The sequence below is a fragment of the Pleurodeles waltl genome, chromosome 4_2 (genome assembly GCF_031143425.1).
Source record: "Pleurodeles waltl isolate 20211129_DDA chromosome 4_2, aPleWal1.hap1.20221129, whole genome shotgun sequence".
Classification (NCBI taxonomy): Eukaryota; Metazoa; Chordata; class Amphibia; order Caudata; family Salamandridae; genus Pleurodeles; species Pleurodeles waltl.
In genome coordinates, this window is record NC_090443.1 from 449,229,870 (window position 1) to 449,301,958 (window position 72,089).

The 72,089-nt window shown below is 47.6% G+C and overlaps 1 protein-coding gene across 1 annotated transcript; it reads right to left on the reverse strand.

Moving 5' to 3' along the window:
* Positions 1–12,143: 12,143 nt before the first annotated feature.
* FBXL12 (F-box and leucine rich repeat protein 12) lies at positions 12,144–37,839 on the reverse strand. The gene is made up of 3 exons (XM_069231775.1): positions 37,506–37,839; positions 22,074–22,146; positions 12,144–13,238 (listed from the first exon to the last, which is right to left on the reverse strand). The coding sequence occupies exons 1-3, from the start codon at positions 37,595–37,597 to the stop codon at positions 12,441–12,443; spliced, it is 963 nt and encodes a 320-aa protein (XP_069087876.1). The 5' UTR covers positions 37,598–37,839; the 3' UTR covers positions 12,144–12,440.
* Positions 37,840–72,089: the final 34,250 nt, after the last annotated feature.

Consider the following 72,089-nt stretch of genomic DNA (forward strand, 5'->3'; position numbering starts at 1 on the left):
AGGCCCGGATTATGACACTGGCAGTAAATTCCGCTTATCGCCACTCTGATGGCCGCCAACTTACCGCCGCGGTGGCGGATATCCGTTTACCATATTATGACACATACACACCAATCCGACAGAATTCAGCCACATACACAAATCCACTGGACCAAAGGTCAGTGATAAACTGGCAGTCCCAAAACCCAAACCGTTAAGCCAACAAAACAATACCCATCACATTATGACTCACGAACCACCAAGGCAGACATTCAACGGCGGTAAACCATTGGCGGGACATACCGCCACGCTCACAATGGACACCCACATATAAAACACCACCACATTGGACAATTCAAACAACACACACCTGACAACCATACACACACCACACCCATACCACTATAAAAACACACCCACAGTACCCACAACCCTTTACGAATACAAATCATAGGCACGAGACGGACACCAAGGCCAATGGGACAACTAGACCCACACACCACTAACACCCATACACCCCTCACGCACTCCACATCACACACCCCAACATATAGCCCAGCACACCCTCACCAACACACATCACAACACCCATGGCACCACAAAGGCACCCCCGTTTCACTGAGGAGGAGTTAAAGGTCATAGTGGAGGAAATAGTCAGGGTAGAGCCACAGCTATTGGGAGCACAGGTGCAGCAAATATCAATAGCAAGGAACATGGAGCTATGGCGGAGAATCGTGGACAGGGTCAACGCCATGGGACAGCACCCCAGAACAAGGGACGACACCAGGAAGAGGTGCAACGACCTACGGGGAAGGTACGTTCCATAGCAGCAAGACACTAGCTCGCTTTTCAGAGGACTGGCAGTGGACCCCCACCTCCTCCCCCACAACTCACAGCATGGGAGGAGCAAGTCTTGCAATACTGCATCCTGAGGGCCTGGCCGGAGTCGGACTGGACTCTGGTAAGTCAACTTTCAACAATTATCACCCCCCATGCCTGCATGCCATCACACATCCTCACGCTGATTTCCATTACTCCACTCCATCTCACACACTCCACCATCACATCACACTAATCCCAATGCCAAGCCCTGCATGCTGTACCAATGCATGGATACCCCTGACAACCCTGCATGGACACTTATCACTAAAGCAAGCACAGCATAGGGAAACTAACAGTCCCACCATAAACAAACATACACAAGTAAACGCTGGAAGGGCAACACCAACCATAGAGGGGAAGTCAGGGATGTACGAATGTCATACCCATGAAGCATAATACATCATTTACATACCCACAGGTACCCCAGCCAATGTCACTGGAGAGGAGGTGCCATCACTATCCAGTCCCCCAACAGAAAAGGCCCACAGTGATGACAGTAACTCTGGACTTCAGGATCTGGACAACCTACGTGTCCCATCAGGGACCACTGGACAGTCGGTCACCCAAGCCCAGTCACAGACCACCACAGAGCTTTCCCATCAGGAACCAACACCACAGCACCCACCCAGCATCCCCAGGACAGGTCAATCAGCAGTGTGCCCACCTGTACAGGGACCCCAGGGCACACCTCGCACACAAGACAATCAGGGACCTGGGGTCAGTGGGCACACCGTTCAGCGGACAGAGGCACGGGCCAACATGGACACTGGGAGGACTGCTGTGCGCTAGGGGAAGGACAGGACCAGGGAACCGACTCTCCAGGAGGCTCTCTGAGATCTTGGGAGCCTACCAACATTCCCAAGACACGATGGGCCAGATCCTAGACAACGTGCAGGAGCACAGGCGGCTGCAGGAGGGACAGTATTGTTGGATCAGGGAGGACTTGCAGGCCATCAACAACACCCTGATCTCCATAGCAGGGGTGCTGGCAGACATGGCCAACATTATGAGGGAGGCAGTGTCACACCAGCGGGCCACTGCCACTAGCCAGTCATCTGAACAGCCCTCCACATCCACTGCTGCTAGTGGCCAGGAGGCCCGTCACAGGACCAACAGGCCACCAGCACCCATCCCCCTGCAGAAGGTGAACCAACCCGCAAACGTTCCCTGCGAACCAGACAGAAGCCAAAGACACTTAACAAGACCACCACCAGGAAATCAGACTCTTCTGATTGTCCCCCTTGTGTCCCACTCAGTCAACTTGTCCACCTTGAACTGCCATTGCTTCCCTTCCTATGTCCCCATGGACAATGCACCTGTGCTACAAATAGATTGGACCAATACCCTGGATTTTCCTCCATCATCACTCCATCCCATTGCACTTTCCCCTCTATATATTAGCACTACAATAAACACCCTTGGATAAAAATAGAGTTTGAGTATTTCAAATATGTATTGACTGAAACAGCTACAACCATTGCAAATGAGCATAGAATTAATGACCTGTAGCTGGCTGTTGTGATCACACCAGGAGTATTTGTCAAATCACCAACATCTGCAAAATGAATATCCAGAGGTAACAGTAAGTGGGCAAAGAAGTGGGAAATGCCAGCATGCCAATGCCACACAGAATACAACCAATGCAAAGTTTCACTGTCTCACCTGTGTGTCATTGGAAGTACTGACGTATCACAAATGTTCTGTTGTCCACATCCTCATCCTCACTGTCCTCAGGGTCCACTGCTGCCACAGGGAAATCTCCAGTCTCCTACTCCTGTGGAAAAGGCACATGTTGTGCAACATGCAGCATGCCAATACTATCTGGCAGACCTTCTTGGATGAGTAGCACAGGGATCCACCTGTTAGATGGAGGTACCGGAACCTGGCCTCCAGGAGGCCAAAAGGTCCTTTCAACGATCCTTCTGGTTCACCCATGTGCCTCATTATAACATTCTTCTGCCCTTGTCCTGGCATTCCTCACAGGGGTCAGCAGCCATGATAGATCTGGCTAACCAGAGTCACCTGCAAATATTGAGGAACAACATTTAGCCACACACTATCCTATATGGCCAACAGCATAGGCATACACCAACATATACTGGGTGTGAACCAGGGCTCACCTATTAGCCACACCCTGTGCCTCTGTAGTTGGGCCATCGCATTTGGAATGCTGCTATTCCTCAGGACAAAGGCACCATGCACCGACCCAGGATACCTAGCATTGACGTGGGAGATGTACTGGTCCACCAAGCACACCATCTGCACATTCATAGAGTGGAAACTCTTACGATTCCTGAACACCTGTTCATTCTGGTGGGGGGCAAATGCTATATATGTTCTGTCAATTGTACCAATTATATTGGGGACATGTCCCATTGCATAGAATCCGGCCTTTACATTGGCCAAATCCTTAACCCGGGGGAATGCAATGTAGCTGCACATGTGTTTTATCAGGGTAGACAACACTCTTGTTAGCACATTTGAGAACACTGGCTGTGACATTCCTGCTGCCAAGCCCACTGTCACCTGAAAAGAACCATTTGCCAGGAAATGGAGAACTGATAGCACTTGCACAAGAGAGGGAATCCCAGGGGGGTGATGGATAGCAGATATCAGGTCAGGCTCCAGTTGGGCACGCAGCTCTGTGATTGTGGCCCTGTCTAGTCTCTAGGTGAGTATTATGTGCTGTCCTCCAGTGTAGCCAAGTCCACCTGGGGTCTGTACACGGGGGTATGTCTCCATCTCCTATTCATCCGTAGCGGTAGGTATCTAAGGGACAAGAGTGAGGAGGATGTCACAAACTGAACAAAGGAGCCACAACAGTAGTCCGCAATGTGCAAACATGTTATGGGACAGTGTAATTTGTGAAGTATGTGCCTATTTATCCTGTGATGCAGCATTAATCTATAGGCCTGTTCACCCCCCCCCCCCGAAATGGCGTCCGCCTGTCCTGTATGGAGGGACAGGTGGAATTGAGATAATGTCGCTGACGTTGTGCGCTGTGGCGGTAGGCGGTCGTGAACCGCCGTGCAATTCCTCATTGGTTATAATTGGGCCCTATGGGGAACAGTGGCCATTGGTGATCTACGCCGGCGGTGATGGTATGCACAGCTGCGGACATGACCGCCATTTTTTATCAGATTCCTCACTTGTTTCCTGACCTTCCATAGGAGAGAACCTACACTGCATGTGCTGCTGTGACCTGTGCCTGGAACATACCATGGCACGTGTGACCAGGGAAAGGGCACCAGCGTTCACTTTTGAGGCACTGGAGTGACTGGTGGATGGGGTCCTATCCCAGTACGGACTGCTGTATGGGCCTCCAGAACAACAGGTGAGTACACTGCGGACACAATGCATGTGGCACGAATGCATGGAGTTGTGTGTGTGAAGCCCTCGTGTAAGGGGAGGGGGTGGATGTCCTCTTGGCAGTGTACACCTTGTGAGCTGGGCTATGTGTGTGCCAATGGTGATGGAAACGGGTATGGTGGGCCAGTTATATTACCAGCTGGACTGTTTGTCTAATGGTGTTCTCCTGTCTGTATTGCCTCTGCCGGTCAGTGCCCATCAAAAGAAGGGCATATTGCGGGCCATCGCCAAGGACGTGGGGACCCTGGGTGTCTATGGCAGGCGGAGCACCCACTGTCCAAAACGTTGGGTGGACCTGAGACGCTGGGCATGAAAAACCACGGAGGTCCAGATGGGGATGGCATCCCAAAGAGGAAGAGGTGCCCGTCGGACCCTGACCCCACTGAAGGCCCGCATACTGGCGGTGGCCTACCCTGAGCTGGATGGGAGCTTGAGGGCAGCACAGCAGCCACAAGGGGATGAGTACAGTAGCTATCATTACAACTTACGGTTGGTGGGGTGGTATGCGGGTGGTGGTTGCGTGTCACTGGTTGCCCTTAGGCCAGGCCAGACATAGCAGCGTAGGTCCTCTGGAGGCTAAGGGTTGAATGGAAAATACTTCTTACCTAGTTTGTTAGTATTCACTTCTGGGCAGGGCATCGTGGGTCCCAGGTGTGCTGCAGTTGGTGGTGTGTGCCCATCCTCATGCATTGGTGACTAACCATTTCACTGGCAGTGCAATTTATAGTGCGTAGGCCTGTTCCCTGTGTGTGAGGGTGCTGAGTACGCCAACAGTGGTGTTGATGCAGTAATTGACTCTGTGTATCCTTTGTCTCTCTTGTTTGGTCATCCTGTCCTTGTGTGCATTAGCCTCATCTGGGGGAGGAGCAGAGGCACTGGCGACAGAGGGAGCTGCATTCCACAGGACCCTGGAGTCCACAGTCGCTGAGGAAACCAGTGGGACAGAGGGCGAGGGGAGCACCATGGCGGAGACTGGAGGGGACAACACAGACTCTGAAACCTCCTCCAATGGGAGTTCCCTGGTGGTCGCGGACACCTCTATGGCCACCCCTCCTGCAGGTACAGCCACCACGCCCGTACCAGCACCACCCTCAGCGAGTGGCCTGTGCCTGCTTACCCAGGAGGGTGGGCATCTTCTTCGCCCCAGGCACCTCAGGCCCTGCCCCAGTGAGCCCTGCTGCCCTGAGTGAGGAGGCTATTGACCTCCTGAGATCCATCTATGTAGGGTAATCAACCATTGTGAATGCCATCCAGGGGCTGGCATCCTAGATGCAGCAATGCAATGCATTCCTGGAGGGCATTCACAGTGGGATTGATTCAGGCTCTTGCCTCCTCTCTGATGGCAGCCATTGTCCCTGTTTCAACCGTCCCCCCTCCAACTTCCACTTCCCAGTCCCATTCTCCTCAACCCCAACCCATCCCTAGCACATAGCCAGACAAGCATGCACACAAGACAACACCCCAGAGTGTCACAGGCAAACACAAGCACCACACTTCATCCCACAGGCACTCACACAAAGACCATTCATTTGTAGACACAACATCCACTATCTCCATTGTCTCTCCCTTCTTCTCCTCTACCTCCCACCCAGTTACGTCCACTCACACCTGCATGCACTACATTAATATCCACTACCAGCATCATCACCACACCAAGCAGAACACACACCTCACTGGCAGACATCTCCACAACATCCATGCACATGTCCTGTGTCCTCTCCCACCGTGTCTGCAACCCCCAAAGTACACAAATGCAAGCACTCAGACACCCAACAGCCATCCACCTCACAACAGCATACAGCCTATGCACCTGCACCCAAATCCAGCAAACACCGCCAACAACCACTCCCTCATCCTCCTCTCCCATTACTCCTCCCTCTTCCCACCCAAATGTCCCTAAAAAGCTTTTCCTTTACAAGATTGACCTCTTCCTTACCCCTCCACCCCCGTCCTGCACATATGGGCAGGGTAGCAAGGAACCAGCTAAGCACCTCAGCCAAACATTCCACGGGCCCAGTGGTAGCACCAGCTACTCGTGGTGGAAAGGATTCCAGGCCAACAATACTGAAGGGGCAGGAGCCTGCACCAGCTGCGAAGAAGGGGCAGGAGCCTGCACCAGCTGCGAAGAAAGGGAAGGAGCCTGCACCAGCAGCAAAAAGAGGGGCAGGAGCCTGCACCAGCAGCAAAAAGAGGGGAAGGAGCCAGCACCAGCAGCAAAAAGAGGGGAAGGAGCCAGCACCAGCAGCAAAAAGAGGGGAAGGAGCCAGCACCAGCAGCAAAAAGAGGGGAAGGAGCCAGCACCAGCAGCAAAAAGAGGGGAAGGAGCCTGCACCAGCAGCAAAAAGAGGGGAAGGAGCCTGCACCAGCTGCAACAAAAGGGAAGGAGACCGCACCAGCTGCAACAAAAGGGAAGGAGACCGCACCAGCTGCAACAAAAGGGAAGGAGACCGCACCAGCTGCAAACAAAAGGGAAGGAGACCGCACCAGCTGCAAACAAAAGGGAAGGAGACCGCACCAGCTGCAAACAAAAGGGAAGGAGACCGCACCAGCTGCAAACAAAAGGGGAAGGAGCCTGCACCAGCTGCAAGGAAGGGGAAGGAGCCTGCACCAGCTGCAAGGAAGGGGAAGGAGCCTACACCGGCTGCAGAGATGGGGGAGGAGCCAGCACCAGCTGCAGAGAAGGGGAAACGAGCCTGCACCAGCAGGCGGGGGGGGGGCTGAGCAGGAGCCTCCCACAACCAACACCACAGTGCAGCTGTCACCACCAGCAGACGCCATATAGTCCAGCCTCCAAGGGATGCTGTGTGGCCTGCCATGTCCAGATCGGGTGGGCATCACCCACTCCAGAGACTGTGGCCTTGCACTCACCAGGACCAAGCACAGGACACGTTGTCCCCTCCAGACCCAGTGGGCAAGTCACCCACTTGAGAGACTCTGGCCTTCCACATCCCAGGACCAAGCACATGGCATGTTGCCCCCTCCGGAACCAGCGGTCAATTTAACCACTCCAGAGACTGCGGCCTTCCACTCCCCAGGACCAAGCACAGGACACGTTGCCCCCTCTAGAGCCAGTGGGCAAGTCACCCACTCCAGAGACTGTGGCCTTCCACTCACCAGGACTAATCACAGGGCATGTTGCCCCCTCCAGAACCAGTGGGCAAGTCACCCACTCCAGAGACGGTGTCCTTGCACTCCCCAGGACCAAGCAGAGGGCATGTTGCCCCCTCCAGAACCAGTGGGCTTGTTTCCGCATCTGGCTGAGGCGCCCTCCCTCTTCCCCGCTGAGGTGCTTGCCTATTTGGCAACTGATGCACCTGCAGTGTTCTCTCCGGATTGGGGCAGGATTAGGGTGGGGCCTTGGAATTTGCACTGTGGTCATGTGGGCCCTGTGAACTATGGCTGGGCAGTGTTCCTTTTTTATACATGTGTACAGATCTGTTTAATGTGTAAATCGGATTGTGATTTTGTTGTTGGACTGATTACAATCATATTCGTAAATTCCTGCTGCCTTGGCATTACTCTGCAGATTTTCGTGGTCAAATTGTTTTTGTTATGCATATGGTGTGGGGGTGGGTGTGTGTGTGTGTGCGTGTGTCACTCTCTTTTTCCTCCCACCCTCCCTTGTGTGGTAGGCGGCTGTACTCGCAGTCGTCGTCTTCACCGGCGTTGGTGTTCCATGTGGAGCACAACATAGAAGATCATCGGGAAAACTTGCAGTTTGGGTTCCATGGCGGCGTGGTTCTTTCCTGTGTCTCCGAAGGGGAGTCCTTTCCCTTCTGTGATGTGTTTCCGCCAGGCTTTTGATGGCGTTGATACCACCCCGAAAAGGTGGCAGAGTGATGTGTCTTAATATGGTGGGCAGTACTTTGTCTTCTGTCTGGCTGTAGGTGGCTACCGCCGTGGTGACTTGTTTCCGCCCTGGCGGTCCGTGTGGTACATTGGCTGTCTATCGGAGAGTTAACCGCCATGGACATAATTTGGCGGCACTTACCGCCAGCCAGTTGGCGGTATTACCGTCACTTTATCACCCACCGCAGCGTCGTAATGAGGGCCTTAGTTCATAATCAATTCAAGAGAGATATAGTCATCCTTCAAGATTCACTCCTATAGTACGAGACTGAACAGCAGTTGGACCTAGCATAGGGTTCCCTGTCACCCATACATCAACATTGCTTTCATTTTCTTTGAGCCAACAAAATCACACAGGACCTCACTTTGGGGTTTTAGTAACCTGGGTTAAGAAGGTCAGAGGCAGTCATTTGACCAACTATCAGCACAACATTCTGTTTATGTCAGAGCACAAACCCATTTTAGTTTGCACTGACCGTACTAATCTCCATCAACATTTCGAACTTATGCTCTCAAGGTGATATTGGAATTAATGGGATTGTTTTCATGGCCGAGCGGCTTCCTGTGGAATCTGTAGTTCTGATTCAAATGTGAGCTTGGCCCTTACAATGCCTAGAGACAGGTAAAATATCCTAATGGAGTAATAAGTAATAAGGTACACTATAAGTAAGTGGGCAGTTATGTTTCAGAGTATGTTTCAGCAGAACATAATAGCCTCCTGAAAATCTACAAACATATCACACTGCTCTCTGCGCTATTCTTATAACTGGACTGTTTGTGATCCGATTACTTATTTTAACCTAGGAATGTGGAAATAAGCATCCTGGGGGTCTAACCATCTAGGCCTGGTCCTGAAGACTGTGAATAACATTTTGAAAGGAGGCCTCTCAAACGTTTTCCTTTTCCACAAATATTAAATAGAGGGCTCAATAAGAGTCCTCCATCCACCTTTACAATAATAAAATACTTGGAGCACATACTTTTCCCTGGCTCTGTCTGAGGAAGCTTCTCTATAGCACTTTTTAACAAAAAGAGACTGAATGTATGCCATAAAGATGTTAGTGTGAGGGGAGCAGATAGGGGAACATATGACAGTTCTCAAGGACAGAAGAGTAAATTCCTCTTTGGTCCACAAGTAATCTCTCTCCATTCTTGCGAAATATGGGGAAGTCGAGCCCCCAGCCCCTCAACTGCTGCCATATGATGTCCAATTAATAAACAACTAGCGCAATTTAGTAGAGGCTGCGCCAAAAAGCTAGGGACAGAAGCTTGATTCCTACGTGGTCAATCAAACTGTTGCTTTTATTGCTGGGGCTGCTGCACTGGTTTAACTGGTGCTTATATCCTCAACACTTTATATATGTGTTTTTAGCCGAAACAGTGGCTTGATTACGCTAATCCTAATGCCTGAGCTGTGGTCCTGTTCTGCCTTAGGGGCCTAAACCATGTATCACCTTTTAACCAAATAAACGCTGTTCATCAAAATGCATATCCAGAACATAAGACCGAACAACTGCAGAAAAGCTGGTAGAGAGCATCCAAGAATTCTAGAATTCCAACAAAACCAAGCCCATAAATTAGGCAACTGCATCAGCTGTTTTCAACTTAGTCTGCATTGTTTGTTTAGCTTCTTCAATAACATCCTTGGCATTTCCTTAAACAGGTCACATATAACAATGGCAAAGCCATTTAGCATGGCTTATACGCTACCGTCACTGAATGTGCTAGAGCCTCATTTAAGAGAAAAGCGTTTTAACAATGTGCTTGTTTGCTAAAGTTTCTGTAAACCTGTTAGACTTCTCTACATGCAGGTTCATATTCAGCTTCACACCTGCTTTGTTCACAACAGCTGAAAATGTCACGTGGCCCTCAGTGATCACCAAGTCAGTCTCTATAGGTATAACAATGCAACTGGCATTATGCAAATCCAAAAATAAGCCTTCATCTATTTAAGGAGGCAAAAATTGTTCTGATTCACTGTAAGCACTATTATCATCTGTGTCAGTATACTGGTGATTGAATCAAAACATCAGAGCCAAGGTGCCAAGATCCAACAAATGTGTTATGAAATGGTCTGTGCAAGAGTACTTAAGACAGTGACTAAAGAGGCTAGAGCATCAAGCCGCTTATTCCCTTCCTCTTCAACCCAACCTAATATACTGTACACCATAGTAGCAATATTTTGACACATTCTCGAATGTGGCCTCTGGCTTGGCACTACAGATGGTCCAAACTCGGGCCTATCTTGCATAGGCAAGTGGATTTTCTTGTATCTGCCAAGAACTGGGAGCATTGAGAAGAATGCAAAATGCATAAAATAAAGGATAAAATAATACCCATACAGCAGAACATTTGAGAGAAAGAAAATACTTTGATGTTGGAACAAAGCATACGTTTCCATATCCTCAAAGGGCACCTTTATCTTTTATGGCCTTTCTTTTCAACTCAGTAGCTCTTTCTAACCACTTCTATGCCTGCATGTGTACTTCACTCTCTATCTAACAAGGTAGCTACAGTGCTGAGTTTAAATTTTTTTTTTATACACCATCCCTCTCACAGACACTAGCATGAAATCGAACAGCAGGCATTCTCTGGCACAAAAAAATGGCAAAGGTATCACCGAAGTGCGACAAGTGTTTGGAAGCCCTATCTGCTTAGCTATATTTTGTATTAATTCCCTGGGCCATGAGATTTCCCTTTGTTATGAAGTCAGTGAACGTATAAAATGATGTGGTGCGTGATGCCAATTTCGTTACCCATAGAAATTTGATAAAATAACAGCAGTACGTGTGGATCTTGATATAACGGAGTAGTGCGCTGTTCTCATGCTTAGAGCAAGGGATTCTTGCTACAAAGTAGGAAGATGTATAGGATTGAGATGTAACTTTGGGAGCCGTTGGACGATTGCAAAATGTTGGGATTGAGTAGAAACTACAATAGAACACTGGAATGTTGAAAGTTCAATTGAAGCTACTTAATTATCAATAATAACTGGTATAGAACTTCTGCTCCAATATTCCAAAATTTGTCTTTCAGTTTCTTCCTTTCTAATCTAGAACCGTCTACCCTCGGTGGGTGAATGTTGCAAAGGCTTATAACCCTTAAATTGTGCTGTTTGCTGTGTGTCCGAGGAGAAATGCATGAAATGGTAAAAGAAGAATGTTTGAAGTGGACGATTACTATAGGAGCATGTCGAGAATGATATGGTTTGGAGTTAGGGAACAGATGCAAGGTGCTAGGAATCAGGAGGTACGGTTGTGTTGCTCCCTACTGCCAGATCTCTTCTAAAGAAACACACCTACATGTGCATACCATCAACATCTCAGTGTGGTTAAAAGGTACACCTTCTGCTACGTTTATCTTTCTTTCTCCCTTTTAATTGAGCACATACTACTCCTAGTGGTTGAAATGTTTTAATAACTTTATAGCTCTTCTGACTCCTGGATATACTGGTTGTTAAAGGCCCTTTTCATTGTTATAGGACCCCACCTATCTATCGCTCAGGTCTATAACTAGGGATCAGGGCATTTAATAACCAGGAAAGCTTGCAGCAGAAGGACTATAATATGGCGGAACGGCTCTGTCTGTTTCATGGATGAGATGGGTTTTAGGTACCAACCGATTCAGTTGTAATGCATAATGAATTTTGCTTATTTTCCTCAGCCGTTTCTTCATAGAAATGCAGAAGAGTTTAGTCTTTGGATGCTAAACGTTCAACCTTGGGTGATTTGGGAAAGTGGAATAATCTAATCCTTTTCTGTATATTCATGTTCTGATCATCAACAATAAATTTGTGGACAAACGCACTGTTCCAATAGTGGAGCTAGACGAGCTCCCACTGGCAGAAACTAAGTGATCCCACCCCTCTCCCCACCTCTAAATGAGGTAGGATAACCAGGACTTTGGACCAAACCAAAATTGCAGATTTTCAGTTTGCCCACAGGTTTTCAGCACATCTCTCATTCAAGACCGACTGATTATAAACGATGCCCAAGTTTGCTGAACTACAAAACAAAGACGTCTAACAAAACACACCCCAGAAGCAAGACTGAAAACAGTTTAAGTCAGCACAGAAGAAATACTTTACTGTTAAATGTATAAAAAAAAAACAGACTGTGTAAGCAAGAAAGGCAGATAATGCACTGCATACCCGACTTGTTAACACTTACACAAGCTTAAAAACTGTCATAGAAACTATGACGCTTCTGGTATATTCTTTGGATTTCCTTTTAGTTAGACTGGTACAAATGATTCCTGTCCTGTTCTTCTCAGAACCTGCATTCCAAGTATGCAAAAAAGTAACTTAGTCATCGTCGGGCCTTTTGGACTGAATTTGTTTTCTTTCACCAGTTGAGCTGAATTTAGTCTAGGTCTAGCATTTTGTTGGTCACTGCACAATTTGGGAGGCTCTGTAGGATTCTATGTATTCCTTGATCTTCAAAGACAATTCCATTTAGGTTGAGAGACTGTAAATTGTGCAGTGTCGAGCAGACAGAAATAACAGCGTCTGAGGATAGTCCCATGCACCATTCTAAGCCAAGGCCATGCAGATCTTTCAACGATGTCAGGCACGAGAGACCAAAATCTGTGAGGGAACGGAAATTAACAAGCTCTAATTTCCGCAGAGCTTTTAAATGTCGCCCAATGACGTGGAGTGTTCCGTCTGTGATGTTGCATCCTTGAAGTCTCAAATATTGTAAATTCTTAAGATGCATTGCAGCTTTTTCAAAACCTGAATCTGTCACTCGGTATGTACCTGTGAGGGACAACGACTTGAGATTAAGGTTACAGCAAAGTGTTTTCAAGTGGAGGTTGGAAAAGGCCGGAACGTGGCTTAGCACAAGGTGCTCTACCTTTACCTGGCGTTTGGCACCATCTTTCAGGCCAGATCCCTGGAACCAGAGTGAAGGAATCTCACAGTGGCTCAGCTCCAGTGACTTCACGGAAGATGGCAAGGAATCAAACTTCAATCGGCGGAGGTCAGTTTCGGAAAGACACAGTTTTAAGAGGTTAGGGCTGCGTTTCTCAAGCTCCTGCAGCAGTGCCTGAGACAGGAATTCCACTTTCTTGGCCGAATGCAGAAGCCCTTTCACCTTCAATGTTTTCAAACTGCCTCCCAAGTAACGACGGACGAGATGCCACAATATCTTGGAGTTTATCTGCATACAGCGGATGAGATTTAGAGAGACAAAAAATTAAACCTTTAACCAATAGAAAATTACAAGAGAACGGTGAAATAAGCCTGTGACACTGGAAATCAATATACATTTACATTTTGCATCAGTTCTATGTAATATGTAACAATTGTGCTATGAGACTTGACTCAATGAAGTAACACGGGTCATGGTTTTAGAGTTCAACAGATTTTAAGCGCATGGCCACATTTTTGAGGACAGCACAGACATATTATAGGATAACGAAGAAACCATTATGGACACAAATGAAGAAAACCTAGAAAGGAGAATTTATATTTTGATTATTATCAAAGGTTATACGTTTTTACATGTTAATGATTACAGCACTGAAGGGTTACAGTGGGAGATGTATATTTAAAAACCTGTAAAGCGCTGGGTGTCTCCTTTTCGGTACTTCAGAGTACTGATGATCGATTAGAGATATGTCAAGTTTTGAGGTTTGGCTTAGGTTTATTAATATGGTAAGGGTTACTTTCAAGTTCATAGAAAAGTGTGTGCCGAGAGTTGTGTTTAAGGTCAGAGTTCGGTCAATCGAATGGTTAGGTATTTTTGTTTGAGCTATATTTTGGTAAACTATTCGGTTAAGACAGAGTTAGGGATGTCAGTAATTTTCTTTATTCTGCAATCCATCTTAAAGTTTTCCTCAGAACTGTAAATGGAATGTAAAAAACATTTTTTTATTGGAGACTTTACAAAATCACATCCTGAAGGTCATGCATTAATTATTTGTCTATTTCTCCTGTAAAGGCACCTAGTAATGGTTGAAAGAATAAGCATGATAAGATTGAGCGTTTAGATAGTCTTACAGTAAGAAATGAACGAGTTACTTACCTTCGGTAACGACTTTTCTGGTGGATACATTAGCTACCTGTGGATTCCTCACCTCATGAATACTCCCATGGCGCCAGCATTCTACGGAAATCTTCTTACTAGTCTCTGCACGTCGACGAGGACGTCACTGTCTCGCACGCGACGCCGTCTGACGTCATACAGGCAATAAGAGGTCCTCGACGACGTGCGGACGTCAGTACCAATCATTTTTTACGTGCATGAGAACAACCAGGCAATGCAATGAAAGAACAAAGCAACATCCATTATATTGTAAAAATACACCACATTGTATGAATAACTGTAAATCTTTTTTATGTACATATATATATATATATATATATATATATATATATATAAAACTCTTTCTTTTAAAAATATATACACACACCAAGTATATACATAAAGATATATACACATATACCCATATATATATATAAAAATATTATATATATACATCTATTGCACCCTCAAAGATCAAGAGGAGCGCACTCAAGGATTACTTGGCAAGACCATAAAGGCAACGGGGAGGCGGGTGGGACCGTGAGGAATCCACAGGTAGCTAATGTATCCACCAGAAAAGTCGTTACCGAAGGTAAGTAACTCGTTCTTCTGATGGATACAACTACCCGTGGATTCCTCACCTCATGAATAGAATCCCAAAGCAGTACCACGCCCGGCGGTGGGTGCCTAAATGGTCAAACCAAGAAATCCTGCAGCACTGACCGTGCAAAATGGCCGTCCCTTCTAACCTCAGAATCTAAACAGTAATGTTTTGCAAAAGTGTGAAGGGACGACCAAGTTGCGGCCTTGCAGATGTCGACCACAGGAACACCTCTGGCTAAGGCCGAAGTGGCCGACTTAGCTCTGGTGGAATGAGTTCTAATGCCCTCAGGAGGATCCTTCTTTGCCAAAGAGTAACATATTTTAATGCAAAGAACAACCCACCTGGATAGTGTTCTCTTGTGGACTGCCTTTCCTCTCCTCTTGCCCACGTATCCAATAAACAACTGATCCTCCAGCCTGAAATCCTTTGTTCTATTGATAAAGAAGCTCAACGCTCTCTTTGGATCCAGACGGTGCAGTCTTTCTTCCTCTTTGGAAGGATGAGGCGGAGGATAGAACGTGGACAAAGTAATTGCCTGAGCCAAATGGAAGGGTGAAACAACCTTCGGGAGGAAAGCAGCCTTGGTCCTCAACACCACCTTATCCCCATAAAAAGTTGTATAAGGGGGTTTTACTGATAAGGCCTGCAACTCACTCACTCTCCTTGCTGATGTTATAGCTATCAGGAAGACTGTTTTTAAAAACAAATACCTTAAGGGGCAAGAATGCATAGGTTCAAAAGGGGACCCCATAAGGAAAGTCAGGACTAAGGACAAATCCCATTGCGGCATAACGAATGGCTTTGGAGGATATTGATTTAGAAGAATCTGATAACAATAGGGGATTTAAATAAAGATGGTTGGTCTGGAAGACATATGAAGGCTGACAAGGCCGATAAATAACCTTTAATGGTAGCCACTGCACAACCTTTCTGCGCCAGAGATAGAGCAAAAGACAAAACGTCCGATAGATGAGCTTGTAAAGGATCAATCTGCCTCTCTCCACACCACGCAACAAATTTAGACCACCTATTAGCGTAGATAGATTTAGTGGAGTGTCGCCTGGCCGCTAATATAACATCCACTACCTCAGGCGGGAGAGAGAAGGAACTCAGGTTGCCCCGTTCAATCTCCAGGCATGTAGGTGCAGACTCTGGAGGTTGGGGTGTAGAACCTGCCCCTGCGACTGCGAGAGGAGGTCTGCCCTGAAAGGGAGACGGAGCGGCGGGCACGTTGAGAGTTGGAGAAGGTCGGAGTACCACACCCTCCTTGGCCAATCCGGAGCTATTACGATTACTAGAGCCCGGTCTTGGCGAATCTTCCTCAATACTCGAGGAATCAAGGGTATGGGAGGAAACGCGTAAAGCAACTGGCCGCACCAGGTCATTTGAAACGCGTCCCCCAATGCTTCCTGCATCGGATACTGAAGGCTGCAGAACAACGGACAATGCGCGTTCTCTCGAGTGGCGAACAGATCTACCCGAGGAAACCCCCACTTCTGGAAGATTAAACGGACTTGATCTGGATGGAGACGCCACTCGTGATCTGCCGAGAAGTGGCGACTGAGACTGTCCGCACGCACGTTCAAGACTCCGGCCAGATGGTTTGCTATCAAGCAAATCCGATGGTCCTTTGCCCAGGACCATAGTCGAAGAGCTTCTCTGCAGAGAAGGTACGACCCCACTCCTCCCTGCTTGTTTATGTACCACATCGTGGTAGTATTGTCCGTTAGGACCTGTACCGACTGACCACGAAGGGAAGGGAGGAAGGCCTTGAGAGCCAGACGTACAGCCCGTAACTCTAACAGATTGATGTGAAAAATCTGTTCCTCTGGAGACCAAAGACCTTTGATCTCCAGATCCCCCAGATGAGCTCCCCACCCTAGAGTGGAAGCATCCGTTATGACTGTGGCCACTGGTGGCGACTGCTGGAACGGTTTTCCTTGTGAAAGATTGTTGCTTGCAATCCACCACTTCAAATCCACAGCAGCATCTCTGGAGATCTTGACAGTACCCTCTAGATCCCCTCTGTGTTGAGACCACTGCCTTCGGAGGCACCACTGAAGAGCCCTCATGTGCCAGCGAGCATGCGTGACCAACAGAATGCAGGAGGCAAAAAGACCGAGCAGACGAAGGACCTTGAGGACTGGAACTACCGCTCCGTTTCGAAACATTGGAACCAAATCCTGAATATCTTGAATCCGCTGAGGCGGAGGAAAGGCCCGACCCAATGTCGTATCCAGTACTGCCCCTATGAACAGGAGGCGCTGAGAGGGCTCCAGGTGAGATTTGGGCTCGTTCACCGAAAAGCCCAGGTCGAACAACAACTGGGTTGTTGACTGCAGATGACGCAACACAAGCTCCGGGGACTTGGCTTTGATCAACCAATCGTCCAAGTAAGGGAATACTGCTATCCCCTTCCTTCTGAGCTCTGCCGCAACCACCGACATCACCTTCGTGAAGACTCGAGGTGCTGAAGTAAGACCAAACGGAAGGACCGCAAACTGGTAGTGTTGCGATCCCACCACAAACCGGAGATACTTCCTGTGTGACTTGAGTATCGGGATATGAAAGTAAGCATCCTGCAAGTCGACAGACACCATCCAGTCTTCCATGTTCAACGCCAAAAGCACCTGTGCTAGGGTCAGCATCTTGAACTTTTCCTGCTTGAGGAACCAATTCAAGATCCTCAGGTCCAGAATTGGTCTCAAACGACCATCCTTCTTGGGAATCAGGAAATACCTTGAGTAAACTCCTTGACCCCTTTCCTGCTCCGGGACCAACTCCACCGCGCCCTTTAAAAGGAGGACTTCCACCTCCTGTTCTAGCAACAGGAGGTGTTCTTGTGAACAATACGAAGGGCGGGGCGGGATGAGGGGCGGAAACTCCCGAAAGGGAAGGGTGTAGCCTTTTCCCACAACACTGAGAACCCAAGTGTCCGACGTAACAGTCTCCCATTTGGTGAGAAAATGCTGTAATCTTCCCCCTACAGGAGAGGAGTGAGTGGGAAATGGTGGAAGCCTAAGGCTGCTTCCCCTGCTGCACCCCGCCAGAGGATGAGGAAGAGGCAGAGTGCTGCTGAGAGGCTCCCCTGGTGCGGACCCTACCCCTCCCCCTAAAAGATCTATAGGGGTGGGAAGAGGCAGGTTGCTGATATCTTCCCCGAAAGGAAGAGGAGGAAGAGCCACGCCCAAATCCACGAAACCTCCTGAAGAATCTGGAAGAGGCCGTGGAAGAAGGAGCTTGGAGTCCCAACGACTTAGCCGTGGCCCTGCTCTCCTTAAAACGTTCCAAGGCCGAATCAGCCTTAGCCCCAAACAGTTTGTCCCCATCAAACGGGAGATCCAACAATGTGGACTGTACATCTGCCGAAAAGCCCGAGTTACGTAGCCAGGCCTGTCTCCTTTCCACCACAGTTGTGCCCATTGCTCTGGCTACCGAGTCGGTGGTATCCAGTCCCGTCTGGATAATTTGGGTCGCAGCAGCCTGGGCATCAGAGACAAGATCCAAAAGACCCTGGGGAAGCTCTGTAAACGAAGAGGAGATGTCATCCATCAGGAGCATGAATATACCTCCCCAGGATACAGGTCGCATTAGTGGCTTTTAACGCCAGACTGCAGGACGAAAAAATCTTCTTCGACTGCGCCTCTAGCTTTTTTGAGTCTCTGTCCCCAGGCACCGTCGGGAAAGAACCAGGCGCTGATTTGGACGAACAGGAGGCCTGCACAACCAAGCTCTCCGGCGTAGGGTGCCTAGATAGGAAACCAGGATCAGTTGGAGCCGTCCGATACCTCCTGGCCACGGCTCTGTGAACTGCTGGGGAAGATGCCGGCTTCTTCCACACCTCTAAAACCGGATCCAGCAGAGCGTCATTAAAAGGTAATAGAGGCTCCGCCGCGGCTGAGGCCGGATGCAACACCTCTGTCAAAAGGTTTTGTTTCGCCTCCACCACCGGCAAAGGCAGGTCCAAAAAACTAGCTGCCTTCCGTACCACTGTATGAAAGGAAGCAGCTTCCTCTGTATATTCCCCCGGGGACGAAAGGTCCCACTCAGGGGAAGTGTCCAGCCCACTGGCCGACTCCAGTCCACGCAGCCCATCACCCGAGTCCTCTAGCTCTCCTTCCTCTAGGGCTCGTTGGTACTCCTGCTCCTCTAGTACCCGGAGAGCACGCCTCCTTGAATGCAGTCGTTGCTCAATCCGCGGAGTCGACAACACCTCCGCCGAAGTCGGAGATCGGCGCCGATCTTCCGAAGCCACCGACGCCGCATCCGGCGCCACAGGTAACTTCGGCGCCGACTGAAGAGCAGATGAAACGGATGGACCCACCGGAGTCACAGGCCGAAATCTCGACGTCGACGGGATGGAAATCCCTGGGGCCAATCCCTCCGAAGCCATCGGAGCGGCCACCGGCGCTGACACTGGCGCCGAGCCCACGTTCCCAAACGGGAGAAAGGGCATAAAGGGTGCCGGCCGAAGAGGCGCAGGATCACCCAAAGAAAAGGCCAAAGGCCCAGCCGGAGCACCCCCTGGAGCCATCTGTTGGAAGATGGCATACATCGCATTCAAGAATGCAGAACTATCGGCTCCAGGGGTGGGAAAAGCCGGATACTGGGGTGCCTGACTCGGAGGCGACCCCGACGCCGGCCTCGGCGTCTGCGCCGGAGAAAACACCTGAGGCTCCAATACCTCAATCACCGACGCCTGTCCAGGCGAAGTTGGAGACGTCGGAGAGAGCAACGGCGTCGAAGGATGCGGCGTCACCGTGGGGCTGACCTCCCATGTCCTCCGGCGCCGATCCGGAGACCTGGAACGAGCCTCCCTTGAATGACGCCGAGATTCTCTACGGCGCCGGGAGTCTCGATGATGCCGATGTCTTGGAGAAGACTTTTTCTTGTGATGCTTCTCCTTTGACTTGGCCATAAACAGCTTCGCCTCGCGTTCTTTAATGGCCTTCGGATTCATGTGCTGACACGAATCACAAGTCGAGACGTCGTGGTCGGAGCTCAAACACCAAAGGCAATCGGAATGAGGATCCGTCACCGACATCTTGCCTCCACACTCACGACAAGGCTTAAATCCAGACTTTCTCTGCGACATTATTTCCACAGAGAAAGAGTACGCAGCAAGATATACACTGTAACCGCAAGAGTAACAGTTGCTCCCTCGAAGATAACCGTTTCGAATGCACGGAAAAAAGGGAACTGACGTCCGCACGTCGTCGAGGACCTCTTATTGCCTGTATGACGTCAGACGGCGTCGCGTGCGAGACAGTGACGTCCTCGTCGACGTGCAGAGACTAGTAAGAAGATTTCCGTAGAATGCTGGCGCCATGGGAGTATTCATGAGGTGAGGAATCCACAGGTAGTTGTATCCATCAGAAATACGCGTGTGCTATCACTCCTATTCCTCCTTCAAAGTGTCCGTTTATTGTTGTAAATTATCAATTCAATATTATCCCAAGCCAGTCACAGGCATATTTTGCAGCAGACTGGTAACTCAGTGAACTATTTCCCAGGATAAGAACTTGCGAGTCGCAAGTTACTCAATGATCTCTGTAATAATTAAATAAACCCACAGAACAGGCGTACAAAAGATTTTAACATAGAAAAGCAGAGACAATATTACTGCTAAACTACAAGACAAGTAACAAGCTGCATATAAAAAACGAGAACAAGCATGTGTGTTGTCTCTTTATTTAAAAAAAAAAACATTTTTACATAGAACACGTTACTACATTTCTGCAGTTTAATAGCAATATTACTAGGACTACAAAGGGGAATGTCACTGTCCCACGGGCAAAGCTCAAAGTGCAGATTTAGCTTGAAGGGATGTTAGAAACTGCAGATAAGTGAAATCCTCAGAGTCGGTGAAAAGCCTCTCGCGACTGGTGGAGTGCCTTTGAGGGTAGCGGAGGGCTCTTTTGGCTGGCTGGGCTCTAGCTTGGGATCGGTTTGATCTGACTAATCTACACAGGTCAGATTGCATTTTGTGAGGATTGGCTAAGGTAATGGAGGGCCAGGTAATGGCTCCTAAGATTGAGCAGACAATTGTGCTGGTACGCCGAGGGCTCTCCAGTAGCCAACCTAAAACTTCAGTTGAAGGACCCTATTCTCTCACCTGCCCGCAGACACTTTTAGGGTCAGAGGACATTGCAGAAAGGACAAGATCCCTAATTTTACCTGCTGCTGCCCAACTCTTCCTGTTGTCTATAAGATAAGCTGGTACTGCTTCTGCATGTGCTGTAACTGTTTTGAGTATGAAAGAAGCCTGGGCTGCTGAGGACTGCTGCTGCATTAGCTCTGCACTTGAGGTTTGAATACTGCTTCCCATACAGCAGCGGCAGCCGCAAATGTCAAAGGGGGAAGAAAGGGGTTGGGAGGGAAGGGGGACGACTGGAAATAAAAACAACAATCTTTATCGCCGTCTCCTCGCACATCTTCTGGTGTCTCAGCACCCACTTTAACACCAGCACAGGCCCCCAAGCAATCTTTGTGCTGCTTTCATGCTAAACCCAGCATGAAATCAGGGTCAAGATTGGTCTAAGTGGCTTGGACAGGGTATGTGCAGTTTCTGCAGTCCAGCTGTTCAACACAGCCAGGTTGGAGAAACTGAAGTGTGAATGTGTGTTTGGCCGGCCTGAGACGGCCAGCCAAACACACATGTGCAATATCTCATTCTCCCTTCCCCTGGCCCAGCCCCACCCCTCTCGTCACATGCTGGCTGAGCCAGCAGATGGAATATATAACGATAGTAAGTGATTGTTTTCATATTTCTTCTGCTGGGTCTTAGCCGGGGGGGGCGGGGGGGGAAGGGGGGAGACGCTCCTCTGCCGTTGCAGAGAAGCCACTCCTGTTCCCATACCTGCTGAATGTGAGGGAAGCTCTTACTGCTGAAACCAGTGCTGTATCTTTTTGATGTCTGATGGAACGGAACACTAGCATTACTGCTGTCTATGATGTACTTGCTATTGGTATGTTAGAGGGGCGTGCACGGCCTCTGGCTGTGCCTTGCCTTTTCGGAATGTGTAAGACAGAAGTTTGCACTACTGCTGCCTGTGCTTTGCATACGGAAGAGCATACTATACAATTAACATTTAGAGATGGGGGCATATACCACCTAATACCATATTTGTTTGATGAATAGATTTCAGACTTTTTAATTTGACTTTGTGAATCAACATGCATAAAACTACCTTAAATACTGAAAACAGTAAAAAAAAAAGAAAAAAAAAAAAAAAGTTAGAATGAAAATGTACTTTTGCATAACAGAAACTGTTTTATTTTGAAGTGTAATGCACAGACATAACACATAACAGCATGCATTGTAAACTTTAACATCTGTGTCACTTGGAAACTAATGTAATTACCCTGTGAGGTGTTAAATCCACATTTTTCCACAAAGCTTTGTCCAAAACCAGTCTCTTCCAGTGTTTGCAGACTCTAAAAAAACAGAAAGAAGTATAGGTGTTTAACCACTTGTTATTATGTATATTGTACATTTTAGTTTCCTAATTGGTCAGGTTTTACTTTTTCAAACAACATTTAAGGTGTACACAGTGAATACATATGAACAGAAATTTTGGTTAAGTTCACAAGAATATTGAGATCCTTTACGTCATACTTCTACCATTCCTTGGTACAGTAAAATGTAGTAATTTAAAATGTTGTAAAAATGATATATTTTGTAGGAGAAGCTTCTGATATTACATTTAAAGTTTATGATAGAGACTTGCTTATTTGACATATTTTATGCAGTTGGTTGCAATTTTCCAGAGGTCATGATTTTGGTTTCAAGTTTTTGCTTCTCAGGAGCTGGTGGCAACTCACCAATTGCGTAACACAATTCCTGGTGAGGAGTTGCTCCCTCCAAGTGGAAGCTATTCAACGTGCATGCACGTCCTCCCGCACGGCCGAATCTACTAGATGAAGAGGAAACCACTGGCCTCATCCTATTTTAGCAAGCTGCCAGTAAGGCCTCACATAATCCTCACAAAGGAACTCCTGCCTGTGTCCTTCCTCCAAATGGCATATGTGGGCCGTGGCAACCCTGGGGCCAAGGCGAGGAGCCAACCCATCTCCATAGTGTCTGTGAGACACAAATACGCAGGAAGTGCTGAGGGTGCATGTTGTATTTACGTGATCTAAGGGTTGAACTAGTGTGTATAGTATAGTTACTAATTTCCCTCTTTCATTTTCCTTTCCCCCTCCCCTTTCCATTCTAATGGAATGTTCCTGTCCGTTTAATACACAGAGAGATTCTGTTTATATCTGAATGTGAGAGGTTCTTTGACTGAAAAGCTGACAGTGTATTATTAAACATACTGAAGAACTACACAGTGCTTTGGACTTATTATAACACTGACGACAAGCTGTGAGGGGACAGTGACGCTATCACCCCCTACATGCTGTACTCAGTCAGGAGTCTACATTCATCATTACAACTGAAGGAGAAACCGTCAGGAAGATTATCTGCATCACACCAACTTGACTCTTCAGGGCTTTTCAATTTGAAGGCAGAACCATCTTTCAATAGTAAAAAGTCAGTACACCAAACTATTTAGCAACTCCAAACTCTTCAAGCAACTGTAAGACAATTTCTACTGTTTGCCATCATTTCCCCAGGAACACTTTTAAATACAAGTTTCTCTCCAAATACGAACTTCCTAATAATGTATTTGCTGCCCTGCGTTTCTCAAGAAATCTGTGGCCTGTACACAATTTTGTAACCGACGCCAGCTATCACATATTACCAGGGATTGGAGTTAATTAAAAGCATTTCATGTTTATTGCTCAGCATTTCTTTCCGTGTGGCACATTTCCTGTCACCACTCGAGTAATTGCTGAAGGAAAATAAATATTTGTTTTTAGACACAACTTCTAACTGTCGGAGAGCTGCTAAAAATTCAAGCTTTAGAGAAGCAAGTGCTTAAATTAAATGGGTCATTATAAAGCATAAATTACTGTGACATTATAAAAGAGCTTAACAAGGAACATTATTGTAAAGCTGCATGTGCTTTTAATTTGAACAACATGTGGTTTTCCCCATGTAACTGAGCACTTAATTATTATCAGTACTGCCTTGAAAGCCGAGTGTCCAGGAAACTTTCTGTGCAAGCACCTTCCCACCTTCAACTTGTACTGTAGCTGTAAGTGCAGTAATTCAGCAACTTGCCAAACAGAGGTACACTGAATGGTCAAATGTTTGACACCTCTTCGCGCTGCTCTCTTTCTCAATGGAATCCCATGGCAAGCGTCGCCGAGGCAAATAATTTCACAGATATGCGACGTTCTAAGGCCATAACGGCAGCAAGGGAAGTTTGAATTTACCTGTTTCAGCACAAGTTTGTATGTTAAGAAAAATCAATCCCAACACTGTACTTACTGGAAGCTGCAGTACCTCCATAGTTTTCTTGGAATAGTATCCTTGAAAGACTCTGGGACTCCATGTTTTTTCACGCCCATTGTGCATCACAAGGGCGGGTTTTCTACTGAACACGCCTTATTTTTAAGTGAAAGGAAAAAAACAGCTAGTCCCACAACTTTCTTCTGTGGAAACTGAAAGAGGGCTGTCAAATACATCTATTAGGCTCTCCATACAAACAAGCATTGGAAAAAAAAAGAATTCTATAGCTACCAGATACTTAGCAGAAGCATTACATAAGTGATTTCACCAAAGTGCCTACCCTCTTAATTCACTCTATAGTCAATTAAGTTTGTACTTTTCAATATGGCAGCAGCAAGTATGTCCCCCACCTTTTCTGAAAAAAGGAGAACCAATTCTGCCTTGGAAACAGTAGACTAAACAGTTTGAATCCTATTTAATTGCCGTGGGGAAGAAAAATTCACACCATTGAGGAAACAGCATATCCTACTACATAATTTGGGAATAGAGGGAAGGCAAATTTAGGAAAATATAACGCAAACGGAGGAGGATGGAGAAGAGGAAGAAGATGATCAAATGGATGTTTATCAGGCTACTTTCAACAAACTACAAGATCATTTTGGAAAAGGAATAAATGTGGTCCTAAAAAGGCACACATTTTTCATGAGGGTGCAGGGCAAAAAATGAAAAGGTAACAGCTTATATTGCTGCAATGAGAGGATTTCCAACACTTGTGAGTTTGACTCTTTAACAGATTCCTTAATTTGTGATCAATTGGTCAGATGTACCAATAATCCTAAGGTACAGGAGAAACTACTCACACAGAACTTAGATTTGAAACAATCTATTGATGTGGCAGTTGGGACAGAACATACAGCAGAGTGTATGAAAGAGATAAGAGTGACTTCTGACAAACAAATATCATCTCCCACTGAAGTGAATGTAGTAAAGAAACTGGGAAGTCCAACCTCTTGTAAAGCTGATGACCTTCATAAACAATTTACCAACAAAAATGATGATTTTTACAAACAACCAGCGACGAATGAGAAAACAAAGTGTTTTCATTGTGGTAACATAGGTCATCTTGCAAACTACATACACTTCAAAGCTAGAACGTCCATATGGAGAAAATGTGGCAAGAAAGGACACTTTGCCAGGGTGTGTAGGAACTTGCATAACAAACAGAGGCACATGGTAGAATCCAACACTCTAGAGAAAGTTAAGTTTGTGTTCCAAGTATCTGATGAGTATACAATTGTGAAGTTTCTGTCATGTGAAACTGATTCCCCATCTTCTTCATAACCCATTCAAGGAAGAGCTGGACAGGTTACTTGAGCTTAATGTAATTGAACCAACTGAATGCTCAGAGTGGTTGGCTCCTATTGTTATTGTCCACAAGGCCACCGAGGGCCAGATTAGGCTATGTGTTGACCTCAGGGACTTGAATAATAACATATGGGTGGATCGACATCCATTACCCCGGATACATGAAATCCTCACACTAATAGACAAAGCTTCTTATTTTAGTGTACTGGATCTTTCTTCAGCCTACCACCAGGTGGAATTAGATCCCCTCCAATCATTTAACTTCATTTGTAACCCCATTAAGAGCATTCCAAAACAAAAGAACGCCATTTGGTTTGGCTTCAGTCACAGCTGCATTCCAAAGAATAATGCAACACTTACTACAGGACATTTCCAAATCCATCTGTGTCCAAGACGATATCTTAATTTTTGGGAAGGACATTGAGGAACATAACACCACTCTCAAGGCAGTATTAAATAAATTAAAAGAATCAGGGTTAACCATTAAAAAAGAAAAATGCTGAATTGGTGGTAACCTCTGTAGAGTATTTAGGCCACACAATACCACGAGTAGGCATTAAACCTAAGATTGAGCTAGTGGAGTCAGTAAAAAAGGCACCAGTACCCATCAACAAAGATGATTTGAAGTCCTTCTTCGGACTTGCTGAATTCTACTCTGCCTTGTGGCAGGTTTTGCCAGTGTTGTGGAACCCTTACGTAACCAACTCAAGAAAACTACAACATTTCTGTGGGATGAGATGTGTCAAAAAGCATGTAATGATATAAAGATAGCCATAATTAATGCTCTACCACTGGGAAGGTTTGATCCTAACAAGTCCACCTATTTGACCACAGATGCCAGTAACAAAGGGCTAGGGGCCCTGCTCACACAAAGAGAGAACGGGACAGAACATATAACTGCATTTGCATCAAGAGCTCTTAAAGGGGCTGAATGCAGATACTTGGTGGTGGAAAAAGAAGCATTAGCCTGCTACTGGGCAGTAAGACACTTCAATTGTTTTTTTTACGGGGGATCCATTTCACAATAAGATTGGACCACGAACCCTTAGTACATGCTTTCTCAACAAAGGGATCTGAAAGAACTACACCCAGAATTTCTCGTGGATGCTGGGACTAGAAGGGTACAATTTAAAGTACAATATTTACCAGGATCACAAAACAAAGTTGCAGATCATCTATCTCGGAATCCTCTGGAGGGACAAAGTCAAGGATTAGAAGAAATTCCAGAGGACATGGTATTAGAGATCACTTTGTCAAGAGTACGGTCTGAAGAATGGGAGCAGTGGATGGAAAATGATAATGAACTAAAAAGTCTCTATCCCTACATACATGAAGGTTGGCCTAGACATAAGAGCAAATTACCCGACCACATAAGTAATTACTGGGAAGTGAGGATGGAATTAAGTGATAATGGAAAATGTATTTGTAGGGGAAATAAAATTATAGCTCTCGAAGCCATGGGGGAAAAGATAACCAGGCTAGCCCATGAGGGACACTTGGGACGCATCCTAACAAAACAAAAACAAGCATTGGCATAGCCAATAGGTCTCGCTTTTGGGAGAGATTCTATTTTTGGTTTCTCTATTCCACTGTAGCTGTGTGGATAGTAAGTGTAGATTGCTTTTTACATGGCAAGTGAAAAGATTTACCCCACCACTTCCAGCCTTACACAAACTAGAGCAAACTAGATCGCTAAAAATAGCTGGTCCCTAGAGAGTGGGTATGTTATCTAGGCTGGGTTTTTTTTGTATTGCATGCCGGAATCTGTAAACAACAGTTCCACAGGTATCGAATTCAAACACAAATGATTGCGATGAGCTGGTTTAAAAAAAAAGCTGCTTTGCTATGGAATTACCGCGTCAATTTGGGGTGTTAATTTTGTTTTTACAGATTGTGTGTTCCATTAATAATCTAAGGCGATGGCATATTCTGAAGTACGGAAAGTCTCAGAAAATAAACGTTTTTGTATTTTCTCTCATGCGTTTACCAAAATAATGTTGTGTGTGAATAGAAGCACATCTACTCGCACCACTTAAAGAAAAATAATTTTCAAAAGTCCACGTTGGCTGAGAACCACCTTTTAATGTGCGCCTCTCATGATCACCATCAGTAGGCATTCTAGAAGAATGTCTGATGTCTGGCTGGATGGTCACTTTTAACAGCTAGATTTAATTGGGATATGAAGCGAAGTTGTGTGTGTTTGTACTTTTGTGTCTTTATTTGTATGTGTGTGCCCGTGTGAGGTGTGTGCGTGCCCGTGCATTGTTGTGTTTGTGCAGATCCTGGAGGGGTGGAAAGGTGGCAAACTTTTTATGTAATATTATAGTCCTTTAAAAGATAAAACAAATACATTTTTAAGCCCAAGGCACGCTTACGTATATTAAATCATGTCCCCTCCCTTTTCCAAGTTAAAAGTAGCACCCAGATTTCATATTGGGAGACTTTTTAATGAGGATGTGAATTAATAATTATGATAAGGTATTAAATTGTGTCTTAGTTTAGATGGGGACCATGTCTGTGCTAGACACTGCTGGAAGACAGCGAGGCACTTACCCTGCATCTCTGAACCAGCAGAAAAAAAACAAAAGGGGCGACCCCTTTTATTCCAAGATATGCTGAAATAGTAACACGAAATATGTGCATTTTTTGTATTTTTGAAATGGAACAAATCCACTGTGCACGTTTTGCATAACAAAACAAAACAGCAAATTAACCTTCGAACTTTTCAGGAAAACATTCAAGAAACACTGACACCAGTGCAACTTATAAATAACTATTTTACACTTCTTTTGTTGTTTGTTTACTACGATGTCGGGAAAAGGGTAATTTGTAAATGTAAATAAACGAACTAAGTGTGAGACGAACGAGTTACTTACCTTCGGTAACGACTTTTCTGGTGGATACATTAGCTACCTGTGGATTCCTCACCTAATGAATACTCCCATGCCGCCAGCATTCGACGGAAATCTTCTTACTAGTCTCTGCACGTCGACGAGGACGTCACTCTAGCCCACGCGACGCCGTCTGACGTCATACAGGCAATAAGAGGTCCTCGACGACGTGCCGACGTCAGTACCAATCATTTTTTACGTGCATGAGAACAACCAGGCAATGCAATGAAAGAGCAAGGCAACATCCCATAACATTGTAAAAATACACAACATTGCATGAATAACTGTAAATCTTTTATATATATATATATATATATATATATATATATATATATATATATATAAACTCTCTCTTTTTAAAATATATATACACATCAAGTATATACACAAAGATATATACATATATACACATATATAAATATATTATATACAACATCTATTGCACCCTCGAAGACCAAGAGGAGCGTACTCAAGGATTACTTGGTAAGACCAGAAAGGCAACGGGGAGGCGGGTGGGACCGTGAGGAATCCACAGGTAGCTAATGTATCCACCAGAAAAGTTGTTACCGAAGGTAAGTAACTCGTTCTTCTGATGGATACAACTACCTGTGGATTCCTCACCTAATGAATAGAGTCCCAAAGCAGTACCACGCCCGGCGGTGGGTGCCTAAATGGTCAAACCAAGAAATCCTGCAGCACTGACCGTGCAAAATGGCCGTCCCTTCTAACCTCAGAATCCAAACAGTAATGTTTTGCAAAAGTGTGAAGGGACGACCAAGTTGCGGCCTTGCAGATGTCGACCACAGGAACACCTCTGGCCAAGGCCGAAGTGGCCGACTTAGCTCTGGTGGAATGAGCTCTAATGCCCTCAGGAGGATCCTTCTTTGCCAAAGAGTAACAGATTTTAATGCAAAGAACAACCCACCTGGATAGTGTTCTCTTGTGGACTGCATTTCCTCTCCTCTTGCCCACGTATCCAATAAACAGCTGATCCTCCAGCCTGAAATCCTTTGTTCTATCAATAAAGAAGCTCAACGCCCTCTTTGGGTCAAGACGGTGCAGTCTTTCTTCCTCTTTGGAAGGATGAGGCGGAGGATAGAACGTGGACAAAGTAATTGCCTGAGCCAAATGGAAAGGTGAAACAACCTTCGGGAGGAAAGCAGCCTTGGTCCTCAACACCACCTTATCCCCATAAAAAGTTGTATAAGGGGGCTTTACTGATAAGGCCTGCAACTCACTCACTCTCCTTGCTGATGTTATAGCTATCAGGAAGACTGTTTTTAAAACCAAATACCTTAAGGGGCAAGAATGCATAGGTTCAAAAGGGGACCCCCCCATAAGGAAAGTCAGGACCAAGGACAAATCCCATTGCGGCATAACAAATGGCTTTGGAGGATATTTATTTAGAAGACCTTTCAAGAATCTGATAACAATAGGGGATTTAAATAAAGATGGTTGGTCTGGAAGACATATGAAGGCTGACAAGGCCGATAAATAACCCTTAATGGTAGCCACTGCACAACCTTTCTGCGCTAGAGACAGAGCAAAAGACAAAACGTCCGATAGATGAGCATGCAAAGGATCAATCTGCCTCTCTCCACACCACGCAACAAATTTAGACCATCTATTAGCGTAGATAGATTTAGTGGAGTGTCGCCTGGCCGCTAATATAACATCCACTACCTCAGGCGGGAGAGAGAAGGAACTCAGGTTGCCCCGTTCAATCTCCAGGCATGTAGGTGCAGACTCTGGAGGTTGGGGTGTAAAACCTGCCCCTGCGACTGCGAGAGGAGGTCTGCCCTGAAAGGGAGACGGAGCGGAGGGCACATTGAGAGTTGGAGATGGTCGGAGTACCATACCCTCCTTGGCCAATCCGGAGCTATTAGGATGACTAGAGCCCGGTCCTGGCGAATCTTCCTCAATACTCGAGGAATCAAGGGTATGGGAGGAAACGCGTAAAGCAACTGGCCGCACCAGGTTATTTGAAACGCGTCCCCCAACGCTCCCTGCATCGGATACTGGAGGCTGCAGAATAACGGACAATGCGCGTTCTCTCGAGTGGCAAACAGATCTACCCGAGGAAACCCCCACCTCTGGAAGATTAAACGGACTTGATCTGGATGGAGACGCCACTCGTGGTCTGCCGAGAATTGGCGACTGAGACTGTCCGCACGCACGTTCAAGACTCCGGCCAGATGGTTTGCTATCAAGCAAATCTGATGGTCCTTTGCCCAGGACCATAGTCGAAGAGCTTCTCTGCAGAGAAGGTACGACCCCACTCCTCCCTGCTTGTTTATGTACCACATCGTGGTAGTATTGTCCGTTAGGACCTGTACCGACTGACCACGAAGGGAAGGGAGGAAGGCCTTGAGAGCCAGACGTACAGCCCGTAACTCTAACAGATTGATGTGAAACATCTGTTCCTCTGGAGACCAAAGGCCTTTGATCTCCAGATCCCCCAGATGAGCTCCCCACCCTAGAGTGGAAGCATCCGTTATGACTGTGGCCACTGGTGGCGACTGCTGGAACGGCTTTCCTTGTGAAAGATTGTTGCTTGCAATCCACCACTTCAAATTCACAGCAGCATCTCTGGAGATCTTGACAGTACTCTCTAGATCCCCTTTGTGTTGAGACCACTGCCTTCGGAGGCACCACTGAAGAGCCCTCATGTGCCAGCGAGCATGCGTGACCAACAGAATGCAGGAGGCAAACAGACCGAGCAGACGAAGGACCTTGAGGACTGGAACTACCGCTCCATTTCGAAACATTGGAACCAAATCCTGAATATCTTGAATCCGCTGAGGCGGAGGAAAGGCCCGACCCAATGTTGTATCCAGTACTGCCCCTATGAACAGGAGGCGCTGAGAGGGCTCTAGGTGAGATTTGGGCTCGTTCACCGAAAAACCCAGGTCGAACAACAACTGGGTTGTTGACTGCAGATGATGCGACACAAGCTCCGGGGACTTGGCTTTGATCAACCAGTCGTCCAAGTAAGGGAATACTGCTATCCCCTTCCTTCGGAGTTCTGCCGCAACCACCGACATCACCTTCGTGAAGACTCGAGGTGCTGAAGTAAGAGCAAACGGAAGGACCGCAAACTGATAGTGCTGCGATCCCACCACAAACCGGAGATACTTCCTGTGTGACTTGAGTATCGGGATATGAAAGTAAGCATCCTGCAAGTCGACAGACACCATCCAGTCTTCCTTGTTCAACGCCAAAAGCACCTGTGCTAGGGTCAGCATCTTGAACTTTTCCTGCTTGAGGAACCAATTCAAGATCCTCAGGTCCAGGATTGGTCTCAAACGACCATCCTTCTTGAGAATCAGGAAATACCTTGAGTAACATCCTCGACCCCTTTCCTGCTCTGGGACCAACTCCACCGCGCCCTTTGAAAGGAGGGCTTGTACCTCCTGTTCTAGCAACAGGAGGTGTTCTTCTGAACAATAAGAAGGGCGGGGCGGGAACTCCCGAAAGGGAAGGGTGTAGCCTTTTCCCACAATACTGAGAACCCAAGTGTCCGTTGTAACAGTCTTCCATTTGGTGAGAAAATGCTGTAATCTTCCCCCTACAGGAGAGGAGTGAGTGGGAAATGGTGGAAGCCTAAGGCTGCTTCCCCTGCTGCACCCCGCCAGAGGATGAGGAAGAGGCAGAGTGCTGCTGAGAGGCTCCTCTGGTGCAGACCCTACCTCTCCCTCTAAAAGATCTAGAGGGATGAGAAGAGGCAGGTTGCTGATATCTTCCCCGAAAGGAAGAGGAGGAAGAGCCACGCCCAAATCCACGAAACCTCCTGAAAAATCTGGAAGAGGCCGTGGAAGAAGGAGCTTGGAGCCCTAACGACTTAGCCGTGGCCCTGCTCTCCTTAAAACGTTCCAAGGCCGAATCAGCCTTGGCTCCAAACAGTTTGTCCCCATCAAACGGGAGATCCAACAATGTGGACTGTACATCCGCAGAAAAGCCCGAGTTACGGAGCCAGGCCTGCCTCCTTGCCACCACAGTTGTGCCCATTGCTCTGGCTACCGAGTCGGTCGTATCCAGTCCAGTCTGGATAATCTGGGTCGCAGCAGCCTGGGCATTTGAAACAACATCCAAAAGACCCTGGGGAAGCTCTGTAAAGGATGAGGAAATGTCATCCATCAGAGCATGAATATACCTCCCCAGGATACAGGTTGCGTTGGTGGCCTTCAACGCCAGACTGCAGGACGAAAAAATCTTCTTGGACTGCGCCTCCAGTTTCTTTGAATCTCTGTCCCCAGGCACCGTCGGGAAAGAACCAGGCGCTGACTTGGATGAACAGGAGGCCTGCACCACCAAGCTCTCCGGCGTAGGGTGCCTAGACAGAAAACCAGGGTCAGTTGGAGCCGCCCGATACCTCCTGGCCACGGCTCTGTGAACTGCTGGGGAAGATGCCGGCCTCTTCCACACCTCTAACACCGGATCCAGCAGAGCGTCATTAAATGGCAAAAGAGGCTCCGCCGCAGCTGAGGCCGGATGTAGCACCTCTGTTAGAAGGTTTTGTTTAGCCTCCACCACCGGCAAAGGCAGGTCCAAAAAACTAGCTGCCTTCCGTACCACTGCGTGAAAGGAAGCAGCCTCCTCAGTATATTCTCCCGGGGACGAAAGATCCCACTCAGGGGAAGTGTCCAGCCCACTGGCCGACTCCAGACCACGCAGCCCATCACCCGAGTCCTCTAGCTCTCCTTCCTCCAGGGCTCGTTGGTACTCCTGCTCCTCTAATACATGGAGAGCACGTCTCCTCGAATGAAGCCGTTGTTCAATACGCGGAGTCGACAATGCCTCCGCCGAAGTCGAAGATCGGCGCCGATCTTCAGAAGCCACTGACGCCGCGTCCGGCGCCACAGGTAACTTCGGCGCCGACGAAAGAGCAGTCGAAGCAGATGGACCCACCGGAGTCACAGGCCGAAATCCAGACGTCGATGGGATGGAAATCCCCGGGGCCAATCCCTCTGAAGCCACCGGAGCGGCCACCGGCGCCGAGCCCACGTTCCCAAAAGGGAGAAAGGGCATAAAGGGTGCCGGCCGAAGAGGCGCAGGATCACCCAATGAAAAGGCCAAAGGCCCAGCCGGAGCACCCCCTGGAGCCATCTGTTGGAAGATGGCATACATCGCATTCAAGAAAGCAGAACTATCGGCTCCAGGGGTGGGAAAAGCCGGATACTGGGGTGCCTGTCTCAGAGGCGACCCCGTCGCCGGCCTCGACGTCTGCGACGCCGGAGATAACACCTGAGGCTCCAATACCTCAATCACAGACGCCTGTCCAGGTGAAGTCGGAGACGCCGGAGAGGGCAACGGCGTCGAAGGATGCGGCGTAACCGTGGGACTGATCTCCCATGTCCTTCGGCGCCGATCCGAAGACCTGGAACGAGTCTCCTTTGAATGACGCCGAGATTCTCTACGGCGCCGGGAGTTTCGAGGACGCCGATGTCTTGGCGAAGAAGACTTCTTGTGATGCTTCTCCTTCGATTTCGCCATAAACAGCTTCGCCTCACGTTCCTTGAGGGCCTTTGGATTCATGTGCTGGCATGAATCACAAGTCGAGACGTCGTGGTCGGAGCTCAAACACCAAAGGCAGTCGGAATGAGGATCCGTCACTGACATCTTGCCTCCACACTCACGACAAGGCTTGAATCCAGACTTTCTCTGCGACATTATTACCACAGCGAAAGACTACGCAGCAAAAATACACTGTAACCACAAAAGTAACAGTTGCTCCCTCGAAGATAACCGTTTCGAACGCACGGAAAAAAGGGAACTGACGTCGGCACGTCGTCGAGGACCTCTTATTGCCTGTATGACGTCAGACGGCGTCGCGTGGGCTAGAGTGACGTCCTCGTCGACGTGCAGAGACTAGTAAGAAGATTTCCGTCGAATGCTGGCGCCATGGGAGTATTCATTAGGTGAGGAATCCACAGGTAGTTGTATCCATCAGAAAAAATAATTTGGCTGCGGCCACGTATTTTACATGGAGAAAACTCAATGTTACTCAGTCTAGGCAAAGTTCAAAATATTTACTGGTGCCCTCGTGGCAGGCGACAATGGAGTTGGTTAAACGCGTGCAAGAGACATTCTGCTTTTGTCTGCATGTCGTGTGTTCCAATCCTGGCACGGTCAAGCCAGTTCTCTAGTTCCCCAAGGTCTAGCGTCATGGTAGCGCCTCTTACTTATAGCACAAATAAAGGGTGAAGGGCGTTTAAAGGGGTTCTCAAAGAACAAGTTAAGTTATAAAATGCTGCAAAATAAATGTTCTAATTTTGGGCATGATATTGTTAGGTTGCGCATGGGAGGGAAAATTAACTGAAAGGGGCGGCCGCTTGTGTGTGGCAATTAAGAGCTCTGCAGTTGATGTAGCGGGTTGCTTTTCTAAGGGAAACACAGTGGATCTGTGCAGAAGTTTTTCAGTCCTTAAATCAGCTTTTTGTGACTGTTATAACAGCAAATTAGTTCTGCACATCAAATTTTAGATTTTCGGTTGAAATGGGATTAACCAGAGCGAAGCAACAAGGAAAGGGTTTTGTACCTCGGAGGCCCGAGATAAGAAAAATTCCTGTTCGAAAACAAAAGTTGAAACCCAAGTCCCGGCACTTCCTGAGCACAAGAAAAACAGCATTAAATCAGTCTGCATGCACAGCAGGGGCGCGTGCGCTCCTGGGAGTCCTTGCAGTGCCCATGACCAGCTGTGGGTGCCGTGCTGATGAAAGGCACAAGATTCCAATCGAGCTGGACTTCGAAAAATAGGAGGAGCAGCTGTGCAAGGAGAGGAAGAAACAAGCAGCCACAGCTGCCAGAGCAGAAAACAAATTAAACACGCATTTCAACTGCAATGGCTCTCGTCTTCGCTCGAGTTAGAGCTATTAGCGTTTTTTTTGCACACAAACTGAAAATAAAAAGTAAAACAGATGACAAAGCGCCGCCGTGAGCTCGCAGTCACAGACAAAAGGAACACGCATTTGCAATGCAAGAACAGAAAATGCGCGAGGGAAAGTAATGAATGGAATAAACAAAGTCACACATGCCTGCAGATAAAAATAAGTAATAAACTAGAGCCCTGTTAACAGAAACAGACTGGAGCCACTGAAACATCCAGCGCTCTGGTCAGATGCTATTAGCCTGAGAAAAAAGTAATCTCTAAGCACATGCTACATAGGCATAAGTGGAAGGGTGCAAGTACTAGGGCCATGCTCCAGGGGAGTGTACAACTGTGGAAAAGGTGGGACAAGGAGCAAGGATTGACCACTAGCAAGCAAGTATTTTTTAAGGACATTGAAACAAACCAGTGAAAAAGCAGAGACCCCACATAGAAGTATATACAAGAGGTCTCGGATGCTCGGCCTAAAAAAAGAATAAGAAAAGACTACTGGTGGCCTCACATGGACACCATGGTTGAAAAATTTGTTTAAAACCCGTAGAGACTGTGCTAACAGTGACAGAATCCCAAGTACCAGAAAACCCCACTCTCACCAGTCCAAATTCCAAATAAACCATGGTCACAAATAGCTCTTGATATAATGGGACCACTAAACTACAAACGATTCATACTAGTACTAATAGATTACCACACAAGATGGGTTATAACTAAGTGTGTTCATTATATAACAACAAGTACACTCATTACATTTTTGGAAGATATGTTCTTTGAGGAGGGAATCCCAGACATACTAACAACAGACAATGGGGTACAGTTCATGTCACGCCAAATGCAGGCGTTCTTAGAAAAACTATCCATAAAACACATGAAAACTGCCCTTTACTGTCCTAGGGCTAATGGATTGGTGGAACACATGAACTGCCTAATCAAAGAGTACATGCAAAGGGCAGAAATAACTCATATTCCTATTGCCAGAGCTCTTCAAGAAACCATATGGACATATCGGACCACCCCTAACTCCATTACAGGGGTATCACCTTTTGTTTCACCTAAAACGAAACTATCTGCTTCTTGGCTTAAAAACAAAGAACAAAACAGCAGTCTCCTGGGAACAGATACTGCAAAAGATCCCAAAACATCAGAACAAATATAAAACAACAATATCACAAACATAACTGCACAACTTTCTCAAATTTTAAGAAGGGAGACTGGGTGAACGTCAACATTCCTGAAAATAGGATAAAAGGCAATAGACATTTCTCCAAACCATTGAGGGTGTCAAGAGTGGGGAAAAATGTTGTCACCTTAGAGAATGGCCAGACCTGGGGAATAGAAAAAATCTCCAAATTCAGAAATGAGACACACAACTCAATCCCTCACTCAGTTTGCACAAGATCAGACAAAATCAAACATGAATACCCAAGGAGTAGAAAATAAAAAAGAAAATATATGTATGGCACAAAGATTTCAAAATGTATTAATGCTACTTTAACATTTGATTATTGTTTTTCTCTTCTTAAGCTGTTGTAACTCATTAGGGTTAATTACTTTTGTGATTATTGTTGGTACTAAAAAACAAAATAAAGGAGATGTTTTTCACTTCAGGGTTCTGTGTTACAATACTTAGCTAGTTATCTTACGTCACTCAGAACTCCCTGGTAAGAGAGTCAAGGTTAGCCAGCAGAAGCGTCTCCTTTGTGAGCATTCTACATTTCACACTTCAAACCTTTATATTCTAAAACTACTGGGAACTTAAGGGTAACACCTTTCTACCCACATAGAAAGTCCAGCCTGTGCGCTGCTTCAATGTTTAGAAGCATTTGCCACCTTACACGTTCCCTAAATTGATAATATTTGTTGGACAAAAAACACGTTATCAAGCCTGGTACAAAAAGGTAACGATTGTATTATTATTATTTTTTTTTTAAAGATTGAGGCAGACCAAAGGTTTGCCCATAAAGGAACACTGCTTAACTGCCAATGACAGCAGTAAATAACAATTTTCACCTCGAGAACTGGAATTGAAAAATCTTTGTTCTTTAAAGCAAACCTGGCATTTTTTTATTGGTCTCCTTCTGAATTTATTTAAACGTGTTATATCATTGTTCTCAAAAGTTATGATTCGGAAGCTGTGCCCTTTTTAAAAAAAAAAAATTGTCACTTCTACGCATATATAGTACACTTATGAAATATTCGGCCCCACCATATTTCATGTTACTCCCACACAAAACTACAAGTAGTTCTGGTCGTAGCTCCCATCATCTTTTGAGCACCCAAGTCCTGCCCGATAACCCCATAAGAAGTTTAGCCACACCTGCTGCTGCGGATCAAATCTGGGACCGACAAGAACCTAAACACCTCCACTAGGATGCTGTCCGGGAGGCAGCCGATCACCGTAGCTGCCATGGTTCCCTGTTCAGGAACGGAGATGCTAGATACCTGCCAGCAAGTCCTTCCAGTGATACAACGCGTCCGCCATCTTGGCTTGCTTCTATGGGAAGATTTAGGAGGGTGAAGCAGAGTTCATATTTGAATATTAAGGCAGACTGCGTCAAGATAGTGTTTCCTTCATGGAACGTTTAGTACGTTGTCAAGCGTCACAAGTGAACTCAGGGCGAGCCGCCAATGCCCGTATGTGGCGGTTGGTTGAATCCACGTGACTAAGGTGCGGAAGTGCGGATAGCCTATAGCGTTCTTTTTACTGGTTTCCGGTGTTCTGTCTGCGCCTCCCTCACGTCAGAGGGAAGCTGAGAAATACCGCAGCTGCCTGCATGTTTGAGCCTGTGCGTCTCTCTGTGCTTCCCCGAACGCGATATTATGCAATGCGTGAAGAGGCACAGCAATACTATTTCAAGCACTATGTTTAATAAATGTATTTGTATACTGCAATATTGTACATGCCAATAATAAACTGTCCTTTCAACTCAACTGCCCATCAATCTGTGTTTGACTAATAACATATCATAGGGGCGTTATAGTTAGGCAAGATTTGCAGCAGTGAAAGGGAAATGTTATTTTTCATGAATCCTTGGGCGTGAAGTATCATTTACATTTATTCACAACACGATAACTTTTCTGTTGGTTGATTACATTAATAATATATAATGATAAATATTTATGAGAGATATATATAATAACACATATAATATATAACACAGTAAACATATATATAACATTTAATAACATATAGTAACATATAATAATAGAATAATAACATATAATATGAAAACACCAAAGGTTACAGGGACATTATCATTAGGCTCACATTTTAAATGGACAAAACCATAGAAATTCATGTTATTTCAAGTAACTATAACTCCTACCCTAAGGTAACTATAACTCACCCCCGCCATGCACTGTCATCTCATCATTAATTTTACAACAAATTTTAAAGTGACATTATCAATTATGTTATAAAAGATGTTATGAGTGATGTAATATCTGAGGTAGTTAGCAGTGCATGGAGAGGGTGCAAGTTATACTTATTCCCAATATATTATTTTACTTGTAGTCCATGGAGGTAGTGGTCTCTAGGACATTGGTGGGGGATGTGTAGCCACCCACATAGCTATTAAGCATACCCCCAAGGAGGTGGTGGTCCCCGAGGCTTTTACAATCACTCTACAACACCCTGTTCCACTCTGTGCCATCCCACTCCACGCTACTCCACTCCAAGACAGTCCCCTGTAGGACTTTCTATGGCACGGCTCTCCCCACCCCTCCACTCCACACACCTCCACTCCATTCTACCCACTCCATTCTACTCCACTCCACTCCAATCTAACCCAACCCAATCTGCCCCACTCCACTTCAATGTACCCCCACTCCACTTCACTACAATTTATTCCACTCCACTCCAGCCTTCCAGTCCGATCTACTATACTCCTATAGGAGGCTGGACTGGCTTGTAGTGAGTACCAAGGGGTACTTACACCTTGCACCAGGCCCAGTTATCCCTTATTAGTGTATAGGGTGTCTAGCAGCTTAGGCTGATAGATAATGGTAGCTTAGGAGAGCAGCTTAGGCTGAACTAGAAGACGAGTGAAGCTCCTACAGTACCACTAGTATCATATGCACAATATCATAAGAAAACACAATACACAGATATACTAAAAATAAAGGTACTTTATTTTTATGACAATATGCCAAAAGTATCTCAGTGAGTACCCTCAGTATGAGGATAGCAAATATACACAAGATATATGTACACAATACCAAAATATGCAGTAATAGTATTAGAAAACAGTCCAAACAATGTATAGTTACAATAGGATGCAATGGGGACACATAGGGATAGGGGCAACACAAACCATATACTCCAAAAGTGGAATGCGAACCACGAATGGACCCCAAACCTATGTGACCTGGTAGAGGGTCGCTGGTACTGTAGGAAAACAGTTAGGGTTAGAAAAATAGCCCACCCCAAGACCCTGAAAAGTGAGTGCAAAGTGCACTAAAGTTCCCCAAAGGACATAGAAGTCGTGATAGGGGATTTCTGCAGGAAAGACACAAATCAGTAATGCAACAACAATGGATTTCCAAACGAGGGTACCTGTGGAACAAGGGGACCAAATCCAAAAGTCACAAGCAAGTCGGAGATGGGCAGATGCCCAGGAAATGCCAGCTGTGGGTGCAAAGAAGCTGCCACTGGACAGTAGAAGCTGAAGATTCTACAGGAACGACAAGGGCTAGGAACTTCCCCTTTGGAGGACGGATCCCTCACGCCGTGGAGAGTCGTGCAGAAGTGTTTTCCTGAAGAAAGACCGCCAACAAGCCTTGCTAGCTGCAAATCGTGCGGTTAGGGTTTTTGGATGCTGCTGTGGCCCAGGAGGGACCAGGATGTCGTCAATTGCGTCTGGAGACAAAGGGGGCATCGAGCAAGACAAGGAGCCCTCTCAGAAGCAGACAGCACCCGCAGAAGTGCCGGAATAGGCACTACAATGTGGAGTGAAACGGTGCTCACCCGAAGTTGCACAAAGGAGTCCCACACCGCCGGAGGACAACTTAGGAGGTCGTGCAATGCAGGTTAGAGTGCTGTGGACCCAGGCTGGACTGTGCACAAAGGATTTCCGCCGGAAGTGCACGGAGGCCGGAGTAACTGCAAAAGTCGCGGTTCCCAGCAATGCAGTCTGGCGTGGGGAGGCAAGGACTTACCTCCACCAAACTTGGACTGAAGAGTCACTGGACTGTGGGAGTCACTTGGACAGAGTTGCTGGATTCAAGGGACCTCGCTCGTCGTGCTGAGAGGAGACCCAGGGTACCGGTGATGCAGTTCTTTGGTGCCTGCGGTTGCAGGGGGACGATTCCGTCGACCCACGGGAGATTTCTTCGGAGCTTCTAGTGCAGAGAGGAGGCAGACTACCCCCACAGCATGCACCACCAGGAAAGCAGTCGAGAAGGCGGCAGGATCAGCGTTACAGAGTTGCAGTAGTCGTCTTTGCTACTTTGTTGCAGTTTTGCAGGCTTCCAGTGCGGTCAGCAGTCGATTCCTTGGCAGAAGGTGAAGAGAGAGATGCAGAGGAACTCGGATGAGCTCTTGCATTCGTTATCTAAGGAATCCCCAAAGACAGAGACCCTAAATAGCCAGAAAAGAGGGTTTGGCTACTTAGGAGAGAGGATAGGCTAGCAACACCTGAAGGAGCCTATCAGAAGGAGTCTCTGACGTCACCTGCTGGGACTGGCCACTCAGAGCAGTCCAGTGTGCCAGCAGCACCTCTGTTTCCAAGATGGCAGAGGTCTGGAGCACACTGGAGGAGCTCTGGGCACCTCCCAGGGGAGGTGCAGGTCAGGGGAGTGGTCACTTCCCTTTCCTTTGTCCAGTTTCGCGCCAGAGCAGGGCTGAGGGGTCCCTGAACTGGTGTAGACTGGCTTATGCAGAAATGGGCACCATCTGTGCCCATGAAAGCATTTCCAGAGGCTGGGGGAGGCTACTCCTCCCCAGCCCTAACACCATTTTCCAAAGGGAGAGGGTGTAACACCCTCTCTCTGAGGAAGTCCTTTGTTCTGCCTTCCTGGGCCAGGCCTGGCTGGACCCCAGGAGGGCAGAAACCTGTCTGAGGGGTTGGCAGCAGCAGCAGCTGCAGTGAAACCCCAGGAAAGGCAGTTTGGCAGGGCCAGGGTCTGTGCTAGAGACCCGTGGGATCATGGGATTGTGCCAACTATGCCAGGATGGTATAGAGGGGGCAATTCCATGATCATAGACATGTTACATAGCCATATTCGGAGTTACCATTGTGAAGCTACATATAGGTAGTGACCTATATGTAGTGCACGCGTGTAATGGTGTCCCCGCACTCACAAAGTCCGGGGAATTGGCCCTGAACAATGTGGGGGCACCTTGGCTAGTGCACACTAAGTAACTTAGCACCCAACCTTTACCAGGTAAAGGTTAGACATATAGGTGACTTATAAGTTACTTAAGTGCAGTGTAAAATGGCTGTGAAATAACGTGGACGTTATTTCACTCAGGCTGCAGTGGCAGGCCTGTGTAAGAATTGTCAGAGCTCCCTATGGGTGGCAAAAGAAATGCTGCAGCCCATAGGGATCTCCTGGAACCCCAATACCCTGGGTACCTCAGTACCATATACTAGGGAATTATAAGGGTGTTCCAGTATGCCAATGTAAATTGGTAAAATTGGTCACTAGCCTGTTAGTGACAATTTGAAAGAAATGAGAGAGCATAACCACTGAGGATCTGATTAGCAGAGCCTCAGTGAGACAGTTAGTCATAACACAGGTAACACATTCAGGCACACTGATGAGCACTGGGGCCCTGGCTGGCAGGGTCCCAGTGACACATACAACTAAAACAACATATATACAGTGAAAAATGGGGGTAACATGCCAGGCAAGATGGTACTTTCCTACACAACCCCTTCCCCCAAACGAAGGACAATAAGACTAGCCATGACCTGATGAGTCTTCATTGTCTAAGTGGAAATATCTGGAGAGTCCATCTGCATTGGAGTGGCTACTCCCAGGTCTATGTTCCAATGTATAGTCCATTCCCTGTAGGGATATGGACCACCTCAACAATTTAGGATTTTCACCTTTCATTTGTTTTAGCCAAAGTAGAGGTTTGTGGTCTGTCTGAACAATGAAGTGAGTGCCAAACAGGTATGGCCTCAATTTCTTCAGTGCCCAGACCACAGCAAAGGCCTCCCTCTCTATGGCAGACCAACGCTTTTCTCTAGGGGTCAACCTCCTACTAATAAAAGCAACAGGTTGATCCTGGCCCTCAGAATTAAGCTGTGATAGGACTGCCCCTACCCCTACCCCTAATTCAGATGCATCAGTTTGGACATAGAATTTTTTAGAGTAACAAGGGCTTTTCAGGACAGGTGCAGAGCACATGGCCTGCTTCAGCTCCTCAAAAGCTTTCTGACAGTTTGCTGTCCATAATACCTTTTTAGGCATTTTCTTGGATGTGAGGTCATTAAGAGGGGCTGCAATGGAGCCATAGTTCTTAATGAACCTCCTGTAATACCCAGTGAGGCCTAGGAAAGCTCTCACCTGAGTTTGAGTAGTAGGGGGAACCCAATCTATAATAGTTTGGATTTCCCCCTGAAGTGGTGCAATCTGTTCCCCACCAACAAGGTGTCCCAGATAAACCACCTTCCCCTGCCCTATCTGGCACTTTGAAGCCTTGATAGTGAGGCCTGCCTTTTGCAGGGCCTCCAAAACTTTCCATAGGTGGACCAGGTGATCATCCCAGCTGGAGCTAAAGACAGCTATATCGTCCAGATATGCTGCACTAAAAGCTTCCAGCCCTTGCAGGACTGTGTTCACCAACCTTTGAAAAGTGGCAGGTGCATTTTTCAATCCAAAAGGCATTACTGTGAATTGGTAATGGCCTCCAATGGTTGAAAATGCAGTTTTTGCTTTTGCATCTTCTGATAATTTGATCTGCCAATACCCTGCAGTCAAGACAAAAGTGCTTAGATACTTGGCAGATGCCAGTGTATCTATGAGCTCATCTGCCCTGGGTATAGGGTGAGCATCAGTTTTGGTTACCTGGTTGAGACCTCTGTAGTCAACACAAAACCGCATTTCCTTCTTTCCATCTTTGGAATGAGGTTTTGGTACAAGTACCACAGGAGAAGCCCATGGACTTTCAGAGTGCTCAACCACTCCCACTTCTAACATTTTCTGCACCTCTTGCTTTATGCAGTCTCTGACATGGTCAGGCTGCCTATAGATTTTACTTTTGACAGGCAAGCTGTCTCCAGTATCTATAGTGTGCTCACACCAAGAAGTGGTACCTGGCACAGTAGAGAAGAGTTCAGAAAACTGACCCAGGAGATTTATGCAATGGTCTTTCTGCTCAGCAGTAAGACAATCAGCCAAAACTACACCTTCCACTAGAGCATCTTGTTCTGTGGAAGAGAAGAGATCAGGGAGAGGGTCACTCTCTTCTTCCTGTCCCTCATCAGTTGCCATGAGCAGGGTGAGATCAGCCCTGTCATAGTAGGGTTTCAGGCGATTGACATGGAGCACCCTAAGGGGACTCGTGGCAGTGCCTAAGTCAACTAAGTAGGTGACTTCACCCTTTTTTTCAACAATTGTGTGGGGTCCACTCCATTTATCTTGGAGTGCTCTTGGGGCCACAGGCTCCAAGACCCACACTTTCTGCCCTGGTTGGTACTGAACCAAAACAGCCTTCTGGTCATGCCATTGCTTTTGGAGCTCTTGGCTGGCCTGAAGGTTTTTACTGGCCTTTTTCATGTACTCAGCCATCCTTGATCTGAGGCCAAATACATAGTCCACTATGTCTTGCTTTGGAGCTTTTAAAGGTTGTTCCCAGCCCTCCTTAACAAGTGTTAGAGGACCTCTCACAGGGTGTCCAAAGAGGAGTTCAAAGGGGCTGAAGCCCACTCCTTTCTGGGGTACCTCCCTGTAAGCAAAAAGGAGGCATGGTAAAAGGATATCCCATCTCCTGCGGAGTTTTTCAGGGAGTCCCATAATCATGCCTTTGAGAGTTCTATTAAATCTCTCCACCAGTCCATTTGTTTGTGGATGATAGGGTGTAGTGAACTTGTATGTCACACCACACTCCTTCCACATGGCCTTTAAGTAAGCAGACATGAAATTGCTTCCCCTGTCTGATACCACCTCTTTTGGGAAGCCCAACCTGGAAAATATTTTCAGGAGGGCCTTTGCCACTGCAGGTGCTGTAGTGGTCCTTAGAGGAATAGCTTCAGGATATCTTGTGGCATGGTCCACTACCACCAAGATAAACCTATTGCCTGAAGCAGTAGGAGGGTCAAGGGCGCCAACTATGTCAACCCCTACCCTTTCAAAGGGAACCCCAACCACAGGCAGTGGAATTAGGGGTGCCTTTGGAGTGCCACCTGTCTTGCCACTGGCTTGACAGGTTTCACAGGACTTGCAAAATTCTTTTGTGTCCTCTGACATTCTAGGCCAATGAAACAAGGGAACAAGTCTGTCCCAAGTTTTCATTTGTCCCAAATGTCCAGCTAGGGGAATGTCGTGGGCTAGAGTTAGGAGGACCTTTCTGTACTCCTGAGGAATCACTAACCTCCTGGCAGTTCCAGGTTTAGGATCCCTTGCTTCAGTGTACAAGAGGTTGTCCTCCCAGTAAACTCTGTGAGAGTCACTGACATCCCCATTAGCTTGTTTGACAGCTTGCCGTCTTAGACCCTCTAGTGTGGGACAGGTTTGCTGTGCCACACTCAGCTCCTCCCTGGCAGGCCCCCCTTCACCCAAAAGCTCAGCAGTGTCTGCTTCCAGCTCCTCTGGTGTAGGTTCTGCACAGGGTGGAAATTCTTCTTCCTCAGAAGAAGAATCCACTGTAGAGGGAGGGATAGTAGGTAGTGCTTTACTTCTACTAGCCCTAGCTTTAGGGAGCACTTGGTCCATTGTTCCAGGATCCAAGTCACCCTGTCCTTTTTGCTTTTTGGCCTGAGCCCTTGTCAAAGCAAAAATATGCCCTGGGATGCCCAGCATTGCTGCATGGGCCTCCAACTCCACATCTGACCAAGCTGATGTCTCTAAATCATTTCCAAGTAGACAGTCTACAGGTAAATCTGAGGCAACCACAACTTTCTTTGGACCAGTAACCCCCCCAGTTGAGATTTACAACAGCCATGGGGTGGCTAAGTGTGTTGTTGTGAGCATCGGTTACTTGGTACTGGTGACCAAGTAGGTGTTGTTCAGGGTGGCCCAGTTTCTCTATTACCATAGTAACACTGGCACCAGTGTCCCTGTAGGCCTGAACCTCAACACCATTTATTAGGGGTAGTTGCTTGTACTTATCCATGTTAAGGGGACAAGCAACTAAGGTGGCTAAATCAATAGCCCTCTCAGAGACTAACACAGCCTCTGTGGTCTCCCTAACAAGACCAACCCCAACTAAGTTACCAAAAGTGAGCCCAGCTACTCCCTTGGATTGGCTATTAGTAGGTTTGCTCCCACCACCACTGCTATTAGTAGGGACACTAGGTGTAGCAGTAGGGGTTGTAGTGGTAGGAGGCTTGGTGCTTTTCTTTGGACAACTGGGATCTGTTGTCCAATGGCCTTTTATTTTACATAAATAGCACCATGGTTTCTTTTCTTTGTTTTGATTAGAAGAAGATTTGGGCCCACCACCCCCACCAGAGTGTTTTTGTGGGCCTGATGAAGACTCATTTTTAGATTTGTCCCCACCCTTGTCAGAAGACTTACCATCCTTCTTCTTGTTGCCATCTTTGTCACCCCCTGTATGAACTTTTCTGTTTACCCTTGTTCTGACCCATTTGTCTGCCTTCTTTCCCAGTTCTTGGGGAGAGGTCAGATCAGAGTCCACCAGGTACTGGTGCAACAAATCAGACACACAGTTATTAAGTATATGCTCTCTCAGGATCAAGTTATACAGGCTTTCATAATCAGTAACTTTACTGCCATGTAACCACCCCTCCAAGGCCTTCACTGAATGGTCAACAAAATCAACCCAGTCTTGTGAAGACTCCTTTTTGGTCTCTCTGAACTTCATCCTGTACTGTTCAGTGGTTAAGCCATAACCATCCAGGAGTGCATTCTTACGAACTTTGAAATCATTGGCTTCACTTTCTTTCACAGTAAGGAGCCTATCCCTACCCTTTCCACTAAATGATAGCCATAGGATAGCAGCCCACTGCCTTTGAGGGACATCCTGTACAGCACAGGCCCTTTTAAGTGCAGCAAACCACTTGTTAATGTCACCCCCCTCCTTATAAGGGGGAACTATCTTGTGCAGATTCCTAGAATCATGCTCTTTTGCAGGATGACTATTGGGAATACTGCTGCTGCCACCATGGGTTTCTAAACCCAACTTCTGTCTTTCTTTCTCTAGTTCTAAGGACTGTCTATCCAAATCCAGCTGTTGCTTCTTGAGCTTCATTCTGGTTTGTTCCACTCTCAATCTATTGAGCTCCCTTTCTAACAATCTGTCATCAGGGTGGGTGGGAGGGACATGTCTAGAAACAGAAGTATGATGAGAAAGGACAGAAGGAGACCTGCCCCTAACAGAAGGCACCCTAACAGCTTGGCTCACAGAAACAGCACTTCTACTATGATGAGAAGTAATACTCTTACTGTGATGTGAGACCACACTATCTGTATGATGTGACTCAACATCAGTTCCAACTATGCTAGGTTGTCTGCTAGGGGGCAGGCTTGGAAGTTTCCCTCCCATTTCTTTAGCTAGGGGAGCCCCAGAGTCAGAGTGGGAACCATCAGCTAACTTTTCAACAGGAGTGCTAGCTGTGGCCTTATCCTGTTCAACAAGCATATTCACTAACAGTTCTCTAGAAGGATTCTTCCTTACACTTAAACCTCTTTCTATGCAGAGACTCCTTGCTTCTTTCCAGCTAAGGTTATCATACGCAAGTTTGGACAGATCAACAGTTTGGCCTGTGCCAGACATTTTAGACAGTGTTTAAGTGACAGAAAAGGTGAAGAAAACGTTTTTCAGAACTTTTGGAAAGACAGAAAAAAACTTTCTAAACTTTTAAAGAACTTTTTAGAAAGTTAGAGGTACTTTTCAGCACTTTAGAAAAGAAGTGAGAAAAGAAATGCAAAACTTTTTGGTTAGGTGTACATACACTGAACTTGTTTTGTATATTTTTCTCTTATGAAAAGTACAATGACAAAAGTGGTAAGTAGTTACAGAGCACTTATCCCACCACTGCACAACCAATGTAGGAGGCTGGACTGGCTTGTAGTGAGTACCAAGGGGTACTTACACCTTGCACCAGGCCCAGTTATCCCTTATTAGTGTATAGGGTGTCTAGCAGCTTAGGCTGATAGATAATGGTAGCTTAGCAGAGCAGCTTAGGCTGAACTAGGAGATGAGTGAAGCTCCTACAGTACCACTAGTGTCATATGCACAATATCATAAGAAAACACAATACACAGATATACTAAAAATAAAGGTACTTTATTTTTATGACAATATGCCAAAAGTATCTCAGTGAGTACCCTCAGTATGAGGATAGCAAATATACACAAGATATATGTACACAATACCAAAATATGCAGTAATAGTATTAGAAAACAGTGCAAACAATGTATAGTTACAATAGGATGCAATGGGGACACATAGGGATAGGGGCAACACAAACCATATACTCCAAAAGTGGAATGCGAACCATGAATGGACCCCAAACCTATGTGACCTTGTAGAGGGTCGCTGGGACTGTAGGAAAACAGTTAGGGTTAGAAAAATAGCCACCCCAAGACCCTGAAAAGTGAGTGCAAAGTGCACTAAAGTTCCCCAAAGGACATAGAAGTCGTGATAGGGGATTTCTGCAGGAAAGACACAAATCAGCAATGCAACAACAATGGATTTCCAAACGAGGGTACCTGTGGAACAAGGGGACCAAGTCCAAAAGTCACAAGCAAGTCGGAGATGGGCAGATGCCCAGGAAATGCCAGCTGTGGGTGCAAAGAAGCTGCTACTGGACAGTAGAAGCTAAAGATTCTGCAGGAACGACAAGGGCTAGGAACTTCCCCTTTGGAGGACGGATCCCTCACGCCGTGGAGAGTTGTACAGAAGTGTTTTCCTGAAGAAAGACCGCCAACAAGCCTTGCTAGCTGCAAATCGTGCAGTTAGGGTTTTTGGATGCTGCTGTGGCTCAGGAGGGACCAGGGTGTCGCCAATTGCGTCTGGGGACAGAGGGAGCATCGAGCAAGACAAGGAGCCCTCTCAGAAGCAGGCAGCACCCACAGAAGTGCCGGAACAGGCACTACAATGTGGAGTGAAACGGTGTTCACCCGAAGTTGCACAAAGGAGTCCCACGCCGTCGGAGGACAACTTAGGAGGTCGTGCAATGCAGGTTAGAGTGCCGTGGACCCAGGCTGGACTGTGCACAAAGGATTTCTGCTGGAAGTGCACGGAGGCCGGAGTAGCTGTAAAAGTCGCGGTTCCCAGCAATGCAGTCTCGCGTGGGGAGGCAAGGACTTATCTCCACCAAACTTGGACTGAAGAGTCACTGGACTGTGGGAGTCACTTGGACAGAGTTGCTGGATTCAAGGGACCTCGCTCGTCGTGCTGAGAGGAGACCCGGGGTACCGGTGATGCAGTTCTTTGGTGCCTGCGGTTGCAGGGGGACGATTCTGTCGACCCACTGGAGATTTCTTCGGAGCTTCTAGTGCAGAGAGGAGGCAGACTACCCCCACAGCATGCACCACCAGGAAAGCAGTCGAGAAGGTGGCAGGATCAGCGTTACAGAGTTGCAGTAGTCGTCTTTGCTACTTTGTTGCAGTTTTGCAGGCTTCCAGCGCGGTCAGCAGTCGATTCCTTGGCAGAAGGTGAAGAGAGAGATGCAGAGGAACTCGGATGAGCTCTTGCATTCGTTATCTAAGGAATCCCCAAAGACAGAGACCCTAAATAGCCAGAAAAGAGGGTTTGGCTACTTAGGAGAGAGGATAGACTAGCAACACCTGAAGGAGCCTATCAGAAGGAGTCTCTGACGTCACCTGCTGGCACTGGCCACTCAGAGCAGTCCAGTGTGCCAGCAGCACCTCTGTTTCCAAGATGGCAGAGGTCTGGAGCACACTGGAGGAGCTCTGGGCACCTCCCAGGGGAGGTGCAGGTCAGGGGAGTGGTCACTCCCCTTTCCTTTGTCCAGTTTCGCGCCAGAGCAGGGCTGAGGGGTCCCTGAACCGGTGTAGACGGGCTTATGCAGAAATGGGCACCATCTGTGCCCATGAAAGCATTTCCAGAGGCTGGGGGAGGCTACTCCTCCCCAGCCCTAACACCATTTTCCGAAGGGAGAGGGTGTAACACCCTCTCTCTGAGGAAGTCCTTTGTTCTGCCTTCCTGGGCCAGGCCTGGCTGGACCCCAGGAGGGCAGAAACCTGTCTGAGCGGTTGGCAGCAGCAGCAGCTGCAGTGAAACCCCGGGAAAGGCAGTTTGGCAGTGCCAGGGTCTGTGCTAGAGACCCGTGGGATCATGGGATTGTGCCAACTATGCCAGGATGGTATAGAGGGGGCAATTCCATGATCATAGACATGTTACATGGCCATATTCGGAGTTACCATTGTGAAGCTACATATAGGTAGTGACCTATATGTAGTGCACGCATGTAATGGTGTCCCCGCACTCACAAAGTCCGGGGAATTGGCCCTGAACAATGTGGGGGCACCTTGGCTAGTGCCAGGGTGCCCACACACTACGTAACTTAGCACCCAACCTTTACCAGGTAAAGGTTAGACATATAGGTGACTTATAAGTTACTTAACTGCAGTGTAAAATGGCTGTGAAATAACGTGGACGTTATTTCACTCAGGCTGCAGTGGCAGGCCTGTGTAAGAATTGTCAGAGCTCCCTATGGGTGGCAAAAGAAATGCTGCAGCCCATAGGGATCTCCTGGAACCCCAATACCCTGGGTACCTCAGTACCATATACTAGGGAATTATAAGGGTGTTCCAGTATGCCAATGTAAATTGGTAAAATTGGTAACTAGCCTGTTAGTGACAATTTGAAAGAAATGAGAGAGCATAACCACTGAGGTCCTGATTAGCAGAGCCTCAGTGAGACAGTTAGTCATAACACAGGTAACACATTCAGGCACACTTATGAGCACTGGGGCCCTGGCTGGCAGGGTCCCAGTGACACATACAACTAAAACAACATATATACAGTGAAAAATGGGGGTAACATGCCAGGCAAGATGGTACTTTCCTACATCTCTCTAATGCACCCAATCGACTCTACTCCAGTATATCCCACTCCACGTTAATCTACCCCCACTCTACTCCAGTTCAATGTACCCCACTTTACTCCACTCCAATTTAGCCCACTCCACTCTACTCCCCTATATCACCCTGTATTCAACCTCAATTTACCCCACTACACTTCACTCCAAACAATCCTTCTAAAAATCTACCACACTACAGTGTAATCTAACCCACTCCACCCCAATCTACTGTACTCCAGTCTAGCGTAATATAGTCCACTACAATCTACTTCACTTCAATCTGCTCCACTACACCCAACTCTCCTCCGATCCAACCTTTACTATTCCACCCACTCAAATCCACTTCAAACTACTCCACTCCAATCTACCCCATTATACCCCACTCCACTATACCCCAATCTACCCAACTCTTTTCCAATCTACTCTACCCTAATCCATCCAAACTACCTCACTACAACTTCCCCAATCCACTTCACTCTTCTCTTCCCCCAATGTACCCGTCCAGTCCACCTCGGTCCACTCTACCCCAATCTACCTTGATCTACCGCAGTCCTATCTACTGCAATCAACTACTTTGAGACCTGCAATGGTTGGGAGTTGCTTCACTTGCATCTATTATTACTCATGTAGCTGAGCTGCTGTCTGTACTTATCAAGGCTCCTGCTGCATGACAGTTTGTCGCATAGGCTCTCATTATCCTAATGAGACTACTGGATTTTTGGGCGGCAAGATCGTTTCACAGTGTGTGGGACTAAGTCTGACCCACGGTGAAGGACCCTTGTCACCCCAAATCTAGGTTATGCTCTGGCTAACTAGCAGTGCCTTATCTCTCCAGAAGGGAAGGGACAATTGGGCAGCCGAGCGCATGACATCTTATTACTTCCCAGGGAAGTTGTGGTCACTCAGGTCACAACCGGTGCTCTCATACATAGTGCGGTCTCATTTAAAAATGACAAAGACAGTTTAAGTTTTAAAGATTGGTTTAATAAAACAACTGTATTTTACATAGTAAGGCATGAGCTGCGATAACCAGAAAAAAACAACACAGTAGGATTAAAATAGTAACGGTGAGAGTGAAGCACAAGAATAAGGCTATCATAGTGCAACTATATTAAGTTCTCTCTAATTTATTTCTATGAGCACAGCATGGGAAGCTCTAAGCCTGCCTTTCAGGTTTCCCCGGGAGGACATCAATCCTCATACCTGAGCAAAGGCCTGTAAGCTGCATCAGCATCTGCAACGGGGCAGTCAGCATCTAGTTGTAGGTTCCTGGTCAGAATCTCCCTCTGCCTGTACTAGGACCAGAAAGTGATTTTATAAGTAACTCAGATGTTCTAAGAAGCGGTCCCTACGTAAGGATGTGTATCGTCTACGAAAACCAGAGACTAAACTTCTATCACGTGTACCGGCAATGTACCAGACTGTAGCCTTGACTGAAGCACAGAGTGAGAAAGAATGCAGTGTTAACGAACACAGAGCTGAACTAGGCTAAACAGTGTGATAGAAAGAATAAAACAAGACCATAAAACTGGTTATTATAAAATAACAGTGCGAGGCGAAATAAAAACGTGTCTAGGGTAAAGTGCACAGAGGCCTAATATGAAAACATAACGTGCATAACGCTACACTAAAAAGGCACTAAAAATGGCTACACTACACCCTCCCCTTGTCGGTAGAAAGTGGTTTAAGCAAAAGCTAAAAAATTTCCTTATGCTAAAATATAAGTAAGACTCTATCCAATTTCAACAAGTTAAGAGGACACATAAGCACAGAATTTCGCAATTTGAAAAAGGAGCATGCAGCCAAATGCCGAATTCAAGGGATAATGTCAATTTAGAATAAGTCCAATTTAAGCAGTGGTCACAGAAAGCAGGAGATTCTCCACTTCGGCAGATGACAAAACTGGAAACTCCACGCCGAAGACTAGCAGGGAGCAGGTGTGTTCCAAAACCTCAGTAGCCACCAAGGCACCATCCTGTGCAGTGCCTATAAACAAGTGAACATCAGCTTCCTCCAGGAAGGGTATCTCGTATTGAGCTTCTCTAAGCAAACGCAGCTGCAGCACGCATGTCTGGTAATGAGCCCTCATCGGGAACACCAGCAGATCAGCATCAACCACTGGGGGGGGCGTTGCTGTGAGAGACAGACGTCTAGTGCATGTTCAAAAGAGCACCAACGACACCGAAACACGGGCTGCACACAATCCAAAACCGGTCTGAATGACAGAGACAAGTCACACCCTAAATGTTCCAGGAGTGTTGCTCCAAAATACTGTATTATGCGTTCACGACACAGCTGCGCTGATGGGAGCGCCCACATTCGTCCTCGAAGCGGCGGGACAGCCATTGCGTAAAAACAACAGCAACAGTAAAATGGCGGCCAATATAGCCAAAGTTATCGGAAATCCTCCAAAAATGCTTCCGAAAATTGAATGAATAGCCGAAGGTACCAAACCGAATATAGAAGAGAAGGTATGAATGAAACCAACACCAACGGCTTTGAAAAAATGTGCTAGTCCAGCCGTGCTGGATGCATTAAATATACATCCCACGAGTTCACCAAAGTGGCTCGGAAAGTTGGTATTTAACAGGGACTGTATTTCCGACGATGACCTTGCCACTTGAAGTGCGTAGGTCTCGCGTGCAGATGTAAGGGCCACATGCTTCTGAAACAACAAAGCTTTCAGTCTGCTTAACTTGTCAAAATTCACCTTGGAAGTAGCAATGTGAGGCCAAATATCTGCTACCTCCCTAATTCTAGTGGGGGGAAACAACACGTTCCCACAGCAAGTAACGACCTTAGAGACCGAAACAAAGTAAACTATTCCAGCTTGCATACCACAACAGTCTTCACTATTGAGGAGGACGTAGCTGCTGTTTGAAAGCACCTGGAACGTGCGTTTAATCAAGGGGACTGGAACTCCCTTCAGATAGCAAGCCAAATTCGCAACCGAGGCATTACACGCCCCATGCAAGGACAGCTGCTTGCAAACCATCGAATGGCTGACTGAAGTCTCACATTCACTACCGCTAAGAAAGACCTCTTTCATGCCATTGAGGCATTTGTACAAGAAGGGAAGCTCCCACACCTCATGGATGTAACTATCTCCTAGCTTCTCATATCTGCCTACCGGAACATGTTTCAAACAAGAAGTGAATTGTAATGTAGAAATAGGCAGATTAATAACCCCGTGTATCAACCATTCTGCAGAGGGAATCTCGGCCACGGTAAAAGGCAATCTTTCCAACTTTTCAATGTGAAGCATGACATAAGTCGCCTCTTTCTTTGCCATTAGTTGTTGTTGTTGCGTCAAATGAAAGGAAAACAATATTTCCCTGGCACTGATGTGCTGCCATGGAACGCGACCCGCCTTCAATGTCTGAAACGTCCAACCCAGCTGCATAATGGACCTGGTCGGACTCTGTCCATGATATTAAGAAGACATATCAGATTGTATAATGTCTATAGCAGAAGAAACAATGTTGTTAATTGTATAAATCCGGTCAGACAAGGTGTGCATACCATTATCCACAACAGCTAACGCTTTTTTCAGATTATCCTGATCTATCTGCCGTAACCGGGCTGCAGCTTCTTGTTGTGAAAGTTTCCAAATTTCATTGTATACTTCATACAAGAAACGCTTCCTACGTGGCACCCTCGGGCCTGACAAAAAATCTTGTAGGTCAGTGTCATTAGATAGGAGAGTGAAATGTGTCTTAACTGCATCTAGCGAGGATGATTTCAGCCATTGCTGGCATAATTTTCCCACACTATGGCCCTCATTCCAACCCGCGGAGGGCAGCGGAAGCACCGCCAACAGGCTGGCGGTGCTTCCTGGGCTATTCTGACCGCGGCGGTAAAGCCGCGGTCAGAAAAGGGGAACCGGCGGTTTCCCGCCGGTTTTCCCCTGGCCCAGGGAATCCTCCATGGGGATTCCGACCCCCTTCCCGCCAGCCTGTTTTTGGCGGTTTTTACCGCCAGAACCAGGATGGCGGGAACGGGTGGCGTGGGGCACCTGGGGGCCACTGGCATGGGCAGTGCAGGGGCCCCCTAACAGGGCCCCATACAGATTTTCACTGTCTGCTTACACTTGAAGTGGATGGTAACTCATTCGCAAAAGGGAAGGGGTCCCCATGGGACCCCTTCCCCTTTGTGAATGCCAATAAAAATATTTTTTCAGAGCAGGCAGTGGTCCTATGGACCACTTCTTTTTGCAGCTCGTTTTCCTTTAAGGAAAACGGGCTGCAAAAAGAAAAAAAAAACTGCTTTATTCAAAAAGCAGTCACGGACATGGTGGTCTGCTGTCTCCAGCAGGCCACCATTCCTGTGAGTGCCTAGACTCGCTATGGGGTCGCAAAATGCGACCCACCTCATTAATATTAATGAGGTGGGTCTTTGCGACCCCATAGCAAGTCGCAGAAGGTGTCTGAGACACCTTTCTGCATTTCGTATTGCGAGTTGCAATTTGTGAGTAGCTATGACTCGCAAATTGCAAGTCGCAATTTGATACCTACCTATATCTGGCCCTAAGTATGACCCACTGTGAAGGACCCTTGTCACCCCAAATCCGGGTTATGCTCCGGCTAACTAGCAGTGCCTTATCTCTCCCAAAGGGAAGGGACAATTGGGCAGCAGAGCGCATTACATCTTATTACTTCCCAGGGAAGTCGTGGTCACTCAGGTCACAACCGGTGCTCTTATACATAGTACGGTCTCATATAAAAATGACAAAGGCAGTTTAAGTTTTAAAGATTGGTTTAATAAAACAACTGCATTTTATAAAGTAAGGCATGAGCTGCGATAACCAGAAAAAAACAGCACAGTAGGATTACAGTAGTAACGGTGAGAGTGAAGCACAAAAATAAGGCTATCATAGTGTAACTATATTAAGTTCTCTCTAAGTTATATTATGAGCACAGCATGGGAAGCTCTAAGCCTGCCTTTCAGGTTTCCCCGGGAGGACATCAACCCTCATACCTGAGCAAAGGCCTGTAAGCTGCATCAGCATCTGCAACGGGGCAGTCAACATCTAGTTGTAGGTTCCTGATCGGAATCTCCCTCTGCCTGTACTAGGACCAGAAAGTGATTTTATAAGTAACACGCAGATGTTCTAAGAAGAGGTCCCTACGTAAGGATGTGTATCGTCTACGAAAACCAGAGACTAAACTTCTACCACGTGTACCTGCAATGTACCAGACTGTAGCCTTGACTAAAGCACAGAGTGAGAAAGAATGCAGTGTTAGCGAACACAGAGCAGAACTAGGCTAAACAGTGAGATAGAAAGAATAAAACAAGACCGTAAAACTGGTTATTATAAAATAACAGTGCAAGGCGAAATAAAAACGTGTCTAGGGTAAAGTGCACAGAGGCCTAATATGAAAACCTAACATGCATAACGCTACACTAAAAAGGCACTAAAAATGGCTACACTACAAGTTCATTCACAACATCATTTTTGCATAGCTCACCCTTTCAGGGATGTATTTTTTGCAATTAACCCTGTTTGAGTTTTAGTATTAACTAAGCCTGGCTCTGTTACTTGGTTTTCATTTATGTAATAGTCTTTACACAGGGAGGGGGAGTAATTTTTATCCTTGGTTGCCTGACCGTGTCTGTTGTTGCTGGTTGAGTTGAGGTCTTGTTATTTGTTCTTGTGTGGGGTTCTTTCTCCTCTTCCCCACTGTAGGAAAGTCCCAACTTTTTGTCATGGTTACCCCTACTTTTTACCTGGTGTCAGTGTGTTTGAACTGTGATTCACTGGGATCCTGCTATTCAGGACCCCAGTGATTGTGCTCTCTCCCCTAAATTTAGGTCGCTTGGTGCTTCTCATTCCGAATTGGTTACTGGTGTACTGCTGTAAGTCCCTAGTAGTATGGTACCCAGATACCCAGGGCATTTGGTACATTCGGTGTCTTCCATGGACTTCAGCAGGTCTTATGCCACTCATGAGAGCCCACAAATTGTACCTGCAGGCCTGCCATATGCAGCCTGCGTGAAATGATGCAAGACACCCGTTAACAGGTAGTCACTGCATCAGGCCACTGTAAGTCACCCCTATGGTAGGACCTTACAGCCCGAAGGACAGGCTGCAGGTGCCTGTGTGTGTGTTTGGGTACCCCTGCATAGGCAGAGGTGACTCTTCGAACTCAAGTTCCATTGAACTGGACTTTATAAGTATGGAGAAGTCATTTTAGTGTGTATTGGCCACCGGTCACTAACCTGTAGCCCAGCTACACAATGCTAACTCCTAACTTTCGGCATTTTTGGTGTTAAACATGTCAGAATCGTATCTCAATACCAAATGTGGCATTCGTGGTATAATTCCAGTTACTCTGGGGGTTCCTTAGAGGATCCCCCAGACTTCCAGCCTTTCAGGGTCTGCTGGCAGCTTGCACTGCTGCAGCCCCTCAGACACTATTCTCCCCTTCTGTTGCTTCACCAGTGCATGCAGAAGGATGACAGAACAACAAAGGATTTCCTACTGGAGAAGAGGTGTGATCTCCTCTCCTTAGAAATTAGGTGTTACTGGACTGAGGTGTGGTGGCCCTCTGCACCACCAGACTGTTTTGAAGAGCACACTTGGTGGTCTTCATGCATAACCCGGTTTAGGCCAGTTTGGGGACCACTCGTCCCTGTTCTTGCACAAAAATAGACAAGGACAGGGGAGTGTTGACTCCCTTCGCCAACTCCACCCCTGGGGTGGTGCCCAGAACACCTTCAGGTGGCCTCTTGATTCTGCCATCTTGGAAACAAGATGTGCAGAGGCCCCAGAGAGCATTCTAGAGGTCAGGGCAGGTAGCTGACCTAGGTGACTCCTCCTGATTGGTAGCCACTGAATAGAGTGGCCGAACCCCTTTCTTGGGCTATTTGAGGGACTCCCAGGCAGGTGGTTCCTCAGATTTGTCTTGTAAGTACCAAGAACTCTCTGCAACACTCTTCAGCTTCTGGCCCTCTGGAACTGCTGCTGGGCAACGCAGAAACTGGACAAGTCTGCAACATAGGAGAAGACGTCTCTTTGCAACAGTGTATCCCATCTCCTGTCTGCAATCTGCAACAGCTCTATGGCTGTGCATCCCCTGGGGTTGTCCTGACTTCAGCTGCACCAAAGAAGCACAAAGGAATTTCCTTTGGAGTGGAGAAGCTACGCCCCTACACTTGCAGGCATCTCAGGTAACGATGACTGGCTGCTGGAGTCTTCTGCCATCCAGATCCCTGAAGACTCTGCAACACAGGAGGTGGACTTGTGGCATCCCCTAGGCCCTACCCTATGACTGCACCAAGAGGAAGAAGGTATACCCATGTTCTGCCACTAGGACAGAATCCCTGTGCACTGCATCTGTTGTCTGTACCAACGCTTGTTGGCTCCTGCTCCTGGGGTGCTTCAGGCTCCACAAAGCCCCGATCCTCAGCACTCTTCTGCGGCATGCACAGGCTCCTAGCTGCATCCTCTGCGCCATGGGACTTTGTCTTGCTGTGTGCTGCTGGGCCTCACGTTGTCTCCTGTGCTCGTTGCCAGTGGGTCACTTGTGGGGGCTCTGTTCACTGCTGCTGGCTCCTCATCTTCCTGTGGGCTGGCTGGGACTCCCCCTCAAGGGTAGGGTCCCTGGAACTGTGGTGGTCCCCTTCATCTTTGCAATTTATCTTTACCTCCTCTTGCAACTGCCAAGGCTTGTTGATGGCCTTGGTGGCTACTAACCCGTGGATCCTCTTTAATGTGTAGTTTGACAGCTAGTAGGCACCTTCTTGGACTCATCGTCACCATCTGGACCTTGCATGCAGGACTTCTGTCTCCACAACTTCATCAGGACTGTGACTCCACAAGGGTAGGCTCTGCTTCCTTGCCCACCTGGCCACTCCCATGTGGCTTGGACACTGTCCCCTCTTCTTCCAGGACTCCTTCTTCAGAACTCTGCCTTTGGACTCCACTGGGTGACCTGTCCAGCCTCCACAGCAAACAGGTTTCCTGAAGCCCCACTGAGTATGCGAGAGTGTTTCTGACTACACTTTGTACTTCTGCTACAGGACTCCTGGGTATGGTACCGGGTTCTGGTGGGTCTTCACTGGTGGGTAACTCTCCACCTCCTCTTCTGGCTTCTGGGGTTTTCAGGTGTCCTTTCTTCTTCTTTCTCCAACTGCGAGGTTCCTATACAGTCCTATGGGATCTTGCTCATACTCACTCCTCTGCTCCTGACTGCTGGGTACTGTGTCTGAACCTACATTTGGTGTTTCTTCACTCCCTCAGAATTTGTCTGATGATCCCCCTCGCTGGTTGGGCAACACTTCTCTTATACCACTATTTTATTATATGGTGTGGTTCCCTGGTAGGGCCCCTATACATTTCTATGCTTTTCCAAGATTTTAAGGTGTATTTATTGTGTAACTACAATCTTTCTCGGATGTATATATACTTGCTAGTCTAGTGTACTTACCTGTAATAAAGGCCCTTTACTTTGGTAATCCTGTGTGGTGTCCTTCCTTGTGGGAAGTGATTAGGTGACTGGGTTGGTAGTGAAAGTGCTTTACACTCCTCCTGGTTAGGCTTAAGCTGCTCAGCACCACTACCTTCAAAGAGCTTGGCTACCTTGGACACTGTCTGACACTCAACAATAAGGGTTGCCTGGAACCAGTATAGGGTGGTACACTCAAAGTGAGCACCACACACTGGCCCAGCCTCCTACACCCACTGTCTTTGAGCATGCTTTTTGGCATGAGTTGCCCTTTTTACTCCTCAATTCGGCCCCTTGGCATTGTTACTTGAAGCTTGTTGTCGGTTATTTCTTTTTTTTTGTGGTGTGTGTGTCTCTCTTTCACACTCTTTACCTTTCAATCTGCAGTTTTCTCTTTCTCCTCCTGCTGCTAGTGCATTGATGTGATAGTGTCCTATTCAAATTACAACATGTAGTCCTCTTTCTTGCAAGGTGCACATCTCTGTCTCTATGGCCAGAATATTTTTTTCCTGATCAGTACGTTATTCAAATTTTTTCAGATTTTCTCATATTTCCATCTTTATCTCTATCTGAATGTTCCAGTATGTATACATTCCACTAGATGCAACTCTACACCACACAATTCCACTTCACTACACTCAAGTGCCACACTACTCAGCAGGTCACTGCACTCCATACCACATAATATGAGTTTGCTCTATGCCACAACACTGAAAGCAACACAATGCAACACAATGCCCTACAATCCCACCCCTCTCCATACCACACCACACACTACCAACTCCACTCCACTAGTACAAAGCCACTACCCTCTATAACCGATTTCTTCAAACCTTTTAATACCGCAACCCTCCTCCCCCAGCAGTGAAAGAAAAAATAAATCATTGGGTGTCTCCTAGGGATTATTCACAATTATTTTTTTTAATTGGCAATGTTTAAATACGTTGTGACTTATTTAAATAGTACAGATAAGTTATGTTACTGTTTTAAAAATACAATTAAATATATGATGTCAACCATACTATTCTGGTCAGCTAGGCCTAACTAAAGTGTAAAATTATCCACAGAGTGATTATTAGAAAGGGGGTGGGGTGGGGGGTGTTTTTCAAGAGTATTTAGAGTCCCTTCTCTTTTGACACACACTCCCAGCTTGGTTATAAATGACAAAACATGTTAGTGATGGCCTATTAGAGACCAGTTTACTGCTGTCAATTTTTATTATCTTTAAAACAAAGTGCTTTAATCAGCATAATGCTCCTTTTGGCCCGAGCCTAGCACCCCCACCAGTATCATTTGAGGCCACCTAAGGGGGCTTGCCCCTCGGTTTAAAGAACCCTGCTTTACTCAATGTACCGGTACTCCACTCATCTAAATGCAACTCTACGCCACTCCATGCCACTCCACTTCACTCCAAGCCACACAGTGTCACTCCAAGCCACAAAATGCCACACTACTCCAAATTCCACAATGCCTCTCTACTCCATGTTGTGCCATGATACTTCAGACAATGCCAGTCCACTAAATAGCAATATACTACACTCCATGTAAAAAAAAAAACATTCCACTCCATGCAAAGGCACTCACCTTCACTCAGTGCTACTGTGTTTCATGTCACAGAACACTGCTCCACTTTGTACATTCTGACTCCTCTCCAATCCACACACTTGCATAGCAACGCAATGCCACTCCACTTCTAAGCCAATATATCTTAAATAGATGACACCTATTGGATTTGCTAATGCTCATTTGCAACATCCCTGGCATGCAGTAGTCTTTATGTAGTCTTTATGTAGTCTTTATGTCCCCTGGAGGTATATTGAGGCCAAATCCTCCAATCTTCAAGTTCAAGGAGTGGGTAACAAGGTCTGAGGCGAGCTGTCCCCAAAATGTCTTTAAAAAAAAAAATACATCCCCAAGTGTAATGTGTTTTTAACATTCCCCCCGCTCAGGACAGTTGGACTGTGGGTAATCCCCCAATATAATAACTGTATTCGTAGTGACTGGTGCTGAGACTGGATTAATTTTCCTTTATTTGTGAACATTCTTTGGCTCCATATAATTTTCTTTTTTTTTTATTTCTGCTCTTTTCAAAGTTTTATGTGGTTCTGTGGTCCTTGCACTTTCTCTAAGGCAACTGCCAGCGATCTGCCGGCTTTTTGACCCAATCGCACTGTTCACGACCTGTGTGCTCCTTTTGTCATTGTCTGTCTTTTTCATTGCCTCTCTTTCTCTCTGTGTTTGTCTCCCCTGCTTGTACCCTCATTGTCTCCGTTTTCCTCCTTTAAATGCCTGTTTCTTTGTTTCCTTTTGCACTGTTAGTGCTCTGTTTTGTGCATTTCTGATTGTCTAATTTTGTGGTTTTCTGTTCTTTTCTTCTGATTGTGCTCCTTTGTGCCATGACTTGTTGCCTCCAGCCCCACCCATTCATCTGCAACCCACCTCCAGTACATACTTAATGGAGGCCACACACAACCACACTACTGGAGATCTAAATGCAAACCCTTCTGTGTCCGTCCGCGCCTAGAGGCAGGAACGCTGTTCCTCCCACTAAGAACCTGGATGCCACAAAGGCAGCTGCCACACTTCCTCCCCTCAAGCAAACAAGGGACCTTTCACCTGCAGATGCTGCCACTTCGCTTTCTACACAGAGATGTCAACACACACAAGACCCAGATCCAAACCCACCAGGAAGACCACAAACAATCTGAGCAACTCTACTGCATCCTGCTCAACGCCCTATCCCTCTCCAAACTTGCTACTGAAATCTGGGACACCATCACCTCCTTCTCAACAGACATGGCCTTCATCACCAAAACCTTGCTAAACCCTTCCTCAAACTCTGACATCACCACTGCAACACCTGACAGCTACAAAATTATACACCTGCACTTCACCAACAAACACGTCTGGGGACATTGCCATCATCTTTAAGAACACCATCCAATGCATTGCCACCGACAACCCTGTACCCCTCATGGAACACCTACATTTCTGGCTACAAACTGATGCCAAGACAACTGTAAGAGGCACCCTCATATACAGACCTCCAGGATCTCGACTGACCTTCAGCATTGCTATCCCCAACCTCAATGCACCACTAGCCATCAACTACAACCACTATATCCTACCCGGAGACCTCAACTTTCACATCGATGACCACAATGACAACAGCCCCACCACTCTCCTCGAGAACATGAGCAACAAAGGCCTTGCCCAACTGGTAAGTGCACCCACACACAAAGCAGGACACAGACTCAACCCTATCTTCACCTTTAGGGACAGAGTCCTAATTAGAGACATTACAGAACTCACCTGGTCTCACCACAGCATTGTCCACTTTACTGTCTCCAGCACCCAACACATCACCACAAAGGACCACAGACCCAACTACCTCAGATGGGGCAAAGTTACAGAAATGGAATGGACACAGGCCCTCTGCACTTCCCAACCCAAGCCCTCATCTGACCTCAACTATGCTGTCCAGAGTTTCTCCACCTGGATCATCAAATGCGCTGATAGAGTCACTCTGCTGAAACCAGCCAGAACCAAGAAAACCTCAAGAGTACCCAGCTGCTATACACCAGAGTTCAAAGCCATAAGCACATCTGGTATTCACTTGAGAAACAATGGTGATCCACCAGAAACCCCTTAGGCATAGCCGCCCACAAAGCAGCCCTCAGCAATTACCACTGGCAAATCAAGGAAGTCAAGAGAGCGGGGATCACAGTCCACATTGACATACCGCCAAATGCACTAAAGAACTATTCACAATAGTCAAAGAATACTCCAACCCAACAGCCACAGAGAACATCCTCCACCTAGGGGTGGAACTCTGTGACACTGTCTCAAACTACTTTCACAGCAAGATCGCCACGATCTACAACAACTTTGACCCCCAACCCATGATCTTCAACCTCAGCTCTCTCGAGCCCCCCCCAAGCATACACCAACAGAACAATCACCAGATTGACAATGCTCTCCAGAGTATCCAACTTAGTCATTGTGTCATTCATCCACTCCAGGGCACCGATTGACCCATGCCTCACCACCTGTTCACCCTCTGAACCAACCACATCAGGCAAGGACTCACCGGCATCATCAACACCTCCACCAACTCAGCAGTCTTTCTGGACAAATGGCAGCAGGCGGAAATCAGACCCATCTTAAAGAATCCTTCCGCTGACCCTAGCAATCTCAAAAACTACTGACCTATCTCACTGCTCCCCTAGCCTGTCAAAATACTCTAGAAGGCCATTAACAGCTCACCAACTAGCTGTAAGAAAACAACTTACTGGACATCTCCCAATCAGGATTCTCTATCAACCATAGCATTGAGACAGTCCTCATCGCTGCCATGGAAACATGAGAGCACCCCTCGATCGCAGTGAAAGCGCTGCCCTGATCCTCTTCTACCTATCAGATTCAGTTTACACCGTCTGTCACCACACCTTCATCAACAGACTCCACAGCATCGGCATAAAGGTGGACGTCCACAAATGGATCACCTCCTTCCTGACAGGACGCACTCAGAGTGTGCGGTTGCCTCCCTGCACCTCCGAACTCAAGAACATCATATGTGGTGTACCTTTAGGATCATCCCTCAGCCCCACACTGTTCAACACCTACATGACCCCATTGGCTGCCATGATCAGAGCCTACGGACTCAGCATCATCTCCTACGCAGATGATATTCAGCTCATCCTCTCGATCACTGAAGATCCCTCTACCACCAGAACAAATTTTCGCAATGCCATGCCCAACATTGCTGATTGCATGAACTCAAACTTCCTCACACTCAACACCGACAAAACAGAAGTGCTAATCTTCAGGAGAGACACATTCATATGGGACCATAGGTGGTGGCCAGACAAACTCAGACCTGCTCCCACACCGACAGACCATGCACGCAACCTTGGAATCATCCTTAACAGTGAACTAACCCTGAAACAGCATATCAACGCAGTTGCCACCTTCTGCTTCCACACCCTCCACTTGCTCCAAGTATCTTCTGATGGGTCAAATCTCAACACAAGGGAAGCCATCACCCAGACATTCATTACCACCCGCCTCTACTATGGCAACGCACTCTACACTGACATCTCCCCCAGCTTCTCAAAAGACTCCAGACAATACAGAACTCAGCAGTCAGACTTCTTCTCTTACGTGGCCACCAAAGTCTGTAACGAACTGCCACTCTCCCTCCGAACAGCACCCTCTCTGGTGGAATTCAGGAAGAGACTCAAGACCTGGATCTTCGACAAAGACCTCACGCCCAACACCCATATACCCCGTGGTGACAGTGCCACGCTCTACAAATACTGATTTGTGATTTTCTTTTTTTATTTCTGCTCTTTATGAAGTTTGAAGTGTGGTGCTCAGTTAGTTCAGAGTTCCACCTGTTGTGGAGCAGATATATTTGTCTGATCTGAGGGTTGTCCTTAAGCTCAACCTGCACCAGAACTGGGGTGGGTAACATGGCTGAAGGTGGTCTGCATTCTTCAGCAGCGGAAACAGACACTTGCCATGATTATTAAGGAAGTTGCATCCATAACTATGAGGTTCCAAACTTTTCACATTACTATACTAGACATGGCATGGTATTAAATCCTTCAGATTAGATTTTACTTCCATTCATCAACATGTAAACAATATTAATAAAAACATTGATGAAATAGATCAGGTCTATGGTCAGTAGCCTGATTGGGCTACATATTTTGCCACAATACAGTTTTTGGTAACAGATTTGGAAGTCTGTGTAGATATGCATAGTAAGTCCATCCAATATAAACAGGCCTCACATTTTTTGGAAATCTGTAAAATAATTCTGACGTTTTGATGTTGTATCAGACAGGCTATTTTGGTCTTTGGGGAGTCTGACTGCCAGGGTACTTTACAGAGCCTAATTCTGTGAGGCCTCTGAAATTCTAGATCTTCAATACAGCAAGAGTCCTATCATCTAACACTGCATAGACACTGTGACATAGAGGGCCTCAGCAGAGTTATTGATGCCCTATGGCTAGAACATGGCAAAGACAAATCAAGACCCACCTCGAAAAGAACGGGTTGGCCACAGATTATTAAAGTTACCTTTCACAAAGCTTTAATTATGTCCTGGGTGTGCCCCTTCTTACAATTCCTAAATCTTTGTTGATGGGTATTGATAGAATGATTACATAAGTCTTAAGGTGTTGAATAAGTCGTGGCACCGTAGGACTAAACTGTATGCCTCCCCAAAGGCAGGAGCCCTTCGTCTCCCAAAAATGTATTCTTATTATAGGGCTAATCATCTGTCGCAGATGGTACACTGAGTGGAGTGCAAAATGGACACTTCTGTATCATTGGTGGCCCGTCCTTTAGGGCGGAGGGGCCACGCCCCCCCACCTTTTGCTCCTCATGAAGAGTGTCTGTCAGGCTGAACAAAGGTCAGCCTGACAGACACTCTCCATGTTCAGCTCAGGCAGCCAGGAGCAGACATGCACGATTTGCGCACACTCCTGGCTGCCTGAGCTGAACTTTGCTGGGCTGAGGAGGTCACAGCTCCTATGGGCGTGACCTCCTCGGCTCAGCAAAGGTGCCTCGAGGCCCTCCCCTGGGTGACGAGGAAAGCGTCACCAATTGACACTCTCCCTGGGCGCTTCAGGTTTAAGCCCTGAAGTGCCCAGGGCGAGTGTCAATCAGTGACACTTCGTCACAGAGAGGGGTGGGGTCAGCAGTCTCACTGACCCCATCCCACTCTGTTAAGAGGCTGGGACTGCTGCCTTCCCTATGAGGGAAGGCAGCAGTCCCAACCCTCCTGGGACCTGGAGGCTGAAGGTAAGTGTGCGTATATGTGTGTGTGTGTGATGTTTTAAATTGAATGTTTGGTGCGTCGGCGCATGTTTGAGTGCTATGAGTGTTGTTAATAGATGTGTGTGCGTGCGTGTGTGAAAGAATGAGTGTGTGCGATCATTTAAAATTAATGTTTGGTGCGTGCGTGCATGTTTGAATGGTATGAGTGTTGTTAATGGATGAACATGCGTGCATGTCTGTGTGTGAAAGAATGAGTGTGTGTGTGTGTGTGTGTCCCGCCCGCCCCCTCCCTCCTAAAGCTGCCGGACGCCACTGTTCTGTATGGAGACAACTGGAGGCTTTTATGTTGCTAAGAAACCCTACACTGGGCATGTTTCACGTAACTAAGTGGGAAGAGCTGATAACCCATCATTGAATAAATCATGAGAACATGGAGTCTTGTGCTGAGGGAGATGGAGGTGGATTCATGCGCATGCACCTATATGGAATAATGCTGGCATTGGAATATGGAATGGAATGGTTAAGTGGGAGTCTTAGAGGAAGGGTGGGATTTATGGTAGATGAACTTGTACCAAATGATAGTTCTTAAATCCTTTGCTGACCTATGTCTACAATTTGGCTTATGTATGGGTAAAGCTTTCAGTATCAATGACTCTACAGTAGCCTTAATGATTGATTAGGTGTACAGCCAGGCATACTCCCCATATCATCAATCATACACTATCTAAAGGACAGAATTCTGTCAAGGTATTCTATAATGTGTCTATATAATTTGCTCACCCAGTATGATTTCTCTGACTCCTAAGAGTCCACAAGACACTTCAGGGAACATATGTTGGGCCACAAATACACACCTGGAGGATGTGTGAAACGTCTGAATACACATGCTCCACTTGTCACGGGATCACACTTCAAATTAAATCGAATACTTCTTCATAATTTGTATTGGTTGCCATTAAAACTAGGTAATGCACAGTTCTTTCCAAACACGAACTGTTTGAGAAGTAATATGGAAGGATGTGATATACTAAATATATTGAGGAACTGGCCCAAAATTATTTCTTTCTGGTCAGAGCTGTGGGAGACATAAGGGTCACATGAGGATATACACCTAACAGCTTACATACATGGTTAATGCAATGGGACGATTGGAGGGTTTAAACACAAAGGTGGTCATTACAACCCTGGCGGACGGTGTCAAAGCGGCGGTAAGACCGCCAACAGGCTGGTGGTAAAAAAATTGCAATTACGACCGCGGCGGAAACCGCCAACAAAGACAGCCACTTTAACACTCCGACCCCCACGGCGGTACAAACAAACAGCGCGGCGGTCACCGCCAACAGACACGCGGAGGATAAAGTACCGCCCACAGTATCACAACCTACCAATCAGCCACCTTTTACGGGGCGGAAACCGGACTTCAAAGGGTAAACGCTCACCTCTACACACCCCACGAGGAATCCGGACGCCATGAAACCAGAGCTGCAGATCCTGCCAGCTCTTATCTTCTTGCTCCTCTACCAGGAGCACGAACGCCGGCGGCGATGACAACGGTGAGTACTGCACCTACAACACAGGGCAGGGGGGAGGGAAAAAACAGGGACACACACACGCAAAACGCAACACCCCCACCCCCACCCTCACCCACGACAACTCACACACTAATACAGCATGATACATCATAGTTACACTCACCAATCCCCCCCCGGAAGAATGCAATGACAAAAGAAAATGAGTGTAACCATTGTAATGTATTAAAATCAAGTACGCCAAAATATATTTATATACACTATAAACAAAATATACACCAAGCTTAGTAGTCCAGGTAGTGCTGCTCCAATGAGGTTCGTGGAACACTGGGCCCACACGGTATGGGCGAGGCCCACACAAGATCCCCGACCATGAAGGAGAGAATACTGCAGGGGCATCATAGAGCAAGAAAACAGGCACCTCAGGGGGAGAGAAAGGGGGGGCACCTCAGCCGGTTGAGTGAACGACGCCAAATCCATGAGAGGGCCACATGCCCACTGTTCCATCCTGGGGAGTGCAAAGCCACAGTCTCTCAAGTCTCTACAGTGGGTGGGTTGCCCACTGTTCCATCCTGGGGAGTGCAAAGCCACAGTCTCTCAAGTCTCTACAGTAGGTGGGTTGCCCACTGTTCCATCCTGGGGATGCAAAGCCACAGTCTCACAAGTCTCTACAGTAGGTGGGTTGCCCACTGTTCCATCCTGGGGAGTGCAAAGCCACAGTCTCACTAGTGGATGACAGTCTCCACTGGTTCTGGAGGGGGCATGGTGCCCAGAGTGCTTCATCCTGCTAAGGACTGAGGTAGTGGATGTGAATCCCCACTGGTTCTGGAGGGGGCATGGTGCCCAGAGTGCTTCATCCTGCTAAGGACTGAGGTAGTGGATGTGAATCTCCACTGGTTCTGGAGGGGGCATGGTGCCCAGAGTGCTTCATCCTGCTAAGGACTGAGGTAGAGGATGCATCTCTCTACTGGTTCTGGAGGGGGCATGGTGCCCAGAGTGCTTCATCCTGCTAAGGACTGAGCTAGTGGATGTGAATCTCCACTGATTCTGGAGGGGGCATGGTGCCCAGAGTGCTTCATCCTGCTAAGGACTGAGGTAGTGGATGCATCTCTCCACTGGTTCTGGAGGGGGCATGGTGTCCAGAGTGCTTCATCCTGCTAAGGACTGAGGTAGTGGATGTGAATCTCCACTGGTTCTGGAGGGGGCATGGTGCCCAGAGTGCTTCATCCTGCTAAGGACTGAGGTAGTGGATGCATCTCTCCACTGGTTCTGGAGGGGGCATGGTGCACAGAGTGCTTCATCCTGCTCGTGACAGACTCAGTAGCATCAGTGCCCTTGGCGCTCATGGGCCAGCGGTGCTTGTGGCGGCGGTGCCCTGTTCAGCGGTGTTCGTGGCGGCGGTGCCCTGTTCAGCGGTGCTTGTGGCGGCGGTGCCCTGTTCAACGGTGCTTGTGGCGGCGGTGTCCTTTGCAGTGACTCAGTTGCTGGCGGTCCTGTCTGGCCTAGCCGGGCTGGTGCTGGAGGTCCTGTGGCAGTCCTGTCTGGCCCAGCTGGGCTGGTGCTGGTGGTCCTGTCTGGCCCAGCAGGGCAGGTGCTGGCGGTAGCCTCTTGGGCAGCAGGGCAGGTGATGGCAGTGGCATCTTGGGCAGCAGGGCAGGTGCTGACGTTGGGCTCCTGGTCAGCGAGGATGATGGCGGTGGGCTCCTGGGCAGCCGGGGTGATGGCGGTGGGCTCCTGGGCAGCGGCGATGATGGCGGTCTTCTCCGCCGTGCTGCTTTTCCCAGACCTGCTGACTTTCTTGTGACCCTTCCCCACCTTGGAAGGTGTCGCAGCTGACTCCACACTCCCACCTGTACCTCTGGGAGCAGCTTTGGTGGCTGGAGTCTTCCCCCTCTCCCGCAGGGCACTGGCCAACTTTAGATGCTTCACAGGTGGGGGACTGTCCGTGCTGTGGCTTCGTGCCACACTGGCTGCCCTGGTGGCCGGTGCACTCCAGATTCCGGTGACTACAGGCACCACTGGTCCCGGAGATGTTGTGGCTGAGGTGCTAGGTTGGGACCTGGAGAGTCGGGCCCTAGGAGGCGGACGGGGTGGGGAGGTGTGGGAAAGAGGTCAAGGTTGGACAGGAAAAGTTTTTGGGAAACACTGGGACGGATAGCTGGAGGGGGTTTGGGAGTGGAGGAAGAGGTTGTGGTTGTAGGAGGTGTTGGTTTGGTGACTTTGGGTGAAGGTGCATGCGCTGGAGGCTGTCGTGAGGTGGATGGCTGTTGGGTGGGTGTGTGCCTGCGTTTGTGTATCTTGGGAGGTGGCGTCACAGACACACTGGGAGAGGACACAGCGGAAGTGTGAATGGCAGTGGGGGTGGTGACTGCACGTGAGCGGGTGTGGTGGCGTGTGTGCTGGTGATGGCAGTAGTGGCTGTAGATGTAGTGCATGCAGGTGTGAGTGTAGACGAGACTGGGAGGGAGGAGGGAGACGAGAAGGAGGGGGACACAGTGGAGGCAGTGGATGTTGGTGTGTCTGCATGTGTGTGATGCTTGTGTGAGTGCCAGTGGTATGTGTGGTGCTTATGTTTGCCAGAGTTTCCCTTGTGTGTTGAGGTGTGTGCATGTTGGTCTAAAGGTGTGGTTGGGATAGGCTGAGTTACAGGGGATTGGGTCTGGGTGGAGGAAGTTGGAGGGGGGAGGCTAGAGACAGGGACAATGGCTGCCATCAGTGCTGAGGCCAGAGTCTGAAAAGCTCGCTGAAGGGCCACCTGACCAGAATGAATGACCTCCAGGAATGCATTTGTTTGTTGCAACTGCCTTTCTACACCCTGGATGGCATTAATTAAAAATGGTAGACTGCCCAACAGTGAGGGACCTGAGGAGGTTAATGGCCTCCTCACTGAGGGCAGCAGGGGTGACTGGGGCAGGGCCTGAGGTGCCTGGGGCGAAGGTGATGCCCTCCCTCCTGGGTGAGCGGGCACGGGGCAAAGGCTGAGGGGCTGCTGGGAGTGTGGTGCTGGTAGGGGGGGGTGGCGGCTGTACCTATTGATGTGGGGGGCACTGATGTTGCCGCCACCACAAGGGAGCTCCCATCAGAGGACGAGTCAGTTTCACTAGTGTCAGCTCCTGTCCCTGCCGTTGAGCTCCCCTCGCCCTCCGTCCCACTGGTGTACTCCGACTCCGTTGTCTCGCACTCCAGGGCCATGTGGGATACAGCTCCCTCTTGCTCCGTTGCCACTGCTCCTCTGCCTGATGATGCTAATGCACACAAGAACAGGGAGACCACAAAAAGGGGGGGGACAACAGAAGAAAGACATTTTGAGTGCATGCATTACCGCTACTGTTGGCGGACACGACAGACACAGAAGCCCACTGCACTACGCCGCACACTTGGCCTCCACTGTTCAATCCCTGGGACATGGCCTACAAGGCTATGGATGACATCTGCTCACATCGATTTCACAGGAGCCTGACTAGATGTACTTGGCACTGTACACAGGTGGGGTGGGGTGCCATAGGCTCTGCCAGCACAAGGGGACCTTGCCTCCTAATCTCCCCCTGGCCTAGGGAAACCCACAGCCCACCTCCCCCACCCAGACACCTCCACTGCGTGCAAAATCAGCAGAATGAGAGTGTACTCACCCCCTTGTGGCTGCTGTGATGCCCCCAAGCGCCCATCCAACTCCGGGTACGCCACTGCCAGGATCCTGGACATCAGGGGGGTCATGGTGCGACGGGCACCCCTCCCACATTGGGAGGCCATCCCCAGCTGGGCCTCCACCGTCTTCTTTCTCCAGCGGCGAATGTCCTCCCATCTTTTATGGCAGTGGGTGCTCCGTCTGTGGTAGACCCCCAGGGTCGGGATGTCCTTGGCGACTGCACGCCAAATATCTTTTTTCTGGTGGGCGCTGACCTACATGAATTGTACAGGTGGGGGAAAGAAAAGTTATTACCAAATGCACCGTCACAGTCATTGGCCCCCATCCCTACCCTTGCCATGATGCACATGCACTCACCGTCGTTTCTTGCACGCCTCAATCTCCCCCCCCATCTTTCATCCACCCCACTCCACACAGGCATAGCCCATACAGCATGCTCCCAGTGTATTTACCTGTTTGTCTGGAGGACCGTAGAGTAGCGTGTACTGGGGGAGGACCCCACCCATGAGTTTCTCCAACTCCTCCGATGTGAAGGCAGGGGCCCTTTCCCCAGTCGCACAAGCCATTGTCTCTTCCAGACCGAGGTCACAGCAGCACTTGCAGTGTAGGTCCTCTCCTGTCGAAGATCAGGTATCGAGTGATTGAACAGATAGAAAATGGCGGTCACATCCGCGGCGGTGCGTACCGTCCCCTCCGGCATACATCATCATTGGCTCCTGGGACCCATAGGGTCCAATGTTAACCAAAGCAGGATTGCGCCGCGGTCTTCGACCGCCTACTGCGACGGTGTACAACGCCAGCGCAGTTACCTCACATCCCATTGTCCCACTTTACAGGTCAGGCAGCCACCATTTCAGGGGCCCACATGGCTTAATTTTGAACTGCGTCACACATACCTAGGCCTAGCCTCAACACACATACAGGCCAAATATCGGATTATGATTCGTGTTCAGTGTAAGCTGTGTTTACGTACCTTTGAGTTCTTTGACTCTGTGCTCGCTGTTGTCCTTCATAGGCACCGTCCGCTGGGACATGTGAGGAGATGGCAGCATCCTTCGGTGTACTCACCGCTGGTGGGCCTGTCGACAATGGAGGAAAGACATGTGATCATCACCTACAGGCTTGACCGTGCCACAATCCAGGAACTGTGTGCCCAGTTGGAGCCAGACCTGATGTCAGCTATCCGCCATCTCCCAGAAATCCCCCCTCAAGTGCAGATGCTGTCAGTGCTCCATTTACTAGCAAGTGGGTCATTTCAAACAACAGTGGCCATAGCATCAGGGATGTCCCAGACTATGTTTTCCAATG

Coding starts and splice junctions, on each gene's coding strand:
- FBXL12 (XM_069231775.1), bottom strand. CDS start 37,597: ATGGCAGCTACGGTGATCGGCTGCCTCCCGGACAGCATCCTAGTGGAG. Junction 22,147..37,505: donor GATTTGATCCGCAGCAGCAG/GTGTGGCTAAAC, acceptor CTGTTTTTTTAG/AGTCTGCAAACACTGGAAGA. Junction 13,239..22,073: donor TGGATTTAACACCTCACAGG/GTAATTACATTA, acceptor CGCTGTATGCAG/ATAAACTCCAAGATATTGTG.